The sequence below is a fragment of the Pelodiscus sinensis genome, chromosome 30 (genome assembly GCF_049634645.1).
Source record: "Pelodiscus sinensis isolate JC-2024 chromosome 30, ASM4963464v1, whole genome shotgun sequence".
In the NCBI taxonomy this organism is placed as follows: Eukaryota; Metazoa; Chordata; order Testudines; family Trionychidae; genus Pelodiscus; species Pelodiscus sinensis.
The window spans coordinates 13627639-13688586 of NC_134740.1; the positions used below are offsets into that span (position 1 = coordinate 13627639).

The 60948-nt window shown below is 47.7% G+C and overlaps 4 protein-coding genes across 4 annotated transcripts; 2 read left to right on the forward strand and 2 right to left on the reverse strand.

Moving 5' to 3' along the window:
• Positions 1-10229: 10229 nt before the first annotated feature.
• LOC102450658 (olfactory receptor 4D2-like) lies at positions 10230-11177 on the forward strand. The gene has a single exon (XM_006132672.2). The coding sequence runs from the start codon at positions 10230-10232 to the stop codon at positions 11175-11177; it is 948 nt and encodes a 315-aa protein (XP_006132734.2).
• A 5943-nt stretch (positions 11178-17120) lies between these two features.
• Positions 17121-18056, reverse strand: LOC102450439 (olfactory receptor 14C36-like). The gene has a single exon (XM_006132671.2). The coding sequence runs from the start codon at positions 18054-18056 to the stop codon at positions 17121-17123; it is 936 nt and encodes a 311-aa protein (XP_006132733.2).
• A 12924-nt stretch (positions 18057-30980) lies between these two features.
• On the forward strand, positions 30981-49987 carry LOC112547387 (cytosolic phospholipase A2 gamma-like). Its single transcript, XM_075912185.1, has 16 exons — positions 30981-31055; positions 31898-32014; positions 32710-32852; positions 34637-34835; positions 38227-38341; positions 38549-38689; positions 39677-39730; positions 41843-41908; positions 42990-43028; positions 44735-44773; positions 45381-45500; positions 45806-45928; positions 46571-46666; positions 47872-48032; positions 49256-49424; positions 49787-49987. The coding sequence occupies exons 1-16, from the start codon at positions 30981-30983 to the stop codon at positions 49951-49953; spliced, it is 1824 nt and encodes a 607-aa protein (XP_075768300.1). The 3' UTR covers positions 49954-49987.
• Positions 49988-55518: 5531 nt separating this feature from the next.
• On the reverse strand, positions 55519-56478 carry LOC102449959 (olfactory receptor 2AP1-like). Its single transcript, XM_006132669.1, has one exon. It carries the CDS (start codon positions 56476-56478, stop codon positions 55519-55521), a length of 960 nt encoding a protein of 319 aa, XP_006132731.1.
• Between the last annotated feature and the right edge of the window lie 4470 nt (positions 56479-60948).

Consider the following 60948-nt stretch of genomic DNA (forward strand, 5'->3'; position numbering starts at 1 on the left):
TACGGATCAACAGGGTGTAATTGAGAAGGAGAAAATCAATACGAATTACAGATCAATCACATTGTGATTAGAAAAGTCCAGGTAGGCAGGAGATAAAGTGGCTATCAGGGTGCTTATATACCAAGGTGATGGGTACCTCGGATATGCTAAAGTCGATAGATAGGAATCGTTCCAATGAGATGGTTCCAGTTTCTAGCTGAACACAAAGCTACGAAAGCGACAAGGAGTCCTGTGTCACCTTATAGACTTACAGATGTATTGGGGCAAAAGCTTTCATGGGCAAAGACCCACTTCGACAGATGCAGCTGACAAAATGGGTCTTTGCCCACGAAAGCTTCTGCTCCAATACATCTGTTAGCCTATATGGTGACACAGGACTCCTGGTCGCTTTTGCAGATGAAAACGAACACGGCGACCCCTCTGATATGTGACACAAAGCTACGAGCTGTCTCTGAGGCTGCCTGGCTCTGGACAAAGCAACCGTATTGTTAGCAGTGACTGACGTTTGTACTGTCTGCGATGTGAGACGAATTGCCGGGTCTCAGCCTAGTGCACAATGGGGGAAAATCAATAAATAAACCCGGGCTGGTCCAAAAGGCTTGTGGGAGATGATTGGCTGGCCCCCGGTGTCTGTCTTTACTTGATGACGTTAGGTCATTGTGATGTAGTGGGGGTGCTGTCTGCTCTGTAACCCGGGGTTCCCCTGAGCTGGGCTGTGAGATTCCCACTGATTCACCCACATGTGGATTGGCCCAGACACCTGGTCCCATCTTGAGAAGATAACAAGGCTCTTCCCAGAGGGAGAGACAAAGGGAGGGAGGAGGAGACGGCCACCTGTCTGGGTGGCAGGGTCTGGGAGCAAGGCAGTTGTTGGCTGGGAAACATGAAGGAAACAGGCTAAGCTGAGTGCTGAGGGTTGAGGGGGGATGGACCCCCTAAACCAAGGGGTGTGAGGCTCCTGTCCCTGACACCTGTAATCACATCATATCTGTGCTAGGCTGTATCCTGGAGAAGCAATAAACCCCCTCTGTTCTATTGGCTGGTGGAGTCTGTCCTTGCTGCTTTGGGGGTGCAGGATTGGGGGGAACCCCGACACGCCATCACAGTCATTCACTCAGGCCACTTGGGACGCGTCTACACAACAGGGCTTCACTCGAAAGAAGCGACGCAAATTGAGCTATGTCCATTGCGTCACTGATTTCCGACTAGCTCATTTCGAAATTGGGAGCGTCTACATGGTACTCATTTTGAAATCGATCATTCTTCCTCCGACTTCTCTTCCTCGTACAATCAGGGTTACAGGAGTCGGAATAAGAAGTCTGCCAGTGTGGCAGTATTTCGACATTATGCCAGCTGTGTAGACGAGAACTAAGTTACAGGTGACCCCCGCACTTACAACCTAATTGGTTCCGGGAGAACCTTTGTTAGTCAAGCCGCCGTAAGTCGAATTCTTATTTACCCCCGGCGCAATGTTATAAATGGCTGTTCCATTCCTGGAAATCCATGTCATACCCTCAAACCACCAAAATTGACTACGGAAGTGGAGAAAAACTAAATGAAATAGTTCAACTAATGCCCAAAAATAACTAAAAAGTGAAGACCGATGTGATAGAGACACACACAGGTCAAGCAACAGCTGCAGACTGGCGAGTCTGACTGACTTTGTGTGTTTCCTGTTTTGGGACGATGCATGGGGTCTGCGTGGTACACCGTCATAAATGTGAGCTGCAGACGTAAATTGGGGGGCTTTAGGAGGTATCTCGCATGAAAAAAATGGTTGTAAATGCGGGAGGTTGTAAGTTGGGCGGTTGTAAGTCGGGGGTCGCTTGTATTTCGAAATAATGTTGCAGTGTAGACATACTCCAAGAGAACTGAAGGGAGCTCCAGCCGAGTGTGGCCATTCTGGTGTTCTTGTGTGGCTCCAAGGGGCATGTATGGTAGCTGGCATGATTCACTCCCGCTTTGCCTCCCGGCTGCTGGCCGTCAGAGGGAGCAGCAGGTGGAATGGGTTATGCGGATGATCCCATTTTTCTTCCCCCGCATTTGACCAGGGCCTATTCCCCATGGACGTATCTAGTTCTTTTTAGAACCCATTTACCAGTTCGGCCCTCACACCTCAGCCATGGCAATTCGCTCCACGGGTTCATTGTGTTCTATGGCACAAAGGGTTGGGTTTTTAAAGGTATTTAGGCACCCAACTCCCACCACAACCAAGGGAGTTGGGCACCTAGTTGCCTTCAAAACTCTGAGCCTTGGTGTCTAACTCCTATTGTAATGGATGGCTGTCCCGGATGCCGAGGACAGGGGAAGAAAGATCTCTCCCCTTTCGTTCCTGTTTGAAAGCCCTAGGGAGAAGAGCATGCTGCAGGCTTAGAAGACCCTTGGCTTTGCCGCATGCAGGTACAGGTGGATGTCCAGATGTGTGTGTCCTTCCACATAGGGGTCCGATCGGCAGGCTTGAAATCCAGAGCCCCTGTGGCTTGAAATATATCAGGGTTACACACCCTTGGGATATGAAATCCCCGCTTTGAGAAAAGGGGAATAATTCCAGGGAAGTCAAGGGAGCAAACAAGTCTTGATTTCCCCAATTATCACCCCTAATGTCATTACTTCACAGAAACTTCCCCTATTATCGCCCCTATGTCATGACCTCACAGACAGTAACTTTCCCCCCTCGCCCCCGCTCTGTTCTAAAATTTGATTTGTCAATTTCACATGCGTACATTTTTTTTGATGGTATCACTTTGGTATATATGGTTGTGCCGATTTTCTTCCACATATTGATCTGAGGAAGTGGGTCTGGCCCACGAAAGCTCATCGCCTAATAAACCATATTGTTAGTCTTTAAAGTGCTACATAGTCCTGGCTTTTGATTTACAGCAGTGTGAGCAACAGGAGATTTGCACCTCGGTTTAGTTTGCCTTACTGCACGACTGCGGGCAATCATGTCGCAGTCTTCGTGCCTCCGTTTCTCCATCCATAAAACAGTGATACCTCCATCCAGCTTCTGTGTGGCATCTTTCCTTCCATGGTCTCCATGCACTTTGGAAAGGCAGGCCAGCATCATTATCCCTACATCATAGATGAGGAAATGGAGGCATAAGAATTAGGACCACTTAGAATCCTAGATTTCTAGGGTTGAAAGAGACCTCAGGAGTCCTTGAGTCCAACCCCCTGCCCAAAGCAGGACCAACCCAACTCAATCATCCCAGCCAGGGCTTGGTCAAGCCGGGACTTCAAAACCTCTAGGGATGGAGATTCCACCACCTCCCTAGGGAACCCATCCCAGCGCTCCCCCACCCGACTAGGGATATAGTTTTCCCTAATATCCAACCTAGACCTTCCCTGCTACAACTTGAGCCCATTGCTCCTCGTTCTGCCACCCCTGAGAACAGCCTCTCTCCAGCCTCTTTGGAACCCACCTTCAGAAAGAAGAAATAACCAAGATGAGCAGGTTGGACAGACACCTGCCAGGGATGACCTAGATGGTGCTTGGTCCTGCCGGGAGGGCAGGGGACTGGACTTGATGACCTCTCAAGGTCCCTTCCAGTTCTAGGATCCTATTATTCTATCATTCTAATTCAGGATAGGAGTCCTAAGCCAACCTATGCTCATATGTTGTTCCTTATTCGTCCTTGGAGTGATAGTTCCCCCCTGGAAGGGATACTGACCAGGTAAATCTATGGCTGATAGAAGAATTCTTTGCCTGGGAAACAGCCAGGGGCCGTGTAAATACCTTGAGTGATTTCAGGCATCGCATTGTTTTATTTTAACGTCACCTTTCTATATTGTGCCACTTTCTCCGCAAGGATATCGGAATCCTTTGCCACAGTGGAAAACTATCATCGCCCTCTTTGACTAGCCAATGATCCTTATCTTTTTTTTCCGTCCGTGTGCGGAATAAATGTTGTTATGGGCACTGAAGCATGCAGAGATGTGCACCCCCAGTAGATACATGTGTTCCGCTGATCCAGGGCAGGCCCGAGTCATTCGTGGGCCCCAGGCTCTGGGAGTGTAGCGCCGCCCCCGGGAGCGCAGCACATGTGTGGCCCCACCCCTGGGCGCAGGGCACCCCTGGGCCCCGGCGCATTCGGGGTCCCGCCCCAAGTGCCCGGTGCATGCATGGTCCTGCCCCCACCCAGTCCAGCAGTTCTGTAATGGGGTGCCCCAGGCACTAGCCCGGTCAGCCCGTAGCTTGGGCCAGCTCTGTGCTGATCAGCAGGGTGGCATTTGAATCTCTCTGGGGTGAGCGGTTCCAGGGAAGGCCGCTTACAGCGGGCCAACGGAGGAGACACACAAAGAAGTGACTTGCTGGAAGTTACTCAGTGAATGAGCCAGGAGAGGGAGGAATAAAACAGAAACCCCCTTTGCCTCCTGCTCAGACACTACACGGGTCCCGGGATAGACAGAGACATAAAACTGCACTGAAATTGCCCACAGACGATTCTGCTCTTCTCTCTTTTCTTTGACTTGCCTTTTTCCCTTGTGTCATAGCCAGACAGATCGAGAGATGGGCATTCCTGCCCTTTCTCCAGCTGTCATGCAGGGCGCTTCTACTCCACCCCGTGTCTGACCCCTTCCCCTTCCATCCGGTCCCAGGAGGTATGAACGGCTGGTTCCTGCACTCCCCAAGCAATTAGTCTCCCAGCCGGCCGGGAATTCTCCCTCATGTGGACATGCAGCGGCTAAGCAGCTTTTGGTCTCAAAGGAAACCCTGCCGAGCTACTTTGGAGAAAGAGTGGTTTTGCTCCCCCCACCATGGTCACTACATAAAACTCAAATTCTCCTCAAACCACCCTTACACATTTGGAGACAATCAAGGTAGAAATCCTGAGTTCTGAGTGTAAGAACCTTTCTTTCTTTCTTTCTTTCTTTCTTTCTTTCTTTCTTTCTTTCTTTCTTTCTTTCTTTCTTTCTTTCTTTCTTTCTTTCATCTGGAGTATTGTGTCCAGTTCTGGGTCCCCCACTACAAAAAGGATGTGGACGCATTGGAGAGGATCCAGTGGAGGCAACCAAAATGATTACGTGGCTGGAGCATATGACCAGGGCCGGCCCGAGCCCTTTTGGCGCCCTGGGCCCAGGCGTGCGGCGCCGACCCCGGGAGCAGGGCGCATGCGCAGGCCCGCCCGTGGGGCGTGGGCCCACCCCTCTGGGTGCGCAAGCTCACCTCCGGGGCACACGGCGCATGCGCGCGCTGGCCAAGACCTCTGGTGCCCAGCCTGGGTCCCGCCCCCAGGGCGCATGGCACATGCGCTGCCCAGCCTGGCTCAGCCAGCGCTGCTGGTGCACTTACTGGGCCCTGCATATAACCTATGAGGAGAGGCTGAGGGGTTTGGGTTTGTTTAGTCTGCAGAAATGAAGAGTGAGGGGGGATTTGAGAGCAGCCTGCAACTCCCTGCAGGGGGGTTCCAAAGAGGCTGGGGAGAGGCTGTTCTCAGTAGTGACAGATGCAGAACAAGGAGCAATGGGCTCAAGTTGTGGTGGGAGGGGTCCAGGTTGGATATTAGGAAAAACTATTTCACTAGTAATTTGATTTGTCCTTTTCATGTGTGTTCATTTTTTTAATTGTATCCTTTGGTATATATGGTTGTGACAATTTTCTTCCACTATTTGATCTGAGGAAGTGGGTCTGGCCCACGAAAGCTCATCCCCTAATAAACCATCTTGTTAGTCCTTAATGTGCTGTATTTTGTTTCAGCTACACCAGACTAACACAGCTGCATTTCTATCACTATTTCACTAGGAGGGTGGTGAAGCACTGGGATGGGTTCCCCAGGTAAGTAGGGGAGTCTCCATCCCTAGAGGTATTTAAGTCTCGGCTTGACCAAGCCCTGGCCGGGTTGATTTAGTTGGGATTGGTCCTGCCTAGAGCAGGGGGCTGGGCTTGACAACCTTCTGAGGTCTCTTCCAGCTCTATGGTTCTAGGATTATATGGTTCTGTGATAGGGTTGTTTATGGAAAATTTGGTATCTATAGATAATTGGGAAGGCTGACTTGATTTTGCACAAACAAATCCACAAACAAAGAAACTCTCCAAAACATATAGTATGTGTGAATTTTCCAGCTCAAGTTTGCATGGCCATCTGAACTTTGAAAATCCCCAGACACCTGTCTCGAAAACCACAGAGACTCTATTTGACTCTGTGTGCTTTGAAAAGGACGGGTACTTCAGTGCTATTCTCCTTCTTCAATAGACCCAGTGAACTTCAATCTGATGGCTCACACTCCTTAGACAAGTGTTTCTTGCAGACTGAGGTAGGTTTAAGCATCTTTTTATCGTTTCAGTCCATACTCCATATTCTACCTGCATGAACCAAGGGCAAATTAAGAGTAATTTCTTCACGTTTCCTAAGTGTTCAGTGTGAATCAGATGTTGTTTAGGGAATGATTCTCGAGTGGTGGAAATTGACACAGTGTGTGTGTGTGTGTGTATGTGTGTGTGTGAAGGGGCTGATATCAATTTCAGCCAGCTGAGATGTAGCTGCCTTTTCCTGAAAGGTTTCTTTCCCATTTTTCTAAGCAGCTTAAAATTGGTAGTGAGAATAAAGCTGAAGAATACTTGTGCAAGAAGTCAAACCCGGATCCTGGATAAAATTGTTTAAAGAGCCTAAGTGACTTGGTTTCAGCGGGAGAGGCGGGTTAATCTGTAACTGGAAAAACTTTAAAAAAACAACGAATAGTCTAGCAGCACCTTAAAGACTCACAAAGCATGTCGCTGGGATTGTGAACTTTTGTGGGCACAACCCACTTCTTCAGATGACTGGAGCATTAAAAGTCCAGATTCAAGAATAAATAAGGAAAGGGGGAGGAAGGGATGGAAGGGAGGAAAAAAGTGCATTAGAGTGTTCAAGTTACAAGAAGCTGATAAGAACAATTTGCACCTTGTCTCAGTACCCATCGTTGGGTTGGTTAAGTCCTTAGGATGTGGAAGGCAGTGTGCTAGCCAGCCAAGTCTTTAGTCATACCTGTGTGATAGGAATCAAACTTGTCACTGAAGTTCAGTTCCAACCCTTCCCTGTGTATTTGGTTTGCGGAATTGGCCCCAAACAACATGGGTTGCCTCTGTGCCACGTTCAGAAATGACTTGGTGAGCGAGAGGCGCACGTTTCCTTGTGAAATGGTGTTTCTGCACTAGTGCAGAACGTTTGCCACTGATTGAGTTGAACGTTTTCTGGAGGGGAAAAAAGCCATTTTGAACTACACTACATTTTTCTTATGAAAAAACACATTTGTTTTTACAGACCGTTTGGGGGCGGGGAAGGACAGTCAATTGCTTGATGACCCCCCTCATGGCGATTTTTTTCACATGGAGATTTTTCTTTCACACAAATTAAAATACATTTATTTTCAACAATAGAAAATCATAGAAAAAAGCAGCTCTAAATCAGAATCAGGTCCACGTGTTCTATCAGAACCAGTTTCTTATGTTCTGAACACATCCCATTTTCTTCTAGTGCTGATCTCTCGTGGACTCTGTTGGTTTTTAATGATAAGTATCAGAGGGGTAGCCGTGTTAGTGTGAATCTGCATAAACAACAAGAAGTCGTGTGGCACCTTAGAGACTAACAGATTTATTGGAACATTTATTTATCTGTTTGCCCAAAGTGTAAATTTTCCAACAATGTTGTGATTCCTTGTTAATTTCCCAACACAATGTATATTTTCAGCATAAGCACTCAAGAGGTTGCTCTATACTGAAACTTACTGAGGTAAACACGGGCCCTTCTTCCCAAACAGATTTTCAGCTCTAAAAGGGAATTTTGACTATTCACACCCATTAGGACCTCCAGAATGGAGGCTACACTGTATAATCTGCTACATGCTTTTTCTGGCAGTTATGTCTTAGAAACACTTGCAGTGAGGGTACATCTAGACTACAGGCTTTTGTCGACAGAAGTTTTGTCAACAGGTGGGGTATGTCTAGACTACAGGGTCAACAAAGCTTTTGTCTACAAAGAGCGTCTAGACTACATCCAGTTCTGTTGACAAAGCAAGCCGCTTTGTCGACATGACGGTGTAGATGCAAAGGACAGTGTAGATGCTGTAACGCCTTCTGTCGACAGAACTCTGTCAACAAAAGGCGTTATTCCTCGTAGAATGAGGTTTACAGCCGTCCACAAAACTGCTGAGTTCTGTTGACGTTATGTCGACAGAACTCAGCAGCAGTGTAGACGCAGGTTTAGTTTTGTCAAAAAAAGTCCAGTTTTGTCAACAAAACCCTGTAGTCTAAACACACCCTGAATGGTAATACTATCACACAAATGTTAATGTTAATACCATCACACGCTGAATGTTAACTTCACTCTTTGTATGATATTAACAGGAAATTAAAAACCCGAATTAAAAGAATTGTATTCAGCTGAAGTGTGTGGGGGCCGGGTGTGAAGAGGGCAGGTCTACAAAGCAGTCACTGAACGCTTGATGTTGTCTGCAGAATATTTGCTGATGATGATGAAGAGAGAGAAGATCAGACACAACTTCATTCTCAGGTCCCCGGCTGAGAAAATGTAGGTAGACAAATGCTTTTTAATCTGTACACTTGTACAATGTCCAAAGGGCCAAAGTGGACCTTTTTATCAACACCTGTCAGAAATTTGTGCAAACGAGTCCAGAAACTGTGCTCAGTGTATCGGGGGTGGGGCTTTCAAATTGTTCCCTCGAGTAGCCTGTCATTTTTTCAGAAAAGATGTGCGATTGGCATTGAAATATTTGATCGCAAAATGGCTTTGTTGATTACGAACAGTGATTTTTCAAAGAAAAAAATGTCACTCTAAAATGGAACGTTACTATTAATCTGAACGATAGCAGTCTTGTAATAGTTGTGCTCATCCTTATATATCAAAGAGCATAGAACCATGAAACACTAGAACTGGAAGGGACCTCGAGAGGTCATCGAGTCCAGTCCCCTGCCCTCACAGCAGGACCCAGCACCATCTACATCATCCCGGACAGATGTCTGTCTAACCTGCTCTTAAATATCTCCAGAGATGGAGATTCTACAACCTCCCTGGGCAATTTATTCCAGTGTTTAACCACCCGGACAGGTAGGAAATTTTTCCTAGTGTCCAACCTAAACCTCCCTTGCTGCAGCTTAAGCCCATTGCTTCTAGTCCTGTCCTCCGAGGCCAAGGAGAATAATTTTTCTCCCTCCTCCATCTGACACCCTTTTAGATACTTGCAAGCCACTTTCATGTCCCCTCTCAGTCTTCTCTTTTCCAAACTAAACAAGCCCAATTCTTTCAGTCTTCCTTCATTGTTTGTTTGTGAAAGGGCGTGTCTCATATTTGACCAACTTTTGTTTGTGAAAGTGTGAGTCTCATTTACTAACAGAAGTTGGTGCAATAAAAGTTATTACCTTGCTCATGTTGGCCTGGTCTATACTACATGGGGAGGTCAAAGTAAGATATGCAACTCCAGCTACATACTTCAGCTACATAAATTACGTAGCTGGAGTCTACGTCAATCCTCGTCCACACAGCGGGAGGTTGCCAGGAGCAAACACTCCCATTGGCTTCCCTTACTCCTCATGAGGAGTAGGAATACCTGCGGTGATGGGGGCACCCTTTGAGTTCGATCTAGCAGATCTCCAGTACACCCACTAAATCAAACCCTGGAAGATCGACTATGACAGCGCTGATCGTCTGTATAGTGTAGCTGTGCCCCTTGTGTCTCTCATTTCATTTGGATTTGTTTCTTAATATTCATATGACAAATTGTGAGAAAAAGTGTTTCCCCCCCCCAATTCCTTACAATTTAAAATTTCCATGTCTTCATTAATAGAATGAAAAAACGGGGTAAAGCAAAACAAATGAACAAACAATAGAGTGAGGGGCAAAGAGGAAAGAGATTGAAAATCCAAAACCAGAACAGCGACCATTAAAATGTGATCAGCGTGTTGAACAAGGGCTGGGGGACAGTGAAAGGACCCAGTGGAGTGCAGTGCAGTGACTCTTTTGAGGAATAAACTCATCCCCTTTCCTTCCAGAACCCAACGATGGAACTTTGAGTAAAACCTAGTCATCCCACTCGTGGCAATCAGGGATTTCCTGAAGTGGGACTCCATGTTAATTGAGATTAAAAAAGAAAAGTGCCACACAAAGTGTGTTTCCTAATTTGGATTGAAAATAGATTTCCCATCCAAGTATGAAAGGCCAAGGTAGGCCTAGAAAAAAGAGTCTGAATTTTGATTCTGTTCATTCAATTTTTCAGGTATATTTTAAGGACATGAAATGGACCAGCAGAACCTCACCACCACGGTGACTGAATTTATTTTCCTGGGCCTCACCCAGAATCATCAGCTGAAGTATTTTCTCTTCTTCTTTTTCTTCATCATCTACATGACCACCTGGCTGGGGAATTTCACCATCATCATCACCGTAATCGCTGACCACCGGCTCCACACCCCCATGTACTTCCTATTGGCCAACTTGGCTTTCATGGATGTCAGTGACTCATCAGTCAATGCTCCCAACTTGCTGTCGGGTCTCCTCTCTCTGCGTAAAACCGTCTCCTTTAACGAGTGCATCCTCCAGATGTTCTTCTTCCACTTTATCGGGGGAGCAATGGCATTCTTCCTTGTGGGGATGGCCATCGATCGGTACGTGGCCATCTATAAGCCATTGAGATACTTGATTATCATGAACCGGGACGTGTGCGTGGGGCTAGTGGCACTGGCGTGGGTGGGTGGATTGGCTCACTCAGCTGTTCAGATGGGACTGCTCCTCCAGTTTCCGTTCTGTGGGCCAAATGTCCTGGACAATTTCTACTGTGACGTCCCCCAGGTGATCAAACTGGCCTGCGCGGACACCCACGTGGTTGAACTGCAGTTGGTTTTCAATGGCGGAGCGCTCCTCATAATACTGTTCATCAGTCTGTTAATTTCCTACACCATCATCTTAATCAAGATCAGGACACACGTCACGGAAGGGAAGCACAAGGCTCTGTCCACCTGTGGAACCCAGATTATCGTGGTGTGTATCCTATTTGTACCCAGCATCTTCATCTACGCTCGGCCCTTCAAAAAGTACACCCTGGACAAAGTGGCATCCGTCTTCTTCACGGTCATCCCCCAAATGCTGAACCCGATGATCTACACACTGAGAAATGCCGAGATGAAGAAGGCCATCAGACGGCAGATGAGGAGAATCCAGTGCTCACGGCAGAAACGAAAGGCATAATTTATTTAGACATACTGTTTGTATTACAAATCGGACCTGAACATATCAGGGGCAATGAATTTACCATATGAAATGTGTATGCTCATGAATGAATGACAGTGACTGTGCCCCAAACTCCGCTGAAGTCTATGGCGCCAACTAGTTTGGCTCCACTGGAGTTACAGGAATTTAATTTAAGTTAATTTAATTTAAGTTCTGGAAGATGGAGAAAGCCGCCAAAGGGGAGACTGTTCTAAGATTTTATTTTGACAAAAAAGGAGGAACTGGTTGAGAATTTAAGATAAGAAGGCAGCTTAAGTAAAAGTAATCATAAAATGGTAACGTTCATGATTCTAAGGAATGGCTCGGGAGAAGACAGCCCAAGAAAGATAAGAGATTTGAAAAAGGCAAATTTTAGTGAATTCAGGGAGTTGACAGGTAAGCTTGTATGAGATGCAAAACCTAAGGGGGAAAAACAGTATAAGACAGTTCATTATGAGATATTATGAAGGGAAGAAGACCATTGCGTAGGAAAGATAGGTAGTATGGCTTACCCAGCAGATCTTCAATGATCGGAAACTCAAAAAAGAGTCCCACAAAAACTGGAAACTTAAGTCAAATTGCAAAGGGTGAATAAAAGCAAATAACACAAGTTTGTAGAAACAACGCTAGAAAGACCAATGCACAACCTGATATTAAACTAGCTACCCCTGCTCTACACTAGGGGACAAGGTAGAATTAAGATATGAAACTTCAGCTACATTAATTGAAGTGTCTTAATTTGAATTTTGCCGCCATCTACCCTGCGGGAAGTTGAAGGGAGCACACTTTCCCTTTGACTTCCCTTACTCCTTGAAGAAGCAGGACTATTGACATAGACTGGAGCACCCCTCTCAGTTCGAATTAATGTGTCTTCACTAGACTTGCTAATTTGAACCCCAGAAGATTGACTGCAGTGGCTTCAATCTTCTCTGTAGCGTAGACATGGCCGTAGAGACATAAAGGGTAACAAGAAGATGTTCCTAACTACATTAGAAGCCAGAAGATGACCAAGGACAGGGTAGGTCCATTATTCAATAACAGAAAATGTAGAAATGACATTTTTGTTTGTTTTTTAGCAAAAATATTAGCAGTGATTGGACATCTAACATAATGAAATCCAGTGGAAATGTGGTAGGATCGGAGGCTAGATTTGGCCAAGAATAAGTCAAAATTACTTTGACATGTGAAATGTCTTCAAGTCAGTAAGACATGATATAACCTATCCTAAGAGCTGATTGAGGAGATATCTGAGCCCTTAGTGATAATCTTTGAAAACTCATGGAAGACAGGAGAGATTCCAGAAACTGGAAATTAGCGAATATAGTGCCACTTTACAAAAGGAGGAATAAGAACAATCTGGGAACTACAGGCCAATTAGCTAAACTTCAGTACCTTGAAAGACACTGGAGCAAATAATTAAGCAATCAATTTGCAAGGATGTATAATTTAATATGGTGATCAGTAACAGTCAGCATGGATACGTCAACAATAAATCATGCCAAACTACCTTGAGAGTTTGTTTGTTTGTTTGTTTACTTGATAGGGTAACATGCCTTGTGGATGGGGGGAGGTGGTAGATGTAGTATATCTTGTTTTAGTTTCTTTATAAGAAGATCATGTAATATAGTATCAAAAACCTAAGGAAATACAATCACAACTCTGCTGCTATAAGGTGGTTGGAACATCCTTTCCAGAGAATAGTTATCACAGGCTCACAATCCAGCTGGAAGGGCAGAACAAGTGGGGTCTGGCAGGGACCCGTCCTGTGTGTGGTTCTTTTCAATATCTCATCATTTCTTTAGCCAATGGAATAGAGAACACATTTATAAAGTTTACAGATGACACCAAGCTGGGAGGGGTCTCCAGTGCTTTGAATGATACAATTAACATTCAACATGATGTGGACAAAGTGGAGAAATAAGATGAAATTCAATAAGGAGAAATGCAAAGTGCTCCACTTAGGAAGGAACAATCAGTAGCACACATACAGAATGGGAAGGGACTGTCTAGGAAGGAGTCCTGCAGAACAGGGTCTAGGCATCATAGTGGACCACAAGCTGAATATGACTCAACACTGTAACTTTGTTGCAAAAAAAAAGCATATGTCATTCTGGGAGGCATTAACAGGAGTGTTGTGAGCAAGACACGAGAGGTCATTCTGCTCTACTCTGCGCTGATTAGGCCTCCGCCGGAGTACTGTGTCCAGTTCTGGGCACCACATTTCAGGATAGATGTGAAGAAATTGGAGCACTTCCATGGAGGAGCAATAAAAACGATTAAAGGGCTTGAAATATGACCTGTGAGGGAAGATTGAAAAAGAGAGGATTTGTTTAATCTCCAGAAGAGAAGATCAAAGGAGAGACATGGTGACAGCTTTCAAGTACATAAAAAGGACAGAGAGAAACAATGTTCTTGTTAACTTCGGAGGACAGGACAAAGAAGCAATGAGCTTAAATAGCAGCAAGGGAGGTTTAGGTTGGACATTAGGAAAAACTTCCTGCCAGTCAGGGTGGTGAAACACTGGAATAAATTGCCTAGGGGGGTTGTGGAATCTCCATCCCTGGAGATATTGAAGAGCAGGTTAGACAAAGACCATATCAGTGCTGGTCTAGAAGATAATAGTCCTGCCATGAGCGTAGGAGACAGGACTACAGGACCACTTAAGGTCCCATCTAGCTTTATGATTCTATGACTCCCTGTCACCAAGGTGTGGCAAGTCCATGGGTCCTGCACCCCCCATCCGGTCCAGCACCCCCATGGGTCCTGCACCCCCCATCTTTCAGCAGGGAGCACAGAAGGGTTATTAGTCCACAGGAACACAGCGTGGCACAGACTTGTCAGCACAGAGATCAAGAGCCGTCAGGACCATTCCACCTCGGGGAGAGGGGCAGGACCTCTCCCAGCCAACCCGGACTCACCGACTCGCTGTTCCAGATCCCAGCCCCGCTGCCAGGATCCTCCTCCAGCCTTTGTCCTGCTTCCCAGTCAAAACGAGTGTCCCCTGGTCGCATCCCTTCCTGGGGTCCGGTTGTGAAGGCTGTTGTGTGTGTGTGAATTCACATCCCATCTAGGTATTGCTGCAGTGTCCTGGGACATGGAGGTAGGTGGGGTTACTACACAGTGGTAGAACTCATAGCAATGTAACAAGGTGAATAAACCCTCCAGGCCCCCACAATCTGATACCGGGAGGGCACAGACGGAAGGGGAGGGCATACGACAGCCTCATGTGTCTCCTCTGGCCTGCCGCACACCCCTGCCCTGCACCCAGCCTGGGCCCGCTAGGGGTTATCGGTGGGCAGTGGTGGGGAGGGACTTGGCTCTTCTCTTGTGGTGCCTCCTCTCCAGCATGTTTCCCACGTGCTTGGCCACTGGCCTGGCAAATGGACAACAACCTTGAGGGGTCAGAAGCCGCTAGTCCAGAGCCTTCTACTTTCTACCCAGGCCCGGGTGCCAAGAGCATTCTGGGGGGGGCAAAGCCTGCAGGAGAAGGGGTCCCTCTCCCTCCCCTCCCCAGCAGGCCAATTTGAGGGGAACACTTCACTCCACATGCCCCCCCTCCTTGCCTAGAGGCACCTTGAGTCACAGAAGTTCGTTATAAGATTATGAATTATTAGAAATTATAATGAGACCCCTATATTTGTGCCTGGGTGTATCCCCCAAATATGCCACAGGCAAAAGCAGGGCTGCTTCAACTGGGGATATCTTAGCATGCTCGGTTTCTCTTCCACTTAATAAACGTTTGGTGTCCGAACCCCCTCCCACTGCGAGTTTAAAACTCAGCCCCTGGGAATCTTCTGAGATACTCTTGAAAATCAGTCATGTCAGTGGGGTGAGGAGGCCCCAAGACGGCTTACGGTCAACTCCTGCTTAACTACTTTCTGGAGAGGGGGGGAGGGAAGGTCTGATTGAGGTTTTCGGCTGGGCCTCTAGCAACTAAACCACAAGTCCTCCTGATTTTCAGAGGACTTCTGCAGCTGACATGGGGCCCTTTGAATATCCCATCCCTGTTGCTTCCAATTAGGTTTGCTGGAATATTCCACAAATATAAAGGCAATTGAGGTGCGCGTTCAGGTGAACCACATTTATTTAAAAAGTAGAATGACTTTTCACACATGCATTTCCCCCTTGTATTCATCCAGTTCGTCAAATTACACTGGTAAGATCTCACATACACTTCTGGACTACATTCGTAGATAAGTTCGAATTAAGATACGCAACTTCAGCTGCGTTAATTGAAGTATCTTAACTTGATTTTGGGCACCATCCAGACTGTGGGAAGTTGAAGGGAGAACACTCTCAGCTTTAATTAGCATGTCTTCACTAGACCCACTAAATCGAACCTGGATGATCGACTGTGACTTCTTTGATCTTTCTCTGTAGTGTAGACATGGCCCTAGAGATGTAAATAATGATGCAAGATATGTTCTGAATCTTGTAAAGTTTTGTTTTAACTTTCAGAAAATACCAATGTCTGTTCAACTCCTGCCTACACAACAGTAACATCTTCAGAAGGTAGCAGACATTATAACCCTCCAGATGCACAATCTGTCCTCTCACCTAGCAATTTTTAATTGGGAGTGTCTCCAATCTGACTGAGGCACATGAGCAAACAACTATTGGTTCATTGACAGTGAAATTGACTTCTCATGTTGCAGCCAACTCGGCTGACCATCAGGATGGGTCCTACCTATTTTCCAAAGCTGACTTGACAGGGTGGATTAAGGATATGATATGACTAGGTTGATGGGAAAAAATATGGAACATAAGTGGGCAGAGAAGGGGAAGGGTTTTGGTCAATGAATGGTCAAGGTTCTGAGGATGAATGAAAAGGGGATAGGTCTCTAGAGAGAGGAACCCAACTACCGGCTACCACCGAAAGGCAGCATAAGCAGTCCTATAGCCTTTGTTGAGTCAAATTCAGCCTTGGCATGGAAGGGGTGCATCTACCCAGCATCTTAAACTTGAAATTGCTACACAAATTGTGTAACTTACATTATTTCAACATTCAAAGTATTTCAAAATTTGATGCATCTACAGACCCAAATTTTGAAATAACATGTTGTTTCAAGACATCCCTTAACCCTCATGGAACAAGGATTACAGGAATGCCAAAACAGCACGTCCACTAATTTGAGACCTATCTTGAAATAGCAGGCGTGTTCAAAAGATGTGGGGTAGCTCCTTCAGGATACTTCAGGCATCCTGAAATAGCCCCGCTGTGTAGACTCACTCCTAAGGCCCTGTCTACACACTGAGAATCTGGGACCTGAATGTGCTAGTTATTTTAGAACAGGACAGCGATGAGTGAGTGTGTGTTTACGAGTGAGAGAGCGAGAGAGCAACATTGACATGGACCAGCATGGAGAGCACATCCAATGCCAGTGTGCAGCTCATCAACGGGGATTAGATAATGGGGGCTGAATTTTTCATAGATTCACAGGTTCCAAGTCCACCAGCACCTCCAGTATAACCCAGCCCATAAAACTTCCCCAAAATTCTTCTTACAGCAAATCCTTTAGAAAAAAAATCCATATTTCATTTAAAAATGGCCAGTGATAGGGAATCCACCACGAACTTACATAAGAACAGAGGAGCAATGGACAGAACAAGAAGCAATGGTCTCAAGTTGTAGTGGGGGAGGTCTGGGTTGGACATTAGGAGAAACTATTTCCCTAGGCGGGTGGGGAAGCGCTGGGATGGATTCCCTAGGGAGGGGGTGGAATCTCCATCCCTAGAGGTGTTTAAGTCAAGGCTGAGTCCTAAGGTGTATAAGGTTAGGAGAATCTTATCCTCATTTTATGGATGGATGAAGCCAAGAGTCAAAATGGGACCGTTTGCTTCTAAACGACATTGTCCTGGCGATAAATAAGATGGGCCAAGAGAAACAAAGCAAACAAGTAGGCACGGGAGAAAGTCAGACAATTAGTTCTTGGTGAGAAACGTCCGCCCAGCTTGTCTCTTCAGGGCCGCTTTCATCTCCGTATTCCTCATGCTGTAGATGACCGGATTCAGCACTGGAGGCAACGTGGAATAAAGCACGGCCACCACGAGATTGAGACCCGACGTAGCATTAGAGGTAGGTTTCAGATAGGCAAAGATGCATGTGCAAGCGAACAAGGAGACCACCATGAGGTGGGGGAGGCAGGTGGAGAAGGCTTTGTGCCGACCCTGCTCTGAGGGGATTCCCAGCACCACTTTGAAGATCTGCACGTAGGACCCAATGATAAAAACGAAGCAAATTATGCCTAAGCAGGCACTAAGGATGAGAACATGAGCTTCACGGAGATACGCCTCTGAGCAGGTGAGCTTGAGAAGCTGGGGAATCTCACAGAAGAACTGATCCACCGTGTTGCCTCTACAGAAAGTCAACGTGAAGATGTTCCCGGTGTGCAGAGCCGAATTGAGGCTACCTCCGAACCAGGCCCCGGTGGCCATTTGGACGCAAGCTCTCCGGCTCATCACTCGCTCATAGTGTAGCGGTCGGCAGATGGCCACGTATCGGTCGTAGGCCATGATGGTGAGAAGGAAAAAAATGGCTCCAATGAAGAAGATGAGAAAAAAAACCTGGGCGACACATCCAGCGAAGGAAATTGACCTAGTTTGCATTAGGGAGTTGGCCATGGATTTGGGGAGGGTGACGGAGATGGAGCCGAGGTCTAGGGTGGACAGGTTGGCCAGGAAGAAGTACATGGGCTTGTGAAGACAATGGTCGCAAGCTACAGCTGTGATGATGAGGAGATTCTCCATCAGGGCCACCAGGTAAATCACTGAGAACAGGGTGAAGCATAAAATCTGCACCTCAGGCACGTCAGCCAATCCCAGGAGAAGGAACTCAGTCACGCTGGTTTGGTTGGACATTTTCTTTCTCCTTCCAGTGGGAGCTGCCTGCAGAGGGAAGGAGAAGGGGAAATGGTCCGGATTCGGCTAGTGACATCTCCCTCCTTTTGCATAACCCACCTTAACTTCCTCAATGTAAGTTCAGTGCCATGTCTTGGGAAGACGGATGTAGTGTGGGGCCTGCCTGACTCCTCGGGCATTCCTCCATGTTGACAGTCACCCGGAGACTAGAGAGGCAGCATATCCCGTTGGCTCCCAAGAAATTGTTCCTGGTTTTACACGGGGTGGAGTGTCGCATCCCCCGGCCTTTCCACTGACCTCGGTTTACACCAAGGGGAAGGAGATTCTACTCAATGGCTCAGGAGGCCCTGGAATAACTTTGTCACCCTGACCTAAGTGGTATAAGATTAGGGGAATCTTCTCCTCATTCTACAGGAGGCAGATTGCAAACGGGAGAGTCAACGCTCATCCCTCACCTCCGTAAACTGAGTGAGAGAACCCAGAGGAACCCACTACTCTAAGCAACAAACCGTTTCTCCTTTCCCAGAGCTGGGCCAAGGACCCAGGAGTCCTGGCACTTGGGGGAGAACTGGTGTAGGCTCAAGAACCAGTGAAGATCATAAAACCCTAGAACACTAGAACTGGAAAGAATGTCAAGAGGACCAAGCACTGTGTAGACCATCCCTGACAGGTCTGTCTAACCTGCTCTTAAACATCTACAGGGAGGCAGATTCCAGACCCGCCTCCCTACACTGACAATTTATTCCAGTGTTTAACCACCCTGACAGGCAGGAAGTTTTTTCCTAATGTCCAATCTAAACCTCCCTTGCTGCAGTTTAAGCCCATTGCTTCTCGTCCTGTCCTCAGAGGCCAAGGAGAACAATTTTTCTCCCTCCTCGTGTGGAAGAAAACATTGTCCTCAATCTGAGCTTCTAAGCAACAAGTAGCCAGAGGCAGTTTTATTACGAGTTGCAGCAAGGGAAAAATTGGTTCAGACGGGGGGAGCCCCCCCCTCCAAGGCAGATCTTCGAATACAAGCAATTATGAAGCAGTTTATATACCGTCTATTAGATATAATAACAATAACAATTAGTCTCCTTCCCATTACAAACACCAATGGCTAACAGTTATTTAGTTCCACTCAGATTCTCCTTATCTCAAGGTCCCTGCCACAGTCAGCATTCTATCCTTATCTCCGTATGGAGGCGAGAGGCAAAGGCAGCGTCTAATTACAGATCTCGCCTTGTCAGGCCACAGACTTAGCCTGACTCTTGCTCTCTCGTTAACAAGACCAAGATGGCTGCCCACAAATTCCCTTATTTCCTTTTCCTGCCTCCACACCTTGTAACACCCTTTTAGATACCTGAGAACTGCTCTCATGTCCCCTCTCCGTCTTCTCCTTTCCCAATTCTTTCAGCCTTCCCTCTTAGCTCCTGTTCTCTAGACCTTCCTTCGTTTTTGTTGCTCTTCTCTGAACCTTCTCCAATTTCTCCATCTCTTTTTTTTTAAATGTGGTGCCCAGAAATGGACACAAGACTCCAACTGGGGCCTCACCCGTGCAGAGTAGAGCGGAAGAATGACGCTCACAAAGCCTCCGCAGCGCTCTGCTCTCTTTATTTCGCTGTCATCGGCCCCAACCCCAGCAATAGGTGTTAAGCCTGACTGGCCATTGGCCCAAAGCATCCGTCCTGCTGTTTCTCCCGCCATCACTGCCCCCTCTCATCTCCCGCCCCGGGTCTGTCTGTCTCATGGAACATAGGAAAGGGAACCTCCATTCACAGGAGCTTTGCTCAGAATCCAGCAGCGAGACGAGCTCTTCCTTCCCTGCGAAGAATGACCGGGGGAAGAAGAGATGTTCAGGTCCTGTCTCTGCAACCCACACAGCTAGTGTGGGGCTCTGACGAGCCTAGGAGCAAGAGACCTCGACAGCCCAGGCTCGGAGGCAGCTGGTCTTAGAGCACGAGCTGTAGTGGCACCTGGACTAAGCTCCTGAAGATTCCAGGTTCCCATCCAGCTGGTGGCAGTTACATCTTCGCATCTCCTTGGTCTGCTCTAGCTGGGCACAAACTTTGTAGAGCAGTGGTCCCACTCTTTTTGGGGCCATGCATGCGCTGGGCTCCCGGGGCCAGCACCACACATGTGCCACACGGCCAGGGGCGAGGGCTGTGCAGGCACACATCAATGCCGCGGTGGACGCCATGGCACCCACAGGCACCGCATTGGGGACCACAGCTGTAGAGCACAAGTGTGTGGCATCTTAGCTGGCCCATGCGCATGCACTTCAAGTCCTGTGCAAGGCACTTCAAGTTCCCCTTTATTCAGCTCTGGGGAGGCCACATCTGGAATATTGTGTCCAGTTCTGGGCCCCCCACTATGGACAGGATGTAGACGCATTGGAGAGGGTCCAATGGTGGGCAACCAAAATGATTCGGGGGCTGGAGCACATGACCTACGAGGAGAGGCTGAGGGATTTGGCCTTGTTCAGCCTGCAGAAGAGAAGAGTGAGGGGGGATTTGAGAGCAGCCTTCAACTCCCTCAAGGGGGGATCTAAAGAGGATGGAGAGAGGCTTTTCACAGTGGGGGCAGATGGCAGAACAAGGAGCAACGGTCTCAAGTTGCAGTGGGGGAGATTAGGAAAAACTATTTCCCTGGGTCGGTGGGGAAGCACTGGTATGGGTTTTCTAGGGAGGGGGTGGAATCTCCATCCCTAGAGGTGTTTTAGTCTTGACTTGACCAAGCCCTGGCTGGGATGATTTTGTTGGGGATGGTCCTGCCTTGGGCAGGGGGCTGGACTCCTGAGGTTTCTGCCAGCCCTGGGGTTCTCGGATTCTACTGTCTGAAAGGGCACATCCGTGGGCTAGGGGTGTGTGAGTGTGCAACAGGTTCACACCTATTGGAATACATCACCCCCCCAACCGAGCTGTCAACTCTGGCACCTTGTAGACAAGGTCTAGCCGGTTCTTTGTCTCTAAAAAGGGGGCTTAGAGGAATTTTAATTCAAAAAAGAGATGGATAGATTCATGGAGGTTGGGTCATCCATGGTTATTAACAAGGCTGGGTAGGAAAGATGTCCCAAGCCTCTGTTTGTCTGGAGGTGCGGGACAGGGGAGGGATCACGTGAGGATTACCGTTCTTATGTTCGAACTTAAGTTTGGTCTGTGGCTACACTCCATTTCCATAGTAAGAACAAATATAAACATAGAGGCTACATCTACATTGGCAAGATTTTGCGCAAATACTTTTAACGCAAGAGTTTTTGCATTAAAGTATTTGCACAAGAGAGCATCTACACTGGCATGTGCTTTTGCACAAAAGCATCCGTGCCCGTGTAGACGCTCTCTTGCGCAAGAAAGCTCTGATGGCCATTTTAGCCATAGGGCTTTCTTGCTCAAGAAATTCATGTTGCCTGTCTACACTGGACTCTTGCTCAAGAACAGTTGCTCAAGCGTGCTTATTCCTGAGCGGGAGCATCATAGTTCTTGCGCAAGAAGCCCTGATTTCACACATTAGAATGTCAGTGTTCTTGCGCAAGAACTCCCCGCCAGTGTAGACAGGCAGCATGTTTTTGCGCAAAAGCGTGTACTTTTGTGCAAAATCATGCCAATGTAGACACAGCCTAGAAAGGCATGTAAAAACAAAAAATAAGATGTATCGATGGCTAGACAGGGTCTGCATTGATTTTTCACTGTGCACTGCCATTGAGCTAAGCAGAGAGAAAGTTGAATGCTTTATTTGTTTTTGACTCTGTCCTGTTAGACAGAAAGACAGACATCCAAATACACAGCGAGAGAGACTGAGAGAGAGAGAGAGAGGCAAAGAGAGACAGTGACAGAGAGAGAGAGACAGAAGCTGTGGCTACACTGCAAAGAAAAGTCGGAAAAAGATATGCAGATTGTGAGCCGCAATTTGCGTATTTTTTCTGCTTTTCTTCTGAAGAGGCTTTCCTGACATTTGGACCATCTACATGGGGCCAAATGTCAGAAAAAAACCCTTTCAGAACATCCGGCCTTCCTCATAGAATGAGGTTTACAGGGATGCCGAAAAAATGCATCCGCTTTGCTGACATATTTTTTGGAAATTGGACAAATTCCTTGGATGTGGCAGAGCTTCTCCAGGATACCTCTGGTATCCCCAAAATGCTCTGTAGTCTAGACATACCCTCTAGAGAGAGACAGAGGCAGAGAGGCAGAGAGAGAGAGAGAGAGAGACAGAAAGACATAGACAAAGACTATGTCTAGATTACAGAGCTTTTTCTAGGAAACCAGAGGTATCCCGGAAAAACTCCATCCTGTCCAGAGAACACGTCTGCTCTTCTGTCATTTTTTGTGGAAGATTAGATGGGCTCTTTCAGAAACCCTGTCTTCCTTGTTTCCTGAGGAAGAAGGGCTCTTCTGAAAGAGAAGTTTTTTCCGAACTTTGGCCCAGTCTAGACGGACCAAATTTCGGAAAAGCCTCTTCCGAAAAAACAATCAGAACAACAAATTGCAGAGCGCAATTTGCGTACCTTTTTCCGAAAAAAGCGGCGGTCTAGACATAGCCAGACACAGACAGACAGACAGAGACAGAGACAGAAACAGAGAGACAGACAGACACGGAAAGTGAGAGAGAGAGACAGAGAGTTGTTTCTGAAGGTAACCCCTATTTTTGCTTCCTTTAGATTGCTCTCTCTTAACTAATTTGTGACTGAAAGTCAAACCCCATATTGTCCATTAAGAATTGTTTTTCCTTAAAAAGCACCTCGTTAACCCCCCCTCAGTTCATTGCCATAGCACACTTACCGCAGTATTTTGTGTAGACACCTCACCGCCCTTCTCCTCCAACTCTTCTCCTCACCCACGACCTCTCCTCCAACTCCAGACGCCGCTCACTTTGTAACTGTCTGTCTGTCTGCCAGTAATTGTCCAAGGAGGAACAGCTCTCTCCTGCAAGGGAGGCCGGCCGGTTAGATAAAACCCGACTCCCATCGCTCCTTGCACACAAGGCGTGTGTGTCTGGCGGAAGGATTTGTATCCACGCCTACTCCTGAGGGCTTCCAGGCGATCGCTCCCGGGGGCCCTGCAGAACACAGGAGAGGAGGCCCAGAGGCCAAATTAACTTTCTGTCCAGATTGTACTTTCCCAACACTTGTCTGAAACCGTCGTGATCGCAATTAGCGAGAGGAGGGAGAGTGCACTGCGGGGCCTAGGACCCAATGAGTATGCACACAAGTCTGCTCGTGATGAGAAATGGCAGGAGCTCCTGCCTCGGCCACCAACCTGCCGCGTTCCCTTGCACAAGTCACTTCGCTGCTCTGGAGTCCGAAAACGCCTCCCGGGCAGCGATGGCCGAAATCAACTTTTGCAGCCAACAATGCTGGAGGGGAGGGGGCCAAGTCCCTCCCCACTGCTGCCCACTGATAACCCATAGCAGGCCCAGGCGGGGTGCAGGGCAGGGGTGTGCGGTGAGCCAGAGGAAACACATGAGGGAGTCGTAGGCCCTCCCCTTCCACCTGTGACTTCCTGGTGTCAGGATGTGGGGGCCTGGAGGGTTTATTCACCTTGTTACGTTGCCTATGAGTTCTACTGGCCTGTAGTAACCCGCCTGCCTCCGCGTCTCAGGACACTGCCTCTATACGGATGGGAATTCCGATGTGACCGTCTCCCTCGCGCACACCATGGCTGATGCCCATCGCAGCCAGAATCCAGGAGTGGATGCAACCAGGGGAAGCTCTTTTTGACTGGGAAGCAGGACAAAAGCTAGAGGAGGATCCTGGCAGGGAGCTGGGACCTGGAACAGAGAGTCGGTGAGTCCAGGCTGGTTGGAGAGGCAGGGGGAGGTCCTGTCCCTCTCCCTGAGACGGATGGTCCTGACAGCTCCTACTGTGCTACTCTCTGTCCCTTCTGTGCTCCTAGCTGGAAGAGCAGCGAGGAGTCCTGTGGCACCTTAGAGACTAACCAAAGTGTTGGAGCATCAGCTTTCGTGGGCAAAGACCCACTTCGTCAGATGCATGTAGTGGAAATTTCCAGAGGCAGGAATAAATATGCAGGCCAGGATCAGGCTGGAGATGACGAGGTGGATCCAATCAGGGAGGATGAGGCCCACTTCTAGTAGCTGATCTGGAGGTGTGAATTCCAAGAGAGGAGAAGCTGCTTTTGTCCTTAGCAAGCCATTCACAGTCTCTGTTTCATCCAGAGTTGATTGTGTCAAACTTGCAGATGAACTGTAGCTCAGCAGTTTCTCTTTGAAGTCTGGTCCTGAAGTTTTTTTGCTGCAGGATGGCTACCTTGAGATCTGTAATTGTGAGACCAGGGAGATAGAAGTGTTCTCCTACAGGTTTTTGTATGTTGCCATTCCTAATATCAGATTTGTGTCCATTGATTCTTTTACGTAGGGACTGTCCAGCTTGGCCGATGTATATAGCAGTGGGGCGTTGTTGGCACATGATAGCTAGAAGAGAGTCACAGCTGGCAGCAGATGGGGGTGCAGGCCCTGTGGACTCTGTGCACCTTGGTGACATGGAGTCATGGAATCATAGAACTGGATGGGACCTCAAGTGGTCTTCTAATCCTGTCTCCTGCTCTCACGGCAGGACAGTTATCTTCTAGACCGGCACTGATAAGATCTTTGTCTAACTTGCTCTTAAGTATCTCCACAGATGGGGATTCCACAACCCCCCTAGGCAATTTATTCCAGTGTTTCACCACCCTGACAGGTAGGAAGTTTTTCCTAATGTCCAACCTAAACCTCCCTTGCTGCAGTTAAAGCCCATTGCTTCTTGTCCTGTCCTCGGAAGTTAACAAGAACATTGTTTCTCTCTGTCCTTTTTCTAAGAAGCTTTTGTGTACTTGGAAGCTGTTACCATGTCCCTCGTTAGGTCTTCTCTTCTGCAGATTAAACAAATCCTCTCTTTTTCAGTCTTCCCTCACAGGTCCTGTGTTCAAGCACTTTCATCATTTTTATTTCTCCTCTGTGGATGTTCTCCTATTTCTCCACATCTTTCTTGAAATGTGGTGCCCAGAACTGGACACAATACTCCAACTGAGGCCTAACCAGCGCAGAGTAGCGCGGAAGAATGACTTCTCGTGTCTTGCTCACAACACACCTGTTAATGCCACCCAGAATCATGTTGGCTTTTTTTGCAACAGCATCACACCATTGACTCATATTTAGCTTGTGGTCCGCTCTGACCTCAGATCCCTTTCTGCCGTACTCCCTCCTAGACAATCGCTTCCCGTTCTGTGTGAGTGAAACTGATTGTTCCTTCCTAAGTGGAGCACTTGGCATTCGTCCTTATTGAATTTCATCTTATTTCTCCACTTTGTCCACATCATGTTGAATGTAAATCTTATCATTCAAAGCACTAAAAACCCCTCCCAGCTTGTGTTCTCTATTCATTTAGCTAAAGAAATGATGAAATATTGAAAAGAACCACACGCGGGACGGATCCCTGCCAGACCCTACTTGTTATGACCTTCCAGCTGGATTGTGAGCTTGTGATAACTACTCTCTGGAAAGGGTCTTCCAACCACCTTGTAGTAGCTGAGCCTTGGTTGTATTTCCTTAGGTTTTTGATACTATCTCACATAGAATCCTAGAATACTAGGACTAGAAGGGACCTCAAGGGTCCCTCATGGGAGGACCAAATACTGTCTAGACCATCCCTGATAGACATTTATCTAACCTACTCTTAAATATCTCCACAGATGGAGATTCCACAACCTCCCTGGGCAATTTATTCCAGTGTTTGACCACCCTGACAGGTAGGAACTTTTTCCTAATGTCCAACCTAAACCTCCCTTGCTGCAGTTTAAGCCCATTGCTTCTTGTCCTGTCCTCAGAGGCCAAGATGAACAAGTTTTCTCCCTCCTCCTTACGACACCCTTTTAGATACCTGAAAACTGCTATCATGTCCCCCGTCAATCTTCTCCTTTCTAAACTAAACAAACCCAATTCTTTCAACCTTCCCTCATAGCTCATGTTCTCTAGACCTTTCATCATTCTTGTTGCTCTTCTCTGGACCCTCTCCAATTTCTCCACATCTTTCTTGAAATGCGGTGCCCAGCACTGGACACAATACTCCAATTGAGGCCGAACCAGCGCAGAGCAGAGCGGAAGAATGACTCCTCGTGTCTTGCTCACCCCACTCCTGTTCATGCCGCCCAGAATCAGGAAAATAGGATGAAGTTGAACAAGTACAAATGCAAAGTCAATGGGAGGAAGAGTTGGGCTGGGGGTTGGCCGTGAGGTGCCCCAGCAGAACCAGGGGAGCCCAGAGCTTGGCCAGATGGGAGTGTGGGTTGGTGGAGCAGTTTAAAGCCTCCTTTTGGCCAACGCTACTCATGAGAGTTCACGTCCTACCCCTAAATAAAGCAGGTGATTTGGCTCCCACACAACCAGTTCCTAAGAACAGCTTGACCTGCATTCCTGGCAAGCCTCCAGCCCTCCCCATAGGACCGAGGGTGCATTGTTACTCCCAGTTCTCAGGAATTCCTCCTGGCAGGGTGTGTCAGCTCCTTGGCCGCCCGCCCAGGAATGCCATAAAATCAACAGATCAATGAAACGGCTGTAAATATCGGCATAGTCTGCAGAAATGATTCAGGGTTGGAGCCCGTGACCTTTACTAATAGACTGAGGGATTTGGGCTTGTTCAGTCTGCAGAGGAGAAGAGCGAGGGGGGAGTTGAGAGCAGCCTGCAACTCCCTGAAGGGGGTTCCAAAGAGGTTGGAGAGAGGCTGTTCTCAGTGGGGGCAGGTGGCAAAACAAGGAGCAATGGGCTCAAGTTGCAGTGGGGGAGGTCTAGGTTGGATATTAGGAAAAACGATTTCCCTAGGCAGGTGTGGAAACGCTGGGATGGGTTCCCTAGGGAGGGGGTGGAATCTCCACCCCTAGAGGTGTTTCAGTCTCGGCTTCACCAAGCCCTGGCTGGGTTGATTGAGTCGGGGTTGGTCCTGCTTTGGGCAGGGGGCTGGACTTGATGGCTCCTGAGGTCTCTTCCCACCCTTGGATTCCATGACTATATGGGTCTGGCTAGACTGCAGGGGGGTTTCAGGATACTGGAAAAAACTCTGCCACGTCCAGGGAACCTGGGTTTTTTTCTTCTGCTTTTTTTGCAGAAGAGCAAACATGCTCTTTTGCCAGCCCCTCTATTCCTTGTTCTACAAGGAAGTAGGGGGCTTTTGAAAGAGGTTGGTTTTCCAATATTTGGCCCAGTCTAGCAGAGCCTCTTCCGACAAAAGTATCGGGAAAAGATACACAAACTACATTTGAGGAATCAATTTCCGATAGATTCTCACAGTCCAGAGGTACCCTATGACTATCCATTCTGGAGTCAAGGCTGGGAAAGAAGAGGGGTGCAGGGCAGGGGGCTGTGTTAGGGGGGCAGGAGTCAGGGTGGGGGAGGGAGGAGAAGCCCAAACGTTCCCAGGCCATCTCTAGGAAGAAGCCGAAGGGGGCAATCCATTCCTGCACCGTCCTTGGGCTTCATTATCTCAGGAGTTGTTTACACAGCTAAGGAGGCCTTGAGCCAGCGCCTCGTGGGTTATGACCAGCCCAGCACCTGCAAAAACAGCCTGATAACTAATAGCCACCCCTGATAAGGAGTCAGGGAGGGGGAGTGGAGAGGGGTCAGGTCAGGGTTAGAGGGCTGAGCATGGGGGGCAGGAGTCAGGATGGAGGAGGGATGAGGGGTTCAGGGCAGGGGGCTGGGGTGGGGTGCAGGAGTCAGGGTGGGTCAGGGAGGAAAGGCTCAGGGCAGGGGGCTGAGCATGGGGGGCAGGAGTCAGGGTGAGGGAGGGAGGGGTTCTGAGGTGGGGGCAGGAGTCAGCGTTTCCTGGCTGGTGGCACTCTGGAGCACATCGGCACCACGCTGGTCGGGCGGTGGCTCCCTGGGCTTGCCAGGGCATGTACCACAGGGCCCGGGCCACGGGCAGGAATCTGGCCACCTCCCCTGTCCCCTGATGCACCCAAACCTGGCACGTCTGCACTCCCCACCCTCCTTTCAGAGGGCACCTTTCTCGCCCAGTTCCTGGGAATCCTTTCTTCCCAGGCTGTTTGCTCAGATCCTTGCCCGTCCCTTGTTGGACACCTGCCCAGCCAGCCTCCATATAACGGCACAGCACGTCGCGCCTCAGCCCAGACCTGCAGCCGCCCCTCCGCTGGGAGCCCAGCGCCAGGTGAGTTAATGGAGCCAGCTGATGGTCTCCTGAATTCAAGTAGCACCCTAGGGCAGGCAGAGATCTCAGGAGGCATCATGTCCAGCCCCCTGTCCCGAGCAGGACCAATCTCAGCTCCATCACCTGGCTCAGCTGGGAGTCCTGCCTCCTGTCCGTAGCTCAGGGAGAGGAGCGGGGTCTAGTGGTTAGAGCGGGGGTGGCACTAATGTCTCCTGCATGTTGGAGAGAGTATGTCATGTGGAGATTGCAGCTGAGGGCTCGCCTGACCCCACTGCGGCTCCCTGAGTCCTGGAGCGGTGTTTTCAGTGGCTCAGATCATCACTACGAACTGCAGTATTTCGACGTTCAAAGCAGGCAAGTGGGCTGGGGTCAGATCACATAGAGAGGGAAACTGAGGCTACTTGCTTGTTTCAAGGTGTCTCCTGAAAGGGGAATAAAATAAAGAGGGTGTAGGACTGCAGCTGGGATGGGCAAGTGCAACCTAAGGGAATTAGGGGATCGCTTGTGGGATTTGGGCACCGAACTCTGGAAGGCTCCTTTTCAAACTCCTCGCTTGGGTCCCCCATCGGGAAGACTCCAAAAATCTGGAGACAGCGGTGAGAGAGATGGGCGCACACGCTGGGAGGGGCGTTCCGAAGAAGGTCTGGGTCGGGGACCTTTCTCCAGGGAGTTGCTCTGGGGTAGGATCCCGAGTCTACCTCATGTCAGGCAGTAACAATGCTGCATGGAGGTACGACCCCGAGTAGACCAGAAGTGTCTACGGGGATTGGCGTGTGGGTGGGGTTTGCGTCCACCCTGCAGTGAAAGGTAGGGCCCAGGCAGAGACAGGTGCACCCTGAGATGCTGTCACCAGGACGGCTTTGCTTCCCTCGACCACGGGATGCTCTTCTGAGAAGCACGGCTCAGCAGGGATAGGGTTTGCCTCTCGAGGGAGGGCAGGAGAATATTTGGACTCAGACTGGCTAACCTAGTGTGGAGTCTCTAACCTCGGTCCAACCGCAGCAGGAGACCAAAGCCCACAGTAAGTCTGTGTCTCCATGTTTAAGCAATTACAAGGAACCCTGGGCTGCGGTAGCAGGGACCAAGCAGTAATGAGCTAGAACGGTGGAGCGACCCAAGTCAGTATCTGAGAGGCCTGTATTGAAATGCAAGGAGTCCGGGGAAAAAGCAGGAAGAACTTGAAGCGCTAGTAAATAAACCCAACGTTGACCTCACTGCTGTCACAGAGGCCCGGTGGGACAAGACACGCAACTGGAATATGGGTGTAGAAGGGGACAGCTGGCTCAGGAAGGATAGGCAGGGAAAAATAGAAGGGGGTGTTGCTGTGTATAGGTAACAGTTCTGCAGAAAAGGACCTGGGGATTCCAGTGGATGAGAAGCTGGAGATGAATCAACAGGAGCCCTTGTAGCTAAGAAGGCTAATGGCATATTGGGAGGCATTAGGAGGAGCATTGCCAGCAGATCCAGAGAAGTGATTATTCCCCTCTATTCAGCTCTGGGGAGGCCACATCTGGAGTATTGTGTCTAGTTTTGGGTCCCCCATTACAGAAAGGCTGTGGACGCATTGGAGAGGGTCCAGCGGAGGTGACCAAAATGATTTGGGGGCTGGAGCTCATGACCTATGAGGAGAGGCTGAGGGATTTGGGCTTGTTTAGTCTGCAGAAGAGAAGAGTGAGGGGGGATTTGAGAGCAGCCTTCGACTTCCTGAAGGGAGGTTCCAAAGAGGCTGGTGAGAGGCTGTTCTCAGTGGGGGCAGGTGGCAGAACAAGGAGCAATGGGCTCAAGTTGCAGCGGGAGAGGTCTCTTCTGGAGATTAGGAAAAACTATTCCCCTAGGAGGATGGGGAAGCGCTGGGCTGGGTTCCCTAGGGAGGGGGTGGAATCTCCATCCCTAGAGGTTTTTGAGTCTTGGCTTGACAAAGTCCTGGCTGGGATGATTGAGTTGGGGTTGGTCCTGCCTTGGGTAGGGGGTCTGGACTCGATGACTTCTGAGGTCTTTGCCAGCACATATGATTCTATATGTGCCCCACTACACAGTCAACCTGTGGAACTCCTTGCCAGAGGATGTGATGGAGGCTAGAACTTTAATAGGGTTCACAAAGGAGCTATATAGCTTCATGAAGGTTAGGTCCATCAATGGCTGTTAGCCAGGCTGGGTAGAAAGAGTGTCCCTGGCCTCTGTTTCTCTGGAGGTGGGTGTCAGGGGTGGGATCACGTGAGGATTCCTTGTTGTGTTCCCTCCCTCTGGGGCACCTGGTATTGACCACTGTGGGCCGACAGGACACTGGGCTGGATGGACCTTTGGTCTGACCCAGTCTGGCCGCACTGACGTTCTTATATATTACAAATGTTTACACTTGGACTGAGGTGGAGATGGACGTAGGAGATAGATGTGTTGAGAGTCTCTGGATTAGGTTAAAAAGGGGTAAAAACAAGGGGGATGTTGTGCTAGGGGTCTACTACAGACCCCCTATCCAGGCAGAAGAGGTGCATGAGTCTTTCTTCAAACAACTCACAAAACCATCCAAAGCGCAGGATGTGCTGGTGATGGGGGACTTCTACTGTCCCGACGTATGTTGGGAAATTAACCCAGCACGACACAGATTATCCATCAGACTCTGGGAAGGTACCGGAGAGCTATATTTTTTAATTCCAGAAGGCAGTGAATTCTAGGCAGGGGAAGTCTGTTCTGGTGCTGACTTTGACGACGAGGGAGGAACTGGTTGAGTATTTGAAAGTGGACGGAGCGTAGGTGAAAGCGAATTTGCAATAGAAAAGGGAAGAGGCACTTAATGATGTCTTTGTTCCAGTTTTCACCAAGAACGTTGGTAGCGACGGGTTGCCTACCAGTGAAAGCCAGTGAAAATTGGGTAAGTTCAGCAGCTCCAAGATGGAAAGAACAAGTTAAAATTATTTAGACAAGTGGGATATCTTCAAGTCATCAAGTGCCCTGAGTATTACTGATGACCCTCAGTTACACGATGACCTTAGTAACACCGGTTTCTACTTCATTTTTCTAGCCTCAAATACAAGAATGACACATGCACACAAAGGGGAAAATCATAGTCACTAAATTGAAACTTTCCCAATGATATCTTACATGGAACATATTCCTGTTTGGTCACGTTCACATTCATAAGCTCATTTGCCTGAAGCACTGGCCACTTTTTCATTATTGGCTGTGTTTGGAAAGTGGCAACCAAGTTTTTATTGGCTTTTTTTCTCCATCATTTCCAGGCTGAGGGTCAGTGGAATTTTTGGGCTCCTAACTCCCTTTGGAAAACCCCACCTGATGTCCCTGTGGGACTCTGCTAAATGTTCCTTTTGTCCGAACCTGCCACAGAAAGAAGAAAAGAGCAAGATAGAGATTGGCTTGGTCCCTCTTCGAGGCGCTCTCTGAAGGTTCCTGAAGGAAGAATTCCACCTCTACGGGGAAAATCCGCAAGACGCTACGGAAAGGTCTGAGTCAAAAAAGGTAAAATTATTTTCCTTCTATGAACTTGTGCTGTCCCACCCAACGTCAATTTCTTTCTGAAATATCATGTGGTCACCTGTATCCCTGAATTTGGCTGAGGTTTCTATGTACAGCCAGGATACAAATAGACAGAGTGCATCCTGGGTAATGTCGCTCTCTGCACCCATGATTTTCCACTTCCTGGCAACTTTGGGAAAGATGAGCTAATTTATTGGCCTTTTCTTTTACTTTTGGCAGGAAGCGAGAATGATCCGATTTTCCCAGGAGCTCTCGGAGGGCGAGAAAAACGCTACCAGGAACCGGAAGGAAAAAGTCCGGAAATGTCTCCAGGACCTTGGCATCTCCTGTGAGGAGGTAGGCCTCCATTACCCCCGACAGCGCTAAGGGGAACAATCTCGAATATTAGCTATGCGTCTGGTGGTGGAGGGGGCTGGTACAGCAGGAGGAAAGCCTCCAAAACTCTGCTCCATGCAACCCCACATGCCCAAAGCACCTCGAAGGCAGCCCATGGCCACGGATGTTACACACCCTCGCCCCTTTGCAGGGATCAAACTTGGAGGCCTTCAGTGCAAAAACGTGCAAGCTTCTCACCCCGACTCTGAACGGAGTAACTCCCTTAGAAGTGCAAGAGGCTTTCTGGGGTTAACCCCAAGAAAGCTCCAGGCTCTCATAGACCCAATCAATCTCATGAATGCCACCTGTCATTGGTCACTGGGCAGATAGGACACTGGGTTTGGAGGATCATTGGTCTGACCCAGTCTGGCCGTTCTTCTGTTCTTTTCTGCGGCACTTGTGTGGGAAGACAACACCTTCCCTTGACACTGATAAGTGCCACCCAGGGTTGAAACACAAGCTAAAATATGTCTGCCCCGCTTGACTCCAGAACGGGATGCCGGTAGGTGGGCACCCGATAAGGATGCTTCCTAATGTATGGCAAACCCGTCTTGGAGCATCTTCATTGGATCGGTACCAAGGGGTGAATAGCAGCGTTGCCGCAGCAATTCTAGTTCTAATTTGTCCATTTGTCCTTCCTCTCTTCCCTCCCCCAGGCTCACACCCCCAATATCACCGTCCTAGGATCGGGCGGGGGTCTGCGGGCCATGATAGCCCTCCTGGGCACCTTGGTGGAGATGCAGAAACAGGGTCTGCTGGACGCCGTCATGTATCTGTGTGGGGTGTCGGGCTCCACCTGGTAGGTGCATGTTTGTGGAAATGAGAATGAGTCACTTTTCCTGCATGGAGTGGGGGGGGGGGCAGTAAAAAATTTTCATCAAATTTCAGGGCTGGCAGAGACCTCAGGAGTCATGGAGTCCAGCCCCCTGCCCAAAGCAGGACCCACCCCAACTCAATCATCCCAACCAGGGCTTGGTCAAGCCGGGACTTAAACACCTCTAGGGATGGAGATTCCACCCCCTCCCTAGGGAACCCAGCCCAGCTCTTCCCCACCCTCCTAGGGAGATCGTTTGTCCTAATAGCTAGCCTCCACTGGCGGGCTCCACATTAATTCAAACACACAGAACAGGAACCCACTGTCTAGGAAGGAGTCCTGCAGAAAGTGATCTAGGAGTCAGAGTGGGCCATATGCTAAAGATGAGTCAACAGTATGATGCTGTTGCAAAAAAAGCAAACATAAATTGGGGCAGCACTAATGGGGAGTGTTGTGAGCAACACACAAGAAGTCATTCATCTTCTCAACTCTACTACGATTCAGCCTCAGTTGAAGTGTTGTATCCAGTTCTGGGCACCACATTTCAAGAAAGATGTGGAGAAATAGGAGGGTGCAGAGCAGAGCAACAAGAATGATGAAAGTTTGAGAGAACATGAGCTAGGAGGGAAGACTGAAAGAATTGGGCTTGTTTTGTTTGGAAAGGACAAGACTGAGAGGGGACATGAGAGCTGTTTTCAAGTATCTGAGGCTATGTCTGGACTGCAAGCCTCTTTCGAAAGAGGCTCTTTCGAAAGAGAGCGTCTAGACTGCACGCGGAACTTTCGAAAGACAAGCCGCTTTTTTGAAAGAAAGCACCCAGTGAGTCTGGATGCTCTCTTTCGAAGAAGCCCTATTTACATTCAAGAACGCCTTCTTTCGAAAGAAGCACTTTTGAAAGAAGGCGTTCTTCCTCGTAAAATGAAGTTTACCGCCGTCGAAAGAAAAGCCGCGTTCTTTCGATTTAATTTCGAAAGAATGCGGCTGCAGTCTAGACGCAGGTGAAGTTTTTTCGGAAAAAGGCTACTTTTCCCAAAAAAACCCCTGAGTCTGGACACAGCCTAAAAGGGTGTTACAAGGAGGTGGGAGAAAAATTGTTCTCCTTGCCCTCTGAGGACAGGACAAGAAGCAAAGGGATTAAACTGCAGCAAGGAAGGGTTAGGTTGGACATTAGGAAAAACTTCCTACCTGTCTGGATGGTGAAACACTGCAATAATTGCCCGGGGGTTGTGGAATCTCCATCTCTGGAGATATTTAAGAGCAGGTTGGACAGATGCCTGTCAGGGATGAGCTAGATGGTGCTTGGTCCTGCCGTGAGGTCAGGGGACTGGATTCGATGACCTCTTGAAGTCCCTTCCCGTTCTCTTGTTCTAAGGTTCTATCATTATTTGGGTTTGTCCATATTCAAGGTGGTAGGGTGAGCTAGTCAATATCACCTATGAATATGACTGAGCTCCATTGAGACCTCTGTGGTTTGGATACCGAATGCCGTGACATGCTGGGACTGTACGAGGCTGTAAGAGGATCTACCCAGACATTTTACTCCATGGAAAGCCTTCCTGTTACCTCTCCGGTGCAGGTGGCTTCTTCAAAGTCAGCAAAATCCCTACATTTCCTAAGGCTATGATAACAGACCACATGGTGGGCCTGGGTTTCATTCCAGCACAACGTTCGGCATTCCCTGTATTAAAAGTTAAAGGTCTGAAGGGTTAAAAGGAATTCCCCATCCTGTTCCCTTAGTTTCAGCCGTATCTCTTCTGGTTCCTTACCAGGTGCATGTCCGCCCTCTACAAAGACCAGAACTGGACGAAGAACGTGGAGAAGCTGGAAGAAAACCTCTGTGACTCACTCTACAGTGATGCATGGAGGCGCCAAGAGGCGTACTCGCTAGTGAACCAGGCAGCTGATGACGAACACTTCTCTCTGACCGACATCTGGGCCTCCTTCGTTGTCTACAAGACCTTGCAGCAGGTGGGTTGATGAGTAAATCCAGAGCGGTTCCACTGGAAAGTCAATGGATTTACTTAGTATATTTCCCTCTCTCTTTCTGTCACTATAATAGTTGGGATCTAGGAGCAAAATATTGTCCAGCCTATCTGAACCCTTAGGCAACTTTGTACATCTCAGACTATATGCTCCCAGAACCACTAAAATGTCTGAGTATTCCAAGGCTGTTTAAGGGATTTGGATACACAATTCCCATTAAAAAGCGTGGGAATTTGCCCTACATCACTTGATTTGTTTTAAAAAACCCTCACCCTAGCATCTACTCCTAAAATCCTCGACTTTCCAAAGTATTAATTGATTAAAAGAACTAGAGGACATGAATGTTTGTCATGGGCATGAATTGTTAATAATGGTTTCTTCAACTTAGCAGGAGGAAAAAAACCCGACATATTCAATGGTGTGAAACTGAAGTTAGGGTGTGTCTATACAGCAAAATTATTTTGAAATAACAGCCATTATTTCAAAATCACTGTACTGGTGTCTGCACAGCCAAACCGCTATTTCAAAATTAATGTGAAATAGCAGAGAGCTTATTTCGAATTTGGTAAACCTCATTCCATGAGGAATAACACCAAATTTGAAATAGCTATTTTGAAATAACGCTGTAGTGTAAGACGTACCCTTAGAGAAATGGAGACTGGGGGAAAAAAGTGTGGATTTTTGACAACCAGGCATGTCGGCTTCAGGACTGCCATCCAGCTAAGCGAAATGCATAGCTGGATTGGGCTTACCATAAGCCAAGCCACCAGTGTCTACGTTTGCAGGAAGCCAATAGGAATGCAGGCTCCCCTCCATTTCCCTTCCTCCTCACTATGTGGGGTAGAGGACACTAGTGGGGGCTGCCCTCAGCGTTCGATTTACGGGTCTACACTCGACCCAATGAATCTAACACTAGAAAATCGACCTCCGGAGGGTTAGTCTTCTCTGTAGTGTAGACACGTCTTCAGAAAGGACTATGACCCTTCTCCCTCTTGTAAGTCTACCGTTGAAATCATTTGGAACATTAGTGCCATCCAAGCATCTGCTAAAAGAGTAGAAGATCGTTATCCAGTAATAGACGCTACACTTGGATCAATCATGGAAAACATACTAGGAAAAGCAAAGACTTTAGTCCACAAATTGACTAATGAAGGCGCTTACGTTGAAGCCTTCAGAGAAGAAGACAAATGTTGATTATGTGACCTGAAAAAGTACACAGACGTGATTCTTACAATTTGACAGCTGCCATTTCTGGATTCGACTCCTAGCTGTTAAAGATCCCTGTCTTATAAAATACTGAGAATTAAACTGAGTAAAGCCCTGCTAGCCATGGGGCTGTGATGTGATTGGAAGAGAACAGACAATTTGAACACTGAGGGTACATCTAGACTACAGGGTTTTGTCAACAGAAGTTTTGTCGACAGATACTGCCGACAAAGCTTCTGTTGACAAAGAGCATCTACACTACATTCAGTTCTGTCGACAAAGCAAGCTGCTTTGTCGACATGGCAGTGTAGACGCAAGGAGAGTTTACATGCAATAACGATTTCTGTCGACAGAACTCTGTCGACAGAAGGCGTTATGCCTCGTGAAATGAGGTTTACCAGCATCGACAAAACTGCTAAGTTCTGTTGACGTTATGTCGACAGAACTCAGCGGTAGTGTGGATGCAGGTATAGTTTTGTTGACAAAAGTCCACTTTTGTCGACAAAACCCTGTAGTCTAGACATACCCTGAGAGTACATCTAATGCTATTTCAAAATAATGTGCGCTATTCTGAAATAATTCAGTCTGTGTCTACACAGCTGGCAGTTATTTCAAAATAGGGTCAACAAGCCGTCAAGCTGGAGGACTCCATCTCCTGTAACCCTCACTGTACAAGGAGTAAGGGAAGTCAGAGGAAGCGTGTTCTATTTCGAAATAAGTGCTGTGGAGATGCTCCCATTTTTTAAATAAGCTATGCAATAGATATAGCTCAATTTGCGTCACTTATTTCGAATTAAGCCCTATAGTGTAGATGCAGCCAGGGTGGAATGGCATGCAATAAATGAATGAACATTTGACTTCATCTTCTTTTTGATACTCTCATGCGTGATCCACCTGACTTTTGTGCCTGGGATGAAAGACGTTGGAATTCCTCTCTTGCTTCTCCCAACATGATCGCTACACTTGACCATTCTTTTCCCTCATTGAATCAAATGCCATGTTCCAAAAGAAGTTGCTTTCTGCCCGATAATGGGCGTGAGCGAATGAGCATCTCAGCTAAAAGGCTGGAGGAAGTAAGGGCACGAGAAGTCACCACAGATGAACGCATTGCAGTCAAGAAGCTCCTTAATGGAATGGTGCAAAATTCCAAGAAGGATGTAGACGTAGTGCTTCAGAGAAGGGCTGAGTAGCCAACTTTCATTTGTGTGACGATTTTAAAACACAAGCTAAATATAATAAAATGGTCTTGAAACTTTTGCTTTCTGTTTTAACTATAGGGCCTTCACCCTCATGGTCCCACCCGTTAGCCTTAACTCTCCTGGAAAATCAAACACCCTCCACTCCTCCTTTACCTTGCTTACGTTGTTGAAAAAAAACCCTTATAAGCGTACCTGCACTGCAGTCAAGAAGCCCGTTAATAGAATGGTGCAAAATTCCAAGAAGGATGTAGACGTAATGCTTCATAGAAGGGCTGAGTAGTCAACTTTAATTTGTGTGATGATTTAAAACACATGTTAAATATAATAAAATGGTCTTGAAACTTTTGGGTTTTTTTAAACTATAGGGCCTTCATCGTAATGGTCCCACCCCTTAGCCTTAACTCTTCTGGAAAATCAACCAGCCTCTACTTACCTAGATTACATTGTTGTGAAAAACCAGCTATAAGCTGATCTTCCTTTGTAGGAAGACATATTTTTGGAAAATTGGGTCTTGTTCTCGTAGGTCCATTTGCAAGTCACCACTATTGATAGATGTGGATTGTGGTGTTTGTCCGTACCGTGCACACTAGAACAAGGCCACAGTGACAAAGATGATCTCAGCAGAAAGGGCCTCTCTATTTCCTAGCCCAGGTGTGGGACATTACAGCCCAAGGCCGGATCCGGTCTGCCAGCATTAGTCCCTGGTGGACCACCGCCCCTGCGTATTTACCTGGGTCTCCACAGGTATGGGAGATCACACCTCCCATTGGCCATGGATCACCATTCCTCACCAATAAGAGCTGCCATCACCTGAACCTGCAGAGGGGCAGATGAATATAGTGGCCCACCATGGGTTAACCACCAGCGTTTTATTGCCCATCCCCGTCGTAGCCTCACCTGATTAGTCAGGACTAGAATTGCTTGGAATATCACTGAAATGTTTTTGTTCTAATAGATTCTTACCTTTCCAGAAGGATCAGACCAAGTTATCGGAGCACAAGGAGTCTTCCACGAGTGGTACAAATCCTTACCCCATCTACGCAGCAGTGGAAGCAAACCTGCATAAATCACGGGAACACGGCCTAGGTAAAACAAAACACACCAGTGTTCTGTGTGAGAGTCAATCTTTGTCTGAAATGTCAAGTACTCTATGGAAAAAGTATATATTGGTGTTGCCTCTTCCTTTTTCTTCTGCCATAAACCCTTGTACGTGGAATCGTTATTCCCATTAGCCAAGAAAGCATTTGGCTCATGAAAGACCCACTCCTAACAAACCTCGTCCGTGTTTCACAGAGACCTGGTTTGAATTCACTCCCCACGAGTCTGGCTTTCCTGGCCTGGGGGCATTTGTGAGCACCAAGTACTTGGGAAGCAAATTCGAGGATGGGAATTTGCAAAAGGAGGTAGAAGAGAAAAATATCTGCTACCTGCAAGGTGAGCATTCCAGCCCCTGTTTCTTAATAGATGGGTGGATGGGGATGGATAGATATGGTGGATGGCGATGGATGGATGGATGGGTATGGTGATGGATGGATGCATGGATATGGTGATGGATGGATATGGTGTTGGATAGATGTAAGGTGATGGATGGATGCATATGGTTATGGATGGATGGATGGTGTTGGGTGGATGGATGGATGGATGGATATGGGGATGTATGTATGTATGGGGTTGGATATGGATGGATGGATGGGGATAGATTGATATACAAATATTGCAGGTCCACCATATTCTTCTAATGCATTATGAGATCTCCCTCATATTATAGACTCATTAAGAATGTTTCCAGCCCCCTACCCTGTAGGTCAATCCAAGTTTCAGAATTCTGGCCAGTTTCTTGCATTTACCCAACCCTCCCCCCCCCCCCACCCTCATTCTTCATCCCATACCATTCCCCCCACCCCCCAGTTTCTACCTTAATTTCATTTCAGGCCAATGTAAAACGTTCCTGTTCCATAAAATGTAAACATCGCCTTCCCTGTCTCTGCTCTTGAAACATTGTCGGTAGAGTTTCACTTAGTACGTATTACAAAAATCCATGCATCAGTTCAATGAGACACATTTCAACATGAACAGTTGAAGGGTTCCATTCTGATAAGCACAATTGGTTGTGTTTGTTTCGAAAGTGAAATGTTGTCAAAATCAGCATTGATCATTCAGATTTGAAATAAAATAAATATGATACTGGACGGAGGTTGACCAGCCCTGCTCACAAAAAAATAAACATCTGCTAAGTATCCCAAGGAAACCAAGTTGCAAAAACACATAACCCATCAAAAACTGGCCTACCAGTGCCCCCATTGACTTCTCCATCAATGCTGTTGCTGTCAAAGCAACTCCTTGCATGGGATTATGGGGAAAGTCCTCAATGAACTCTACCTGCACCGTTTGTAAATGACACCTTTTCCTTCTGATTTTCAGGTTTATGGGGAAGCGCCCTTGGAAGCAGGGAGGAAAACAGAAAGTTTGTCTCAGGTACTGGGCATTTTGTGCATTGCAGGTTGGGTCAAGTCATCAATTGTGTTGGAACTGATGACTTGGGGTGTCCTCCTCTTTGGAAGTATTTCCAAACAAGTTGGGCAAATGTCTCTCCAGAATGCTCTGGGTTGGCTGGTTCTGCTGCTCCCAAGGTCCACCGTTCTGTGAATTAAGGCACAGATTCTCAAAGCTGACCGGCGGATTTGGGTCGTAATTTCCATGAACGTTAGGAAGAGTTGGGCATAGTCTAATCTCATGCCTCAGGGTCTCAGCTGGTCCCCAGCTGTGGTCAGGAAGGAATTTCTTCCCCGATGCACAATTGTAACCTGTTGCTGTTGTTATTATCATTTGCCTTCCCTTGTGAAGCATCAGCAATCAGCAATTAAGAAGTATCCACGCCTAAAAAGGATCAATTGGCATTGGAAAAAGTTCAGAAAAGGGCAACAAAAATGATGAGGGGCCTGGAATGGGTCCCGTAAGAAGAGAGATTAAAACGATTGGGACTTTTTACCTTAGAAAGAGGAGACTAAGGGGAGATAGGAGAGAGGTCGATAAAATCATGACACGTTTGCAGAAAGTGAATAAGGAAAAGTTATTTATTTATTCCCACAGTATAAGAACTAGGGGTCACCAAATGAACTTAACTTTAAAACAAACAAAAGGAAGTTTTTTTTCAGTCAGCACACAATTAACTTGTGGAACTCCTTGCCAGAGGATGAGATGAAGGCTAGAACTTTAACAGAGTTCAAAGAAGAGCGAGGTAGATTCCTGGAGGTTAGGTCCATCAATGGCTATTAGCCAGGACGGGTAGGAATGGGGTCCCTAGCCTCTGTTTCTCTGGAAGTGGGTGACAGGGGAGGGATCAAGTGAGGATTCCCTGTTGTGTTTCCTCCCTCCGGGGCACATGGCATTGGCCACTGTGGGCAGAAAGTACACTGGGCTGGATAGACCTTTGGCCTCACCAAGTAGGGCCACTCTTATGTTCTTATGAGGTTCCTGGACTCAGCAAGCGATAGCTGGGGAAATGTACTGGCCCTCTGGGGTCTCGCTCTGCAAACTCATGGAAATCTGGTTTCTTTAGGGAGCTTTGAACCGTCCCGTTTAGATGAAATCCCCATTTAGAACTTCATTGTAATTTAGCAAAGATTTGGATTTGGGGAAAATGGCCAGGAAAATAGTGCAAGTACCCCTCCTTCCTAGCAGTGTACGTGATAGCAAACCCCTTGTACTATCGGGCTAGGGAAAAGTAAACCGAATGATTGGTTACTGACGATTTTAAAGGGAAGCAAAGGCTCAAGCATTGGCCTCAAAATTTCTGGTGGTGTTTTGCAAATAATAAGGATCAGATAGTATCTCCATTATTAAACCAAGATAATTATACATGTGAAAGCTTGACTCTAATTGCAGGCTTGTTTTACCCTGCTGTGACTGCCCAGTGAAAACCAGTCTTCATTCACAGAAGCACACGTCGAATGTACAGCCAATGCACTCAGTGGAATTGCCCCTGAAAAGAGCTGGCACAAGTATTTTGCCTACACAATTTTCCTCCACAAAAGCCTGTTTTGTAATAACGATTTTAAAAAAAGGCGAGGAATGTGCTTCTTCCGATCATATTTTCAACAGTGAATTCTCAAACTGCAGCAACATCAAAATGAAGTCACTTTTATTTTATCGTTTGGCTTCAAATGTCATTCTTGAGCTCACTCGTTGAAATATCCTAGAGTGCATTCTATTTTACATTGCATATCGTTGATACTACCTTTTTGTTACCTTCTGAGGCTGCACTGCTTACGAAATAAGACATTTTAGCAAGGCGAGTTTGAGAACTGTGATCTGACTTTTGTCTCAGTAGCAGTTCTTGAAAACCTTTTTTTTAAGTTTTGACTTTTTGAACCAATTCGTGACAAAAAGGATATGTCCGAATGTTCAGTGTTTCCCACCAGGTAAACATTCTGAATGAAAATGGTGGAAATTAGATCAAAGTCAAGTCCCTGATGCTAAATCAAAGAGAACCTCAAACCTGAAATGTGTTTTGTTTACTGATGTGGCTATTGCCCTGAGCTGTGTGAAATGAGTAATGATGCTTGTGTTTCGATTTCTGTCATGGAGAATTGGTTCGGGACAAATTTGTTGGAGGATGGAAAAAAGAAATGCAGAGTGCAACATACGAACCAGGTGGGTCATTGTATTTCAGAACACATGGGACTATTTTCCTTAAAACTCTCACTGGGTTTTTATCCTGCCATGACTCCACTTACATGATAGGGGTTGTGATCTGCACCACTGTGACAGGCTATGTCTAAACCATCACCTCCAGTGTAGACTCTGCATGCATGCATAGAAGGTGGGTTTCATGCTACTGAGCCCATCAGCCTGTCTTCTGGGGCGCCCCATTGGCCTACCCTGCTTGGCCAGCTGTTCTGGTCTCCCTCAGGCAAGGCACAGGATTGGGGTAACAGTCCCCTAACACATCAACACAGATTCTGAATTAGCTCAGCTATAAGCCACTAACAGCACCCCAAAAACATAGCCCCAAAGAGGGGCTTGCCTCTCTTTACCAGGGAAAGAGAGAGATGCACGCTGGTTGCCCCCTCCTGTGAGAATTATTTACACTGGGCTTTACTGATAAACTGACGTGTTTTATTAAGTATAAAAATAGGATGTAAGTGAACAGAGATGGATGAAAGCAAGTTACTAAGCCAAAATAAACAAATCCGGATTCCCTGAGAAACTTGATACATGCTAATTCTTACCCTCAAGAGGGGATCTAAACATCTCTTCCACAAGCGAGTATCTAAAAGGGTGTCACAAGGAGGAGAGAGAGAAATTATTCTCCTTGGCCTCTGAGGACAGGACAAGAAGCAATGGGCTTAAGCAGGAGCAAGGGAGGTTGAGGTTGGACATTAAGAAAAACTTCCTACCTGTCAGGGTGGTTAAACACTGGAATAAGTTGCCTAGAGAAGTTGTGGAATCTCCATCTCTGGAGGTATTTCAGAGCAGGTTGGACAGACACCTGTCAGGGATGGTCTAGATGCTTGGTCCTGCCATGAGGGCAGGGGACTGGACTCGATGACCTCTCGAGGTCCCTTCCAGTTCTAGTGTTCTGTGATTCTATGATTAGCAAATGGTCCAGTAACAGATATTACAGATGCAGATGACTGAGTTTTTTACCAGACACGATGGAAGAAGCATGAGATGGGTGTCGGGGGGGTTGGAACTAAACTATCGTAATGGGATCTGTGTTTGCTTCTTACAGGAACTCCCGAAACGAGAAGCTATGATGAGTCTGTGTCTGGTAGGTAGACTTATCACAACAGGACTAAAATATTTCCTCAGGGTATGTGTACACTAGCTCGGTAGTTTGAGCTAGGTAGGCAAATGAGGGCAACCGGAGTTGCAAATGCAGCCTGGAGTTGCAAATGAAGCCTGGGTGTCGCCATTTTTAAATCCCCCTTAGTCTGAAATCCATGCACGTGGCATGGAGTAGATAGTTCAAATTAAAGAGATGTTTTCAAGTATCTAAAAGGGTGTCACAAGGAGAAGGGAGAAAAATTGTTTCCATTGGCCTCTGAAGACAGGACAAGAAGCAATGGGCTTAAACTGCAGCAAGGGAGGTTGAGGTTGGACATTAGGAAAAACTTCCTGCCTGTCCGGGTGGTGAAACACTGGAATAAGTAGCCTAGAGAAGGTGTGCAATATCTGTCACTAGAGATAGTTAAGAGCAGTTGGACAGACACCTGTCAGGGATGGTCTAAATGGTGCTGGGTCTTGTCTTGAGGGCAGGGGACTGGACCTAATGACCTCTCGAGGACCCTTCCAGTTATAGTGTTCTGTGATTCTATGATTCTATGAACCCATCCTAGTGCTTCCCCACCTTCCTAGGGCAATAGTTTTTCCTAATCTCCAACCTAGACCAGCCCCCGCCCCTGCAAACTGTTACCTTTCTTTCTAAAATAAATTAAAAACAGGGGGCTAAAATTGAAACACTCAGTTCTGATAAGGTCTAGTTTGAAGCCTACCTACTCTGAAAGCCCTGGCTGGGTTGATTGAGTTGGGATTGGTTCTGTCTAGGGCAGGGGGCTGGACTTGATGACGTCGTAAGGTCTCTTCCAGCTCTATGGTTCTATGATTCTATGACATGGCATTGCAATAAGCAGGCGCTGCATGTTGAGCGATGCTGAGATGTTCCAAACTTTGTCAAACTCCACCGGTCATCCTGGAAAGTGTCAGTGTTGAGTGAACTGGCCGTTTCGGACACAGAACGTGATGCTGGACAGTTACAACCAGCTCTACAGTGAATTCATTCGGTTCAGGGTTCCTTCCCAGCCTCCATGACCAGCCCCAAATTCCAAGGTTCTAGGTATCATACAGGTCACTGAATGCAATGGAAGACCTTGCCTTAAATGCACCAAGTGTCCCGAATGGGCATCATTTGATCAAATTGATCCATTGAGGAGGCGGTCGGGTGTCTCTTTTCATGTGCTTCCCCCACAACCGCCATGCCCTAAAGCAGACAGAATTGGTCGGGGAGTAACTATTCACTAGGGAGATCTTGCTAATAGAAGGGACAGATGATGAAATTTAGGAGGTCAGTGAGGCTGTGTGTAGATTGCACCTCTCTGTGGACAGAGAGATGTAGATTAGGCACATTGAAATTGCTAATGAAGCACGGATTTAAATATCCATCTCTTCATTGCCATAAACATGGCCGCCGCTTTTTTCCGAAATGGAGATTTTTCAAAAAAAAAACCAGCAGTCGCTACATGCATCTGTTGAAAATAAACCCTTTTTTGACAGATCTTGTAAATCTCATTTTTGAGGCATAAAGGATTGAAAAAAGTGATGGCCATATTTATGCTAATGAAGCGTGGGATATTTAAATCCTCACTCCATTAGGAATTTCCACGTGCCTAAGCTATATCTCTCTGTCCACAGAGAGGTATAGTCTAGACATACCCAGAGTCACATAATCCTAACTGGCTGTTTGATTGTTTCTTATAGACAGATCATATGACGAAGTGCCGAATATGCGTGAAGGAAGTAAGTCATAACATTTCTGGCTACACGGGTCATTAATCATGCCGTTTGTTAACTCCCCCTCCCCCAGGACGCTGCCATTCCAGCTAACAAAGTGTTCATGAATGACAGGATTTTGAAGAGAATTTTAAATGTAAAGGACATCAGGCGTCTAAGGCCTTGAGACTTCCTTGAAAATCCAAGCATCAGTTTCGCAAGGTGTTTTCAAATTACATCCGTGTCAATTACAGGATTTTAAAAATAGCTTAGTGGAATTGGATGCTGGATTTCCATTGAATTCAAGTCCAAATTGGGTGCCTAAATCACTTAGGCTGCTTTTCAAATCGATTCCTAGATTTATAGGCTGGCAGTCCATAGAGACTGCACCTGTGAGCAGCTGGTGTGTTTATCTCCTCCAGGATAAGGTCTAGACATAGCCTGAGATAGGAGCTGATGTTCTAGGACAACAGGTACAGACAGATTCAGGAGCAATGCATCCGACCCAATGTTGGCGGTTGCATCCCCACTTCCAAGAGATTTGAGGCACTAGACCCACGAGTCTTTCACGTCTGGGGGCTCCCAGAAAAGACACCTGCCCTATAGCTCATGTTATGTTCTCTGTCCTTCCAAGGCTCCATTTGCACCTGTCACCGTTGTCTGGCTCTTCTCGACCTTCTGGAGCGTCAGGCTCAAGCCTCAACTGAGGAAGAGTCCGAAGAAGTCCTCAGGCAGATGATGGAAATCATGAAAGGCAAGTGAAGCGGAGGGACAAGATTTTCCTTAGGAAATCCCAGTGATAAGGCGGGAGAATTTCTGCATGTTTGCTTCCATGGGAACACGGCTGTGTTTGTCCCTATGTTCACACATCCCCCAGGGCCGTTCCAACACACACAGATTGAGATGGTGGAAAGGTCGGGATGCAAAAGCCTGTTGTCTTTCATGGGAGACTGGGCCCCTAAAATGACTTTGAGCATCCCCGCACACCTGAGCTCATCGAAACGAGCCTTCCGTTGCCTTCCACACATCTAACCTCATTCCCACATGTCATTTAAGCAGACGAGAATATGGAGGAGCCCTTCCAGCACTGCTTGGAAAGCAGAGAGTCTTGGGACGAGAATACCTTGGAAGAAAATATGGAAGACTGGCCTCAAATGGAGAATCGATCATTCACACTGCCAAGCAAGTCAATAATTTTGTATCTCCTCTGAAAACTCTTTTTTAAAATGTATTTAGGTGGCATTGGTTATTTTGGTTTCTGTAAGAAGGAGGAGCGGTCGAGGCGGCCTGGATGCTCTTTCCATAGAGAGGATAATACGCCGTGTTTCCTATGACGTACCACCATGTGATGCTTTGCAATAACGAGTTTTGGAGACGTTCCCACACGAGTCTAGCCATGGGCACAGTGAGGGAGGGGGGAGGGAATTACACCTCAAACCCCCTCTGAAATGACACTGACAAATTCTAAAGGGTGCAGAAAAGAGCTAGAACCAGGCCTAGAAAAAATCAACCTCTCATTGAGGAATTTCAGTCAATGTGGAGAGGCTGAGGGATTTGGGCTTGCTTAGCCTGCAGCAGAGAAGCGTGAGGGGAGATTTGAGAGCAGCCTGCAGCTCCCTAAAGGGGCTTCCAAAGAGGTCAGAGAGAGGCTGTTCTCAGTGGGGGCAGATGGCAGAACGAGGAACAACAGTCTCAGAATGCAGTGGGGGAGGTCTAGGTGGGATATTAGGAAACAAGAGGGTATCTTTGCAGATTTCCGCTTGCTATTGGTTAGCACTTATTTTTTCCCTTTGAGTTTTTATTCTGCTCTTTGTTGTTTTGTAGAGTTTGTATCACACCCCTGTAAATTGATATGGAAAATCGGCAGGTGCATCAGCTCCTGGACGTGGGGGAAAACCAATAACTTTCTGTACAATTGCCGTAAGCACAATGCATTGGAGCTGGGGGTACCACTGCGGTGGGAGGGGGCTGGCTTCTGACATTCCGTGTTGACAGCAAACCGATGAAATGGAAAGGACTGAGAGAGGGCCGGTGGGATTGTCCAGTGGACCAAAGGAAGCCGTGAGGACTGAGAGACAGGAAAGGGGCTGCTACACAACATAGCGTGTGACAAGGGGCAGCAGAGGGTGAGATCACAAAACCAGCCCTACACGGTTAGACCAACGGCCTTCAGGGGAGGGGAAAGACGTGTCTATACAGTATGGTGAGCCCTAAGGGTTGTGGATAGGGGGGAGTAGCCCACACAGCGCTCTGAAGATAGGGGTTGGGCCACCCTGGTCATAAGAGCAGGTCTGCAGCTCCCTGCAGCCAATCAGGCAGGTGGGCTAATCAGGTGTCTCGGTTGAGGCCCTGCTGTGGTTTTCAGGCCTTTAAGCTAGTGAGTAAGCTGGCCGGATATGGGACCTTCCTCCTGATGGTCATTAGGAGGAGCATTGCCAGCAGATCTAGAGAAGTGATTATTCCCCTTTATTCGGCTCTGGGGAGGCCACATCTGGAGTCTTGTGTCCAGTTCTGGGGCCCCCACTACAGAAAGGATGTGGATGCATTGGAGAGGGTCCAGCGGAGGGCAACCAAACTGATTCAGGGGCTGGAGCACATGACCTCTGAGGAGAGGCTGAGGGATTAGGGCTTGTCTTGTCTGCAGAAGAGAAGAGTGAGGGGGGATTTGAGAGCAGCCTTCGACTTCCTGAAGGGGGGGGTTCCAAAGAGGCTGGCGAGAGGCTGTTCTCAGTGGGGGCAGGTGGCAAAATGAGGAGCAATGGGCTCACGTTGCAGTGGGGGAGGTCTAGGTTGGAGATTAGGAGAAACAATTTCCCTAGGCGGGTGGGGAAGCGCTGGGCTGGGTTCCCTAGGGAGGGGGTGGAATCTCCATCCGTAGAGGTGTCTAGGTCCCAGCTTGACCAAGCCCTGGCTGGGATGATTGAGTTGGGTTGGTCCTGCTTTGGGCAGGGGGCAGGACCCGTTGCCTCCTGAGGTCTCTGCCAGACCTAGGGTTCTAGGATTCTATGACAGGCCTTAATCTCACTCGGTGCTTTAAGAAATTTGCCCCCCCCCCCCCCCCCCCCGTCACTGAGACCCAGAGGAACTATCACGGCCTAGGCCAACACGTGGCTGTATCTGGGCAGGTGATGCCATCGCCCAAACCACTGACTTGGTGAAGGAGAAGGTCCTCAACTTGATCGACGCCGGCCTGGCTATTAACTCCGCCTACCCCCTGGTGCTGCGCCCTGCGAGGGGGGTGAAACTGATCCTCTCCTTCGACTTCAGCGCCGGGGACCCCTTCGAGGTAGCGTCTCTTACTACTTGTGACGTTGCACTATGTCCCCATCAGGCTCCGGCGCGGCACAAACACCCAGCCTGTGATCCACGATCCTACGAGGTTGTGCTGTGGTCAGAAGCAGTCCTGCCGGTGCCCTGAAAGTTGCTTTGTCCATCCAGCCCAGTGTCCTGACTCCCGACAGTGGCCAATGCAAGGTGCCCCAGAGGGAATTAACAGAACAGGGAATCATCCAGTGATCCCTCCCCTTCCACCTATTCCCAGCCCCTGACAAAGAGAGGATATGGACACCATTCCTACCCATCCTGGATAATAATCTTTGATGGACGTAACCTAACCTCCATGTATTTATCTAGCTCTTTTTTAAACTGTTAAAGTCCTCGTCTTCACAACATCCTCTGGCAAGGAGTTCCACAGGTTGAGTGTGCGCTGCATGAAGTACTTTCTTTTGTTTGTTTTAAACCTGCTACCTTTTCATTTCATTGGGTGACCCTTGGGTGAGATGTGTGGATATATGTCTAGGGCAGGCAAATATTGGCCCATGAACCAGATCCGGTCCATCAGGGATAGCCCTTGGTGGGCCCCCACAATTCTGTATTTACCTGTGTCTCCATGGGTACAGGAGATCGCAGCTCTGATTGACAGTGGATCACCATCTTTAAGGCCCATTCATAGACAACTCTCCAACACCACATTTTACAGACCTCTCTTCTCCGATCCCACTTCAGAATACCAAATGTCACACTTTACGAATGGGCCTTAACAAAGATGCTAATTACTTTAACCATTACAAAGATAGCTTCCCACTTATCACCCCTGATTAGCCATTCATTGACTCATAAATCGCGATTCCCTCCCCGCCTCTCCCTCACCCCACCTTCTGTACTAAATCTGATTTGTCAGTTTAATAACATGTTCACTTTTTTCATTGTATTCCTTTGGTATATATGGTTGTGCCAATTCTCTTCCAGAATATGATCTGAGGAAGTGGGTCTGGCCCATGAAATCTCATCACCTATTGAACCATCTCGTTAGTCTCTAAAGTGCTACATAGTCTGATCTTGCAAAATCAAAAGGAAAAACTTACACGGCTACATCTCTATTTTTATTCCTTAGTGTAGAGGTGTTTTTAACTTTGTAGCCTGTGCATATCGGTGGCATCCCATTGTATCAGGGGAAGATCGTATTTTTGTAATTAATTTATTTTAAAATCACTTTTCCCTCCCTCCTAGACCCTCAAGAAAACTGCCAAGTACTGTGAGACAAATCAGATCCCATTTCCCAAGATAAATCCAGAAGAGATCAAAAGCCAAAATAACCCCTCCGACTGCTACATCTTCAAGGGAAAGGATGTTCCTACAGTCATGCACTTCCCGCTCTTCAACAACAAGAATTGCAGTGGTAACTTAATTGTACATCTCTCTTCTAGATTCCCAAAGGGGATGTAGGGGCTGGTTTAGCCACTTAAATGCCGGAATCTGGCCACACTGGGGATCACAAAATCCCTGCTCTCCTGCCACCAGACACACTGGAAGTTGGTCTCGGTTTGCTTGGTCCTGTCTCAGCTCAGAAAACTGGTGGTGGGTGACCTCGGATGGTCCATTCCAGCCCAACCCATCTATGATTTCATACAACCCTGACAAGTTGGCCATGACATCCTCCTGCCTCTGAAATTTCTTGTATTCCACGTTCTGGTTGGGAGGTGTTAAAAGCAGCATCACTGTTTTCCTCACTGAGCCTCTGACCTACCCGTTTTATTCCAGGTGAAATACACGACTTCCGAACGAGGTTTTCCACCTTCACATTGTCCTACGGAAAGGAAGACGTCAAGGAACTCCTCACAAGGGCGAAGATGAATGTCACCAACAACAAAGGAAGGATTCTGGAGGAGATCCGGCAGCTCACCTCCTCCTCCTCCAAGGCGTTTTAATCCCGTGTCTCTGTTTGGCGCACACTCCAGAAAGGCTGAAAATTTGTGCCCAGCCCTGGATGACACATTTCCTCTGGGGCTGTTCCTTGGGTGGGTTGAATTTTCTTTTGAGCTGGTTGAATTTTCTCATGTGCAACACCAATATTAAGGCACCCTCAGAACAAAAAAAAAAAACCGGGCAATAAATCTATATTTTAAACTGTTTGTAGATATGGAAGACACAAAACATATTCAAACAAGAATCAATGCTTAAAATGTTTAATAGCAAATAAAAAGAAAATTAACATTACCCTTGGACGGCATGTACTTTGTCATCCTTTCTAACAACTCAAGCTAATAAAAATGCCAAAATGGGACATACTGAAAACAGCTAGACAAATAAATCAGAGACACAGCCATTAAAGTAAAAGTGCAAAAAATATGCATCAGAGCATCAATTTAACAACCTATTCCCATACACCATGAAATCTTCAAAATCTCCACTAAACCTGCTCTCAAAAAAAGAAGTATCTGCCAAAACAGTAGCATGCTACAGAAATTTACAGTTCATGAAACTCTCTCTCTTGAATGCATATTATTTGCACATTAGCTCAGTTTTAAGGTGCTAAACAAATCTAAGAGTCCACTGGAAATAGTTATGCTCCCCTTTCAGATATTAATACAATATGTACATACTGGAAAGTAAAGTAAAAGGTATTCACTCAGGTTTATACTATTTGTCTGGGAAGCCAACCCTTAATTTGAAGGTGCCGAAACATAGAACAGTAATAAAGTAATAAAGCAACACAGGCAGCAAACAAAACCACAAATAACCACACATAATCTGAAGGGAAGTGAAACATCAGGTTGTTGGTGATGGGTATACACGAATATTTAGGATCCATCCTATGCAAGTGAAACAGAGACCTGTAAAAACAGAAAAGTTCCATTGGTTTGAAACTTCCACATTGTGTGTCATCAGTTCAAAGATCAGAAGCCCCAAAACACATTAACACATGGCTAACATAGCAGGGAGGAGTTGGTTTTTCTTGAGTTACGTTCACAAAAGGATGTATGCATCTGCATGATCTTCTCGGGGCTGCCCGCTCTAACTTTGCACCAATTAGACCTCAACTGGAGTATTGTGTCCAGTTCTGGGCACCACATGTCAGGACAGAGATGGAGAAATTGGGGAAGGTCCAGAGAAGAGCAGCACAAATGATGAAAGGTCTAGAAAAGATAACTCACAAGGGAAGACTGAAAGAATTGGGCTTGTTTCGTTTAGAAAAGAGAAGACTGAGAGGGGACATGAGAGCTGTTTTCAGGTATCTACAAGGGTGTCACAAGGAGGAGGGAGAAAAATTATTCTCCTTGGCCTCTGAGGATAGAACAAGAAGCAATATTGTGATTTTCAATAAAACCTCCAATTTCCTAAGAAGCACCAATAATTAGCAGGATGGAGGAGCAGACGTCAAAAAGACACAAGGACAAAGGCATTACAACATTCCTGGTTCATCTCAGTGTTAATGTCTCCTTTCGATCATGAATACAATATAGGGACAGGCAGTAACCCTTTGGGTGTGTCTAGACTACATGCCTCCTTCGACGGAGGCATGTAGATTAGCCAGATCGGAAGAGGGAAATGAAGCCGCGATTAAAATAATCGCGGCTTCATTTAAATTTAAATGGCTGCCCCGATCTGCCGATCAGCTGTTTGTCGGCAGATCGGGGGAGTCTGGACGCGATGCCCCGACAAAGAAGCCTTTCTTCATCGACACAGGTAAGCCTCGTGAAACCAGGCTTACCTGTGTCGATGAAGAAAGGCTTCTTTGTCGGGGCATCGCGTCCAGACTCCCCCGATCTGCCGACAAACAGCTGATCGGCAGATCGGGGCAGCCATTTAAATTTAAATGAAGCCGCGATTATTTTAATCGTGGCTTCATTTCCCTCTTCCGATCTGGCTAATCTACATGCCTCCGTCGAAGGAGGCATGTAGTCTAGACACACCCTTTGTGTGCACCTGCTAAGGGCGTGTCTATGCGCCAAGTGCATTTTGAAATAACTCCCGAAATAACTGTTTTGAAATAATATGTCCACACTACAGAGAAGCCTTGAAATTAGTCCACCGCAGGCTCTCTCAGTGTGGATGCACTACCTCAACTTAGAGCCACAGGAAGCACTGCGGAGTAATCACTTTGAATGGCTCTGGGGAGGGGCTATTTCGAAATAGCTGCTGTGGAGCATCTACACTATCGCTATTCCAAAATAGTAATTTCAAACCAGGTGTTATTCCTCGTGAAATGAGGGTTTATTATTCTGGAATAAGAAACCCATTATTTCAAAATAATTTCGAAGTAACGGGTTTGCTGTGTGGGTGCTCACCTTGTTATTTCGAAACAATGTGAACTATTTTGAAATCATGGTGCAGTGTAAATACACTCTAACACACACGAAATGTAAGCATGAGGTACCAACCTGTCTTTCAAGGTTGAAGGTGGGTGAGTTGGCTTTCTGGGGCTTAAACCCTTGTGGCTCAGTATCAGAAACATGTCTCTCCATTTTATTTTATTATTGGAACACCCCTTGTTAGGTAAGGCTCTTGTATCATTTCCCATTCCCCAGGAACTTTCTTTCTTCACAGTTTGCATTCCTGTACACAGGGGCTTTCTGACTGGGCACGACCTTCAGACTAAAACATTTGTTAAGGATGGAAATTCTGTGCACTTAGCAATTTTTCAGGCTTGCATGATGTAATTTGAAGTCTATGCAACGGGGGAGCTTTGAAACAACATGCTGCTCCCAATAGCCCCCCTGCCGATGTAAGTAGGGTCTGAATCAATGCTTCCATGACCACCAGCTGGAATGGGAAAGAAATCCTGGGTGTGGTTATGTAAATACAGCTTGGCCCCTTCTCTGCTGAGGTCTGCTAGATAGTCACCTGTTACAAGGGGGTTTTGCCCCTAGCAGCCAATTTGGCTGTTGTTGGGTCGCAAATTGTGTTTGTGTTAAATGCAGGACTTGTGAGAGATGATCACCACAGCTTGTGGGAATGCAGACAAGTCAGGCCATGTTTAACTCGGTTCAATAGGAGAGACACGGTCAGTGTAAAGAACCGTGGATGGCCAAGGGATCCCCTGCCAAAGTGCTGTGAAGTTAACTGGAGAGGGCAGAGTTCTGAGCCAGCTGGCCGCCTGCCCTCCAGATGTGGGCTATAAGACTGGTTCAGCCTGTTTCTCTCCCCTGCTCCTGTGATCGAACAAGAACCCCACTTCGTGAGGAGTCTCTCTCATTTTTTTATGGTTCCTCCAGGGGATGCGGGAATTTCCAGCGACAGTCTGGGCCAAGAGTCAGAAGCCGGCAGAAGATTCGATGAGGGGGAGGTGCAATGAGCAGCTGCTCAAGAGGCGAATGGCCAGCAGGACGGGGAGGTGGAATGGGGGGCACTAGGACTCTTTGCTGCAGGGTGGCCAGGTGAGAAGCGGGGGAAGGGGTTTGACAGCAGGCCCAGCTCCTACACTGGGGGGCAGAGAGTGCATAGGGCTCTGCCCTCAGCCCCACACTCCCATTGGCTGGGAACCTGCTGCCATCTGCTTCTGGGGGAGCAGCATAGTCTGCGGTGTCAGGAGCCACCGGAAGTGGCCTTAGCGCCCCCCTCCCCACCACCCATTCTGTACCACTGACCGGGAGCTGCTTGAGGGAAGGCCCTGCTGCCACTGATCTGCCCCCACAAAGCCGGAGCCCCCCCTACAGCCCAGAGCTCTCCTTCTCAGCCTCACCCCAGATCCTGGCCTGTTGGGTGCCACCATGTACCTGTGCAGGGTGTCGGGTTCCACCTGGTGGGTGCACTTCCACAGACATGCGAATGAGCCGGTTTCCCTGCACAGAGTTGGGGGTCTGCTCTTATTCCTGGATATTTTCAATGTATAATGGGTGAGATTCCAGAAGCCCATAGGGGTGTGTCCACACTGCCCACAGGGGGTGGGATGTAGCATGCATAATAGACACACCTCAGTAAACGTTAACTACCCTAGCTCGGGCACTGCCAGCCATGGCGCCCTGGGGCAATAGCATGGGTAGTACAAGGCTGACTCCAGCCCTCAGCCGCCCTCAGCGAGATCCGGGCTGCAACTGGCCCTCGTGTTAGCTTGAGCTGAAGCAGAGCTGAAATGCCACCAGTAGCTCAGTGGCGAGGCTGGGACTAGCACGTTTTAACATACAGCTTTGCCCTCTTGAGATGTCCCTCATGATCAGGGATACAGAGCTAGCATTGGGTACCCAATGTGATGGTTGACATGGTCAGAACATGCAGAGACATTCTGGGCAGACTGTAAGGTGGATAGACCGCTGGTTAGATTGTCGGGCCCAATGGGTAGTGATCAATGGCTCGATGTCAGGTTGGCAGTCAGTGTCAAGTGGCATGCCCCAAGAATCGGTCCTAGGATCAGTTTTGTTGAATGCCTTTTTAATCACCTAGATGGTAGGATGGATTGCAGCCTAGCCAAGTTTGCGGATGACTCAAAGTTAAGGGGAGAAGTAGATATATTAGGGTATGTCTACACTACCACCTAGTTCGAACTAGGGTGGTAATGTAGGCAACCGGAGTTGCAAATGAAGCCTGGGATTTGAATTTCCCGGGCTTCAATAGCATATTGCTGGGCGCCGCCATTTTTAAATGTCCGCTAGTGCGGACTCCGTGCCGCGCGGCTACACGCAGCATGGACTAGATAGTGCGGACTAGGATTCCTTTTCCGAACTATCGTTACACCTCGTAGACATACCCTTAGAGAGCAGGGATAGGGTCCAGAATGATCTAGACAAATTGGAGTATTGCATCCAGTTCTGGGCCCCCCCACTACAGAAAAGATGTGGGTGCATTGGAGAGGGTTCAGCAGAGGGCAACCAAAATGATGAGCGGGCTGGAGCTAACTTACGAGGAGACTTACATGACCTATGAGGAGACGCTGAGGGATTTGGGTTTACGTAATCTGCAGAAGAGAAGAATGAGGGGGGATTTGAGAGCAGCCTGCAACTCCCTGAAGGGGGGTTCTAGAGAGGCTGGAGAGAAGCTGTTCTCAGTGGGGGCAGAACGAGGAGCAATGGTCTCAAGTTGCAGTGGGGGAGGTCTAGGTTGGATATTAGGGCAAACTATTTCCCTGGAAGGGTGGGAAAGCGCTGGGCTGGGTTCCCTAGGGAGGGGGTGGAATCTCCATCCCTAGAGGTGTCAGTCCCAGCTTGACCAAGCCCTGGCTGGGATGATTGAGTTGAGGTTGCTTCTGCTTTGGACTCAACTCCTAAGGTCTCTTCCAGCCTTGGGATTCTATGACTATGACCAAAGGCTTTGCTTTAGTCTGTGGAATTCACCGTGATAGTATCTACCCAGCCTCAACATGGCCAATGGAGCTCGATTTTATTCCAGACACGGATATCCTGGTTCTGATTGTGACAGGAACACCTTAGCCCATCCTCAGAGATAAGAAGCTCACATTACCCAGTGTCCCACATGAAATAAGGGTCTACACAACACTTGAGCATTACACACTCAGTCAGCTGCCATCATTTTTATTTCATCTTCCAAAAGTGACAGTGTCATTTCTGAATTCTAGTCAAATCCATGTATTTATGGACAAGTTTCCTCAGAGCCCCTTTCACCTCTGTGTTTCTCAGGCTGTAGATGAAGGGGTTGACCATCGGTGTCAGAATTGTGTAACAGACAGAGAACACTTTGTTGAGGTCCCGGAGGGTGTTGGATTTTGGCAGCAGATACACAACGATCAGGGTGCCATAGAAGATGGTCACCACGATAAGGTGGGAGGAGCAGGTGGAGAAGGCCTTTTGCCGTCCAGTGGTGGATGGGATACGTAGGATGGTGGTGATGATGCACACGTAGGACATCAGCGTTAACGCAAATGGGGGTAGGGTCAATATAGCAGCCACGACGGTAATGACGAGATCCATACGGTAAACGTCATTGCAGTAGTGATTTATCATCTGTGTAGATTCACAGAAGAAATGATCAATTTCATTGGGGCCACAGAACGTTAATTGCGACATAAGAGACATGGTTACGACTGTAGCTAGAAGCCCGTTTATCCAAGACACAGATGCCAGCTGGACGCAGAAATTGCCACGCATGAGTGTTGCATAATGCAGGGGCTTGCATATGGCTAGATAGCGGTCGTAGGACATCACGGCGAGGAGGTAGCACTCGGTGGAGGCAAGGAAGCCAACAAAGCAAAATTGGGTGATGCAGCCGCCCACAGAGATGGTCCTGTCCCCCGTCAGGAGCCCGGCCAGCATCCGGGGCAGGATGGCGGAGCTGTAGCAGGTCTCCAAGCAGGACAGGTTCCCCAGGAAGAAGTACATCGGGGTGTGGAGGTGCTGGTCAGCCACCACCAGGGCCACCATGAGGAGGTTCCCGGCCACGGTCACAAGGTAGATCACTAGGAACAGCAGGAAGAGAAGGAGCTGGATTTTGGGGAGCTTCCCAAATCCCTGGAGGATGAACTGGCTGAGGGAGGTTTGGTTTCTCGGCACCACGTCTGCCATGGGGAACACGAACCGATCTCTGCAACAGAACGGGAGTGGCCCGGGTTACACTCAATAGGTAGGGAGGTGGGTTCCTGGGTGGACTAGGAGATACAGCACTTGCCTGAGGAGGATAGGGTTGTGGTTTGGAGTCTCCATCCCCCACATGCACGTGAGCATATACCCTGCCTGGAGTGGCTTAGGGGCGAGGGCATTTGCCTGGGGAGTGTAGGTTGAGGTGTTTGAGTCCTAGGAGCAGCCACACAGCCAGCACTGGTTGTCTCATAACTGGAGGTGGCTCCTGCATAGGAAAGGCAGGCTAAGGGACACCCTGAAAATAGGGAGGTGGGGTAGGTCCTGGAGTGGCTGAGGGGATAGGGGAGCAATAGGCCAGCCATCCTCTCTAGGTCCCCATTCGTGTTAATATTGCCATGTAACTGACAGGGGAAACTGAGGCAGGGTGTGTCTCACTATTGCCCACTGTCATTGGCAGAACCTGGAAGAGAATTATAGATGCTAGAGGCAGATGCTGGAAGGCTGGGCAGAGCTCACAGACGGTGTTGGAGCCACACCATGGGAGGTGACAACTTTGGAGAGCGAGTGAGACAACCTAACGCCTGGCCAGCAGGTAGACCAAAGGAGCCATTCTCCCTGGGCCTGATCAGTCAAAAGAGCCTGGGATTTCTGGTCACCGTTATGGTGCCAGCCACACCAGGGGCCTTTTCAGTCATTGGTGGAGCCCAAAGTCATGTGTTCCAGGCTGCAGAGGGGTGTGACGTGGTCTGAGCAATGCTGAAGACTGGCTACCCAGCCCTGGACTGGCTGCCCCGCCCCTTCTGTCCAAAACCCCGCCCCTTGTGGCCATGATCCCACCCCTTCCAGTTGCATGGAGTCACTCCCCCACTTTGTCCAGCAAACCTGCCCCATGGCCGCGGGTTCTGGGTTCCCTGATTTCAGCAAGTCTCGGGGTGGCTGGGAAAACACCCTACCATTTTTTTGTCTGAGAAACGGCTTTCAGGGATTTCACTCATCCCTAGCAGAAAGCAAAGCTCCATGAATGGGGCATTGCCGGTCCAAACACTCCCCTCCTGAGCCTTTTTTATGTCCTGGCTTGGTTTCGTGTGCCCTGTTCCACCACCTCCTGGTTCTGCTTTGGGATCACTGCTTAAGAATTTCCAGCTTTCTCTGCCAAAGGATGCTGTTAATCCAACCTGCCTAGCGACATTCTGAAAACCAAATGATCAAAAATCTCTGTTGACATCTAGGCTAGTAAACCGGAACATTCACGAGAGATATAAAGTAACATGAATCTGAAAATCTGCCCTCCCATTCCGTCTGAGGTATTTCATTATCACTTCACGAGCCCTGTTTTATTTTGCATTTCCCACGCTGAACTTCATAATTTTGAACAATTTATGGAGAGGTAAAAGGAAAATCTCATATTTATGATACAGAAATTTAAAAAAAATCTCGGGATTTCTTTTTAAAGTTACTTTATGGCCAAATAATTGTGACATTTCCCCCAATGTTCCTCTTCTTTTTAATTTTATGCCATGCAGTGGTAAACAGGGACAAGAATCTAGGGAGCTTGAAAAAAAATGTTAACTGATAAATGGAAATAACTTTTAAATGGATATGTTTTTCATAAAACTGATTTTCAATCAGTTCTAAAGGACAAGTAAGCAAGGAGAGAAAACATTCTAAAACAGTGTTTCTCAACATTTTTTTATAAACTACCCCTTTTTTAAAAAAAATCTAAGTACCCCCAGTACCTACAGTTTTCAGACACTCGACGTTTTTTTCTACCATTGCAACACATTTGTTTAAACAAATTAATTGTAGCCGGGAGGGTGATGAAATTTTGGGTGTAAAAAGTACAAAAATAACAAAAGGCTGTAAAACGTAAAGCAAAAATTCAGTTTTTTCCGAATGTCAATTGTGTTAACGTACCACCCCAGACTTCTCTCGTGTACCCCTAAGGATACTCATACCACTGGTTGAGAAACACTGGTCTAAAACATCGGCAAAGGATAAATTGGAATTGGCTGACATTTATTTCCACCCTTCACTTCTAGATGTGCTTTTTTAATCATAAGGGGAAAGGTAGGGTGCATATTAGATGATTTGATCTCAGTTGGAGGATTGTGTCCAGTTCTGGGTGCTGCATTTCAAGAAAGATGTGGAGAAATTGGAGAGGGTCCAGAGAAGAGCAACAAAAATGATGAAAGGTCTAGAGAACATGACCTATGAGGGAGGACTGAACGAAGTGGGCTTGTTGAGTTTGGAAAGGAGAAGACTGAGCGGGGACATGATGGCGGTTTTCAAGTATCTAAAAGGGTGTTACAAGGAAGAGGGAGAAAAATTGTTCCCCTTGACCTCTGAGGACAGCACAAGCAGCAATGGGAGGCAAGGGACATTAGGAAAAACTTCCCACCTGTCTGGGTGGTGAAACACTTGAATAAGTTGCCTAGGGAGGCTGTGGAATCTCCATCTCTGGAGATATTGAAAGGCAGGTTGGAGAGACACCAGTCAGGGATGGTCTAGAGGGTGCTTGGTCCTGCCGTGAGTTACTGGACTTCCAGTTCTAGTGCTCTAAGATTCTCTGATTCTTAGATTAGAAGATAAAACATTTGGGATGTGTGTGAGAATGTGGAACTGGCTTGCTTGAAAGCCAGCACACAGATCCTGTAACTCATTACCACAGAACGTTTTTTGGGCCAAGAACTTACAAAGATCTTTTAAAAAATTACGTTACGATTTACATGAAAATACTGGCTATTTTTTGTGGAACAGGGAGAGACGGGGCAGGAGTCTGATATCTGTCTGGAAAGAGGCTACGGGCTGTTCTAAGGCGGAGACTGACCAATTGTTCCCCATGGGCACTGGAGGTCAGACAAGAAGTCAGCCGTTACTTTGCGGCAAGGGAAATTCAGATGAGGCATCTGGAGTCACGTTTCAGTCCATGGGGTTAATTCCACCCCCGGGCAAGTGATCGAGGGAAGTTGTGAGATCCCCGCCCTCTTCACACAGGTGGGGCATACACCTGTCAGCGATGTGTCCGTCTCAGCAGATTATTCTACAGTGGTTACTGTGGTAACCTAATCAATGAGGTGATTGAAAATCAAAGTGGAGCAGACATGAATAAATGCACAAGGGGGAAGCCAGTCCATGGGCTGTGTGTGTGTGTGTGTGTGTGTGTGTGTGTGTGTGTGTGTGTGTGTGTGTGTGTGTGAAGTTTTCCTTTATTTGTCTCTAGCATCTATAATTCCCTTCCAGGTTCTGCCAAGGAGGGTGGGCAGTAGCGAGACGTTCCCCGATGCCTCAGTTTCCCCTGTCAGTCACATGGCGATATTAACACCAATGGGGATCTAGCGGGGACGGACAGACAGGCAGCTAATGTTAGGAGAGTGGGAAGTAAATAAGGCAGAGACTAAGTTGTCAGGCTAAATAAGCGAGGAAGCAAGTGGAAACCCAAGACTGGAAGGCAGGGGGAGTGTGGAAGCAGATGCAAAGTTTGCCCAATGTGATCGTGGCCAAAAGTAACCCTACTCCTAACCAGTGTTCCCTGTCAGCTGTGAGCTCGGGCAGCCACACAGGAGAGAGTCAAACGCTGCCCAGACGATTAGCAGAGCTCCCACCGCTAGGTTTTGTTTCTACCAGTGGTGCACATTTGCACATGCCTTGGTGCACATAAAATTATTCCACACAGGAGGTGGAAAAAATCCACACAGGGATGCAAAAGAAGAGAGGGACCATTGCGCCTTACACCTCCTGCCAGTTACAGAAGTCTTCACCCTCAGATCCAAGCCCGCCCCAGAATGGATATTAAGGGTATTAATATTGGATATTAATAATGGATATTAGTGCTAGCAGCACTAATGCCGCTTGCTGTGAAAACAGAGGAGAAGGAGGGAAATTTGAGGCCGTGCAGCGCTAGGGGCAAGGAGAAGAAGGGGGATCGAGCAGTGGTGAGGAGAAGAGGAAAACTCTATGAAGCTATAGAGACAGGCCCAGCTGGTGTGCAAGGGTTTGGAACATACGTGCTTGATAAACCCATCCAAGTTCCTGCCGATTGGACTTTGGACCGTTGTTTCCCAACCAACAGTGTCTGGGAAAAAAGCGAGAGGAGGGAGCTGGATTCCCACGCCCAGGTGACAGCCGCAAGCCAAGGGGTAACACTCACCTTCGCCCACAGCTTCTTCAGCCTTCTGGTCTAGCGGGAACCTCTTGGGCTTTGCCAAGCAGGATTCAGGCTCTTTTCTCTCATTGATCCCCAGAAGCCTCCTTGGACACGGGCCTGGGTCCCCCCAATGAGGAGGTGGTCAAGACCTCACATCCTCATAGAATCAAAGACATTTCAGGCCGGTTTCTCAAGTGGAAGCTGAAGCTACAGCCCCCGCGGCTGAGACAGGAGGGAGAAACCTGGACCAGCCCTGATACATAGAATCCCAGGGCTGGAAGAGACCTCAGGAGGTCATCAAGTCCAGCCCT

What these genes read in the sequence shown, in the direction of transcription:
- LOC102450658 (XM_006132672.2), top strand. Translation starts at nt 10,230, where the DNA reads ATGGACCAGCAGAACCTCACCACCACGGTGACTGAATTTATTTTCCTG.
- LOC102450439 (XM_006132671.2), bottom strand. Translation starts at nt 18,056, where the DNA reads ATGTCCAACCAAACCAGCGTGACTGAGTTCCTTCTCCTGGGATTGGCT.
- LOC112547387 (XM_075912185.1), top strand. Translation starts at nt 30,981, where the DNA reads ATGTCTTTGTTCCAGTTTTCACCAAGAACGTTGGTAGCGACGGGTTGC. An exon ending in AAACAGAAAGTTTGTCTCAG is followed by an intron (nt 39,731 to 41,842) that starts GTACTGGGCATT and finishes TCTGTCATGGAG; the next exon opens with AATTGGTTCGGGACAAATTT. An exon ending in TAACTTTCTGTACAATTGCC is followed by an intron (nt 46,667 to 47,871) that starts GTAAGCACAATG and finishes GTATCTGGGCAG; the next exon opens with GTGATGCCATCGCCCAAACC.
- LOC102449959 (XM_006132669.1), bottom strand. Translation starts at nt 56,478, where the DNA reads ATGGCAGACGTGGTGCCGAGAAACCAAACCTCCCTCAGCCAGTTCATC.